General features: G+C 34.7%; 1 protein-coding gene across 1 annotated transcript; it reads right to left on the reverse strand.

Moving 5' to 3' along the window:
- Positions 1–1,600: 1,600 nt before the first annotated feature.
- Positions 1,601–15,714, reverse strand: LOC127700986 (UPF0434 protein PSHAa1659-like). Its single transcript, XM_052204739.1, has 3 exons — positions 15,575–15,714; positions 12,314–12,467; positions 1,601–1,773 (listed from the first exon to the last, which is right to left on the reverse strand). Exons 1-3 carry the CDS (start codon positions 15,609–15,611, stop codon positions 1,623–1,625), a joined length of 342 nt encoding a protein of 113 aa, XP_052060699.1. The 5' UTR covers positions 15,612–15,714; the 3' UTR covers positions 1,601–1,622.
- Between the last annotated feature and the right edge of the window lie 42,960 nt (positions 15,715–58,674).

Genomic DNA, 58,674 nt, shown 5'->3' on the forward strand with positions numbered 1-58,674 from the left:
AGGAATCATTCAATGGTTTTGGTTATACTAGAATTTTTGCAGAACTTGTATTGCTGATCATTTTTACCATTTACAATATCTACCTATCTACTATAGTTTTCAAGATAATATTTGGCCAAAACATAAAAAAATAAGTTGAAAATCATTGTTTTCATTTACTCCTTTATGGTTTTGGTCTTATGGCATTTTTTCTTTTTAGATCTTGTACATGTATTGCTGATCATTTTCACTGCAAACAATTTCTACCCATCTATTATAGTTTTCTAGATGATAGACGATAACCTAAAATTAAGTCAAAAATGGGCATTCCCGCTGCAAATTTTTCGGTCCGTTCGTCCATACCTCTGTCCCGCTTCAGGTTTAAGTTTTTGGTCAAGATAGTTTTTGATGAAGTTGAAGTCCAATCGATTTGAAACATAGTACAGATGTTCCTTATGATTTGATCTTTCTAATTTTAATGCCAAATTAGAGTTTTGACCCTAATTTCACGGTCCACTTAACATAGAAAATGATAGTGCAAGTGGGGCATCCATATACTATGGACACATTCTTGTTTTTTATCTTTTATAGTTTACAAGGATTAGTCAAAAACAAGAAAAAATGTCTAGATCATAGCCAATAAACTGCTTCACTGAGCGCAGCTGGATACGCCCACAGAGGTCCAACCCTGAACAGTTGGGGCAAATATGGACACAATATTCAAGCTTGATACAGGTCTGAATTTGGATTGTTATTAAATATTTGATATATTATAGGTTTTTGAATAAATGTAGTCAAAGAACTTGAAATTGGTTATATGAAAGATTTCTTGCTGTTGTGCAATACACTGTGCTGTTGCGTAATACTTAGTAAGTAAATCTGTTGTCAGACTATAAACAAATAAAATCTTACAACTCGGAAACATAATCGAAAATTTATAAAAATCAAAAGGGAGCTTACAAAAATAGATATAAACAATTTACAAAAGTTTCATAAAAAATGCTGAAAGCATTTTTGAGTTATTGTCCAAAAACTGGAAAATCCCCCTTTTTGTAATGAATAAAACCCCATAAATCAGAAACGTATAGTCTGAAATTTATAAAAATCAAAAGGGAGCTCATGTCGATAGAAATAAACAATTCACCAAAGTTTCTTGCAAATTCGTGAATTTGTTTTTCAGTAATAGTCCGAAAACTGGAAAATCCCCCCTTTTTTAATGAATAAAACCCCAAAACTCGGAAATGGTAAATCTGAAATTTATAAAAAACGAAAGGGAGCTCAAGTCAATAGATATATAAACAATTCACCAAAGTTTCATGCATATTGGTTAAAGCGTTTTTGAATTAATGTCCGACATGTTGACGACGGACGGACAGACAGACGGTCAACGGTATACCATAATACGTCCCGTAAACGGGTGTATAAAAATCGAAAAAATTAGTCAAAAGTTTGGTTGAAATTGGTCTTGTAGATGATGAGGAGAAACTTTTTGAAAAAGTTAAGACTACAGACAAAGGGCCCAGTAAACCAATATATATTTACAAATAAATATGATGGATGTGAAGTAATCATCAAGTAGAAAAAAACTAATTAAACCAATAATTTAAAACCAAAATTAATATAATTCTTATTATATATTTTATTTAAGTTTTTCCAGTGTCAGATGTTCCATTAGATGTACTTTCTATTTTTAACTTTCTGGCATCTTGAGGAATCAGATTTGGTATACCATTAACAATAGGATATGCTACTTGAATCTCATCACAAACCAGCTCATTATTTTCTTTGTCATACCTGCAAAGAGAACAGGACAGTTTGTAAGGACAATCAATAACAGTCCACATTTATTTGATCATTTTATTTTATTATCAGATGCACAGAAAAAAATATTTGGCAGCTGTTAACTTTAAAATGAAATGCACAAAAATTTGTCAAGATAGTTAGAAATAAATGAATTACTAATGGCATTTTCTGTCATGATTTTAACACGTTTGTTTTTAGGTACATAAAACAATTTGACAGAAAACATAATTCTGGTGCGAACAAAAAAAGATTATGAATAATTATAAAGAACAAGTTACAATTTGGGGTGGATTTGGCACTGCAAAATTTATCAAAATTAAAGCATTGCCTGATACCATTACTCGCAATATGTTTTTAGCTTCAGAAGAAAGGCTTTTCAGGTAATGACCAAATTTGACTGTGAAGTCTATAAAGTGATGTCATATCCAAGATTTGTCATATTTTTAGCAAAAATAGTCTAATTGTAAGAACATTTTGGCTAAATTAACATAGAGCACAAGTGTTGCCCATATACAAATATATATATTTTTGTCACTGAATAGAAAACACTAAATATAACTATTCAAATATCTTTTTGGGCAACAGTTGTTCTCTATATTATTTTATTGCATGTTCAAAATCAAAAGTCAAGAATTCTCATAATATATACAGTGTATATAACACATAATAAAATGGGCGCTGCTTGGTACAACCCCAGAGGCAGAACCCTGAACAGTTGGGGCATGTATAGATACAACATTCAAGCTAGATACAGCTCTGAATTTGGATTGTGAATAAATATTTGCCACAGCATAGGTTTCTGACACAGAATGAATGTGGTCTAAAAAATAAAAAATTTTAAATTGGACATTTACCTTTTATGGTCCAATAACCAAAATCTAAATACATGGTTAGATTCAGCATATCAAAGAATGCAAATAATTCAATTTTTGTTAAGATCAAAATAAGTTTAATTTTGGTCCCTTTGGACCTTAATGTGGACCAATTTGAAAACCAGGCTCGAAATCAATAATCTAACTATATAGTTACATTCAGCACATTTAAGAACCCCAAGAATTCAATTTTTGTTGAAATCAAACAAAGTTTATTTTTGGACCCTTTTTACCATAATGTGGACCAATTAAAAAGCCTGTCCCAAAATTAAAAATCTTGATACATAGTTAGATTCCGCATATCAAAGAACCCCAAAAACTCAAACAAAGTTTAAATTTGGACCCTTTGGACCTTGATGTGTGGACCAATTTAAAAACAGGGCCCAAAATGTAAATTCTAAATACACTGTTAGATTCAGCATATTAAAGAACCCCAAGAATAGACCATTTTCATAATATCAACTTTTGACTCCAGAATTTAAATTTTTTCGACAGGTTACCTATTCTGTGGTAGGACATCCTGAAACTTAGTCAAGTAAGAGCAACATAAAAAAGTAAAAATCAAGCTTTCAAAAGGTACAATTTTGGGGGGAAATTAACTGTTTTATGTTTTCTATACATGACAAAATCATCAGAAAACAGTAAACTTTCCCTCCAAATTGCACTGATTATATATTTGATTTTACTTCTTTTGGTCGCTCTTATTTGACTGAGTACCATGATGTCCAACCGTAGATTAGGTAACCTGTCGAAAAAATTATATAATCCGGAGTCAAAAGTCGGTAATATGAAAATAGTCTATTAAACCCCATTGAAAATGGTCAAGAAATAAGCTAATACAAAGTATTAGAAAAGTATCGTTTTGGCTACTTTTTGGCCCATATGTCTTAAATGGTTAGAACCATAATCCCCAAAATCAATCCCAACCTTCCTTTTTTATTATGGAACCTTGTAGTACAATTGCATATAGATCCATAGACTTATACTCAAGTTATAGTTCAAAAATCAAAAAAATCTTGTTTTTTGGCCCCTTTTTCCTAAAACATTTGAGCCATAACCCTCAAAATCAATCCCAACCTCCTTTAAAGATATGGAACCTTGTGGTACAATTTCTTAGAGATCCATAGACTCATACTCAAGTTATTGAATGGAAACCAGAAAATCCTTGTTTTTGAGCCCCTTTTTCCTAAACGGTTTGGGCCACAACCCCCAAAATCAATCCCAACCTTCCTTTTTGAGGTATGGAACCTTGTGGTACAATTTCATAGAGATCCTTACACAGTTACACTTATACATAAGTTATTGTCCTGAAACAAGAAAAATACTTGTTTTTGGCACCTAATTCCTAAATAGTTAGCTATATATAGGCCAACAAACTCCCACATGTGGTATGGAACATTGTGGTACAATTTCATAGAGATCCATACACTTATACTCAAGTTATTCATGTTATTGTCTGGAAAACAATTTCTTTGGACGACGAAAATGACAATGAGGATGTCATACCATTAAATGATTGCAAAAATTTTGCGGTCATATAAAGAGGGTATATTTTTAACAAAACAGCACTACTTTATTAAAGTGCATACATTCAACAACTATTTTCTGAAAATCTGAGATAGTTGATTTTAGTGGCAATTTGGCCCTAAATCATACCTTTTCCTTTGTAAACAAAATTATACCTGCAATATTTTACCATATTCAAAGAATTTGAAGCAATTTAATTACACTGTTCAAGTCAAACTCTTCTCAAAATAACATTTTTGATACTTAAGAAGTTTTGAATGACTTGTCACTTTTATACATTTATTTGGTAAACAGAAAGAAGGTGAATGGAAACATATGTAACCTGGTACATTTTTTCTTTGTTAACCTTGGTATAAAATATTCAGAAGTAATATCCTCACTTCCCTGGTTAATGGCATCAAGAATACAATTTTTGACCATATTTTACTAGTATCAATATGACAGGTGTCTTTAGATAGACAGTAGTTCATGAACCTTTTGATATATTTACTCATACTTAAGAACTGCTACATATGATTTCTTTCAACTTTTTTTAATTGAACTCAAAAGACCTTTTTGTAAATGCTTGTTTTGGTTTTTTATGTTTAACTATAAATAAAATAAATGTTTATCATTTTTTTTTAGTACAACATATTATTTATTATAGAGCTATAAACCATGTTGTTTTTACTTTTTTATCTCAGCATTATATCCCTTTACACTGGTCTCAATTTCTTAAGACTTCATCAAAGTCAAATACCTTTAAAGAATCAATAGATTTTTATTGTTCATTTTTTCTTTGTTGTATTACTATCATGTCAGATTATTGTTTATGGGACACTGTTTTCTTTGTCCTGGTACTAACATGACTAGTGTAATGTCAGATTAGTGTTAATGGAACATTGTGTTTTTTGTCCTGGTACCAACCTGACTAATGCAATATCAGATTAGTTTTAATGGACCACTGTGTTCTTTGTCCTGGTACTAACATGACTAATGCAATGTCAGATTAGTGTTTATTGGACACTGTATTCTTTATCCTGGTACTTACATGACTAATGCAATGTCAGATTAGTGTGTATGGGACACTGTGTTCTTTTTCCTGGTACTAACATGACTAATGCAATGCAAGATTATTTTTTATGGGACATTATGTTCTTTGTCCTGGTACTAACATGACTAATGCAATGTCAGATTAGTGTTTATGGGACATTATGTTCTTTGTTCTGGTACTAACATGACTAATGCAATGTCAGATTAGTGTTTATGGGACACTGTGTTCTTTGTCCTGGTACTAACATGACTAATGCAATGCAAGATTAGTTTTTATGGGACATTGTGTTCTTTGTCCTGGTACTAACATGACTAATGCAATGTCAGATTAGTGTATATGGGACATTGTGTTCTTTGTCCTGGTACTAACATGACTAATGCAATGCCAGATTAGTGTTTATGGGACACTGTGTTCTTTGTCCTGGTACTAACATGACTAATGCAATGCAAGATTAGTTTTTATGGGACATTGTGTTCTTTGTCCTGGTACTAACATGACTAATGCAATGCCAGATTAGTGTTTATGGGACACTGTGTTCTTTGTCCTGGTACTAACATGACTAATGCAATGTCAGATTAGTCTTTATGGGACATTGTGTTCTTTGTCCTGGTACTAACATGACTAATGCAATGTCAGATTAGTCTTTATTTGTTCATTGTCCTGGTACTAACATGACAAATGTAATGTTGGGTTAGTGTGTATGGGACTCTTTGTTCATTGTCATGGTACTAACATGACTAATGTAATGTAATGTTAGTGTGTATGGGACACTTTGTTCATTGTCCTGGTATACACCTTATCGCTATTTGTCCGCCATTACTGGACATCACACAAGTTCCCGTAAAATTTTGACGTCATAATAGAAAATGTCTGACGCCACAATGGAAAAGTGATTGTTGTATGGCGTCAAAAGTTCGAGCGGGACAGATTCTCGGGTCAAGCGGGAATAGCCATAAGGTGTATTGACATCACTAATGTTATCCTGGGTTAGGACACTTTTTCATTAAACATACAAGCTCTTACCTTAAGGTGGCTGGGTGGTATAAATATCTAATATAGGATTTGGCTAATGCTTTTTATAAATGAACTTTATCATATATTAAGTGGAAAATAAAAATAAAAAAATGGGTTCACCGTCTAGTTAAATTTTGTTGAAGGGGTCAAGTTTATTGGTTTTCATTCAAGATTACTATAGAAATGATAGGGAAATGAATGCATAGCCGTCTTTTTAGAAGAATTTCTCATGAAACCTAATATAGGATTTTTTAATGTTTGTGTTTTTTCTGTTGCTGAAATAGTCTTTTTAAATAATAAAAAATAAAATCAACAAGTCACCGTCTAGTTAAGACAAAAAATGTACATCATTAAAAATAATGAGCATTTTTTCAAAAAGGGAGATAACTCTGTCTTTTACACATTTTTCTAATTTTGAGACCAGATATAGAGAGACCTGGTTATAAAAACTTGTTATACCCTCTATACATGTAAGACCATATATAATATATATAACATTCCAAACAGTTGATTTGCATATTGGTTGCCATGGCAACCAGCAGTCAAAATGGAAAATCACTAATTTTTGGGATTTTTTTTAATTTTCAGTTCAAATTCAATACCAAACTATTTGAATAATGACCAGGCAGTATCTATTACAGTAGGGGTGTGTTTGTTTTTAGAACCTGCATATTTATATAGACTGTGGAATCCCTGAGGCATATAATAGTTCTTAGTTTGTCTGCTCGTTCACTTGTTTAATACCACTGGTTTCAGTTGATAATTTTAGTATCTCTTGCTTGATTCTAATAAAACTTGCCTTCTTTATGAAACCTAGAGACTCACTCAGACACCTGACTTAAACTGATTTTTCAGTTTACAAGACAATCCCTCATCTGCAATAAATATCCCACCTCAGGGACCTCTAACATTAGTATTCCAATTTTGATGAAACTTTGCAAGGTATTTTTATTTTATTGGTGTTTTGTACATAAATCAGGCTGTTTTGACATGTTTGAATTGCCTTACATTTGTCATTTGGTTTTATAGCTTGCCAAACGGTATAGAGTTGGCTCATTGTTGAAGGCCATATATCTCTTAACTTCTATTTCTTTTGGTCTCTGGTGGCAAGTTTTCTCAGTGGCAATCATGCCCCGTATATCCCACCTTTTTATATATATTTGAAATTTTAAACACAATGCTGACAAATATAGCACACAGGACAGCTTCTATGTTTGTTGTATAATGGAATTATTACAGGAGCATATCTAAGTTTAACATAGACAAATTCTTCTTTCATTTCCTAGTACTTGTTTATGTATAAAAATTAACACATGAGATAGTTGAATCTGATACACCCGCCATATAATCCTTTTTTTATATCTGTCAATTTATCCGTTTTATGCTTTTGAAATTACATACATAAAAATTTCAGGTTAAATAGTGTGTTATTAGATTTGTATTATATAGAAAATGTGTCTATAAGACACAGGATGTCCTGCCATTAAATGTAGGTCACAGTAATCAAATTGTTGATGACCTGTGTGGTATCATTAAAGAATACTGTAGTGATGATATATCACAATAGGTTTCTGTGAAATGAACCTAAACACAAGACTTAACCAAAGACACAAAAGCAATAAATGTAGGTCAAAGTGACTCAAGTAATGTATAGTACTACTAGCATTACTAGTATACAAGATGTCTGTGGAGAAAAAATATCATTGATATATTACCATTAGTTTCTTGAGAAATAGAGATAAATGCAAAACTTTACTGGAAAGGGATGTACATACATATGGACTGACAAAGGTATACTAGTATCAATCTATATAATCCATCCACATTTGTGGCAGGGCATAATAAAATCCAATCTTGGTAACTTTTTCAAATAAATATAAATAACAACATGCAGTATTGTGACAAAAGTACTCATTTATGATCAAATTTCAGTTCCCATAAATTACTTATTTAGATTCAATAAATTCCCCCAAAAAAATAACTAATTTAAAAGTGTTGAATTGCATGGTTTGATTAGTAGCAGGCCAACTTCACAGGTTTATTCTATTCATATAACCTTATGATTTTCTTTTCAAAGTGTGCCAATTTTTAAAAATCCTGTTCTGTATAATCAGTTATGCAAATACCTGTCACCCCCCCCCCCCCCTTTCCTCCCTCTTACAATTAATTTAAATGCACACATGTTTTTTTTATGCTAAAACAGTGTTTTTGAGATTTATAAAGTTCTCAACAGTAAATTATTTTGATAAGTGTACCTGTTTCATTTCAAATACTACCTTTATTTTCTTTGGTAGGATAGTTAGTTCACCAAATACAATGAACATGTGTATAACCATTAGGACTAAAATTACATGCAAGTTTTCCACTAAAAATTGAAAAATATATTGCATTAGCGTACATTGTACTTCTTAACTTATGCAAAAACAATCTATTTCCTATAGCTTCTGTATTAATTTTTATGTGTAAATATGCGTTATTGCCTAAATTGACCAAATAACTTTTTTCAATCATGATGATGATGGGAGTCTTAACTACCTTGACTGGCTATACAGCCCTTGCACTGTCGTTTTTTTTTCTATTCAATTATACATGTCCAAGCATGTTTTATACTCATGTGGAAGAATTAAAAAACCTTAAAAATTTTAAATTGGTAGAAAAAAAACATTTTTATGTCATGCATCATGCATGTAAAGCCACCTTCTTTGGATAATCTTTAATTTTTCAGACCCACATTAATTTAAATTTTGAATAATTATAATAAATCTTGAATCCTTGATACACTGAATGATTCTTCAATTGCTTTACATACATGCTACATAATATATTAGGGCATTTAACATTGTTAAATAAATTAATGTAAAAAATAAACTACCTTAGGCTAAGCTACATGTTTAAAATGGATATATCGGTATTGTCTTTAATAAAGATTGTACATTTACTTTGTCAACTCTTTTATAATTTCCTACTCTAACATGTCTTAGGTCATGCAAAGTCTATAAAAAATGTCTATTTAGTTTGAAAATAAAATTATTTCATTATTTTAAAGAGGTGGATTTAGGGGAGGTACATATATGGTTAATTCATAGCCTTTTTACATGTCCCACTTCAACCATTGCCTAGTTTGGGAAGCCTTTTGCCCCTTTTTTCTAAATCCTAGAAACATATTTGTAACATTTTGTTACCTGCATTTCTTTCAGACAATACCTGGTAAATGAAAATATAACAAAAAACACACTAGACTTGCACCTTCTCAATTAAATTTTTACAGGCCTTTTAAAGCTGACTATGTGGTACAAATGTATGGGCTTTGCTCATTGTCGAATGCGGTACAGTGACCTATTGTTGTTAATTTCTGTATCATTTGTTCTTTTGTTTTATTGGATATCATACCACATATTTTTTTTTATATAATGTTCTACTTTTAGGCAAAAATATATATTAAAATCATAAAATATCTACCAGCTCTAACTCAAAGTATGGCCGTTCACTTCCCATATGTTAAAAAATACAAAAAATGTACATTTATTTGTATGTAATAAAGAAATTATAAAAGTAACGAATCAATGAAATAACCTGAATAACCTTTTACATTTTGCCACTTTGAAAATAATTATAAGAACTATTACATGTACCCTCCTTTTTCAATTCCAACTAATTTATAAGCATAGCCCGATTTGAATTAATCTAACTTTTTAATTCTGTCCATGAAAAGTGTACTGTTCTAGCAAAACACATACTGATATAACTTTATTAATTAACACATTTGACATAAAATTTAACAAAGAGAACAAAATTTTAATACAACAGTAAATTGTTTGAAATATATAGTTCAATATGCACCTCACCTTATCCATGTTATCATATGTAAATAATCAACACAGTATGATATGTGCCAAGTTTTACATGAAAAATCTACAGGAGGGACCCAGAATTTTAGAAAAAGAGGGTGGTTGGGTTACTGATGGATGGACAGACAGACAGACTGACAAAGTGCAAACCAAAAGTCCCATTCGACTTCGTCGGTAGGGGACTAATTATTTAAACTAACAACAGAGTAAATGAAAATTCTCTTTGCAAAAGAAACTCCTGCCTTTTTCCCCGAAAAGTCAAATAGTCATTAGTATTAATTTACTTATGGTGTCTGATGTAGACAACATTCTGCATGTATGTGCCTGTCCCAAGAGTCAGGAGCCTGTAATTCAGTGGTTGTCGTTTGTTGATGTGTCACATTTTTGTTATTGGTTCATTTTTTGTACATAAATTAGGCCGTTAGTTTTCTCGTTTGAATTGTTTTACATTTGTCATTCCGGGGCCTTTTATAGCTGAATATGCGGTATGGGCTTTGCTCATTGTTGAAGGCCGTACGCTGACCTATAGTTGTTAATTTCTATGTCATTTGGTCTCTTGTGGAGAGTTGTCTCATTGGCAATCATACCACATCTTCTTTTTTATATATAACACAACTGCCAAGTTGCAAATAAATGGTGATTTAGTCAACACACCATGAATTACATTGTACTATCGATCTTAGTTGTAAGATCAACCATGTTAATGTGAAAACGACTCTTGGACACTAAGTGGTCTGTCAAAAATGTGTCATAACATTTACCACAAGTACATTGTACAATGAGCATCACTCATTTTAGTGTGGGTATTGCTGTGTCTTTGCTTATTCCACATTGGTTACAGACAGTGGAGGGTAAACATCTGACAAAACATGTTTAACCTCGCTGAAATATTGTTTGCGCCTCACCCTGTCCCAAGTCGTGAAATTCTAGTCTTTTTTTAGTCTTGTATGTATTTTAATTTTAGGTTCATTTATATGTTTTGGCGTTAAGTGTGACGTCCATTTTCCCTGGACAATACATTATTGTTTAGGGGCTAACTGGACCCAACCTCCAGGGGCTGGATTTTCTCGCTGTGTTGAAGACCCATTATACCCATAGTGGCCACAGGTCATCTTCTGCTATTTGGTCGGATTGTTGTCCTTACATGTAATTTTCCCCGTTTCCATTCTCAATTTTATATAATTTATAATACACATTAATGTTTGTCCCTGTTTTTTGCTTTTTTTCCCCATTTCCGTTAAAAAATAACTTTCAAATGATTTTACGGTCGTGAATGATTCTTGTGCTGGGATCATTCGATCACAATGTAAAATATACCTTCAATAAACGAAGGATCGCATCGGTAGAAACTTAAAGAAGAATTACTTACATTTATATTCCTTGTTTGTTTACAAAATATTACATACATGTTAAGCATATTTCCGGGTCCTTTTCTAGTGTAAAACAAGTGTGAAACTGCTTCATAAGCTACTAAAATGAAGATCGTGTTCTAATATTTTCGATCTTTGTTTCAGTATTCATGAAAAGCAGCCCACGTGTTCGATTATTGTGATTTATCTTGTGTTTATCTTCTCACGCCGGCAAGAACATGCCATTACCACAAAACGGAAGTGCATTTGGAACAATGAAAATAGCAATAAATTTGTTTGTAAAATTCTCTAGAATTACAGTTTTCGATAACAACATTCTTTTGTTATATATTTAAATCAAATAGATTATTTATAATAATCAAAATTAATTATTATTGACAATTACGACAATAGGATGACTTGCGATATCGATGCGCAACTTCCTGCGCAGTTGGCGCGAAAATTTGAACCCGCGAGCCCCCTTAATGGAGTTTTTAATAAAGGACACACTACAAAAACTTAAAGGGGGTTTATGGTTTTTTCCTTAAAAAATATTCTGATCCCAAATTTGATGAAAAAAAATATTGTAGTCAAGCAGATGACAAAAAAAAATATTGTGAATCCAGATTTTCCCCATACCTTATAGTGTTAAATTTTGAAAAAAATAATTTGATTGATAGCATCGAAAAACTTTTAAAAAAATGTTCGCGAAAAAAAATGTCTGACTCGGACAAATAACCATAACCCCCCCCCCCCCTTGATGTTAAATGGTTGCTCCCTTATGTTGGGTTAGTGTGCATGGGATACTTTGTTCATTGTCCTGGTACTGACATCACTAATGTTATCCTGGGTTAGGACACTTTTTTCATTAAACATACAAGCTCTTACCTTAATGGAGTTTTTGATAAAGGACACACTACAAAATCTAGCATGGATTCATCAAATTCTGTAGTTGAAGTTGCTTCTCTGTAACCATTTAAAAGACATGATGTTGTGGAAAATTTTGATTGAAGACCAACTCTGTTGTGTGTGAAGACTTTTCCTATAAATAGAGTACAATGATATTTATAAACAGAAGTTTTGTAGCAGAATATATATTTTATGAAAAATAATGAAACTAGAAAAAACTTAAACTGTTAACAAAGAATAAAATTGAGAATCGAAATTGGGAATGTGTCAAAGAGACAACAACCCGACCATAGAGCAGACAACAGCCGAAGGCCACCAATGGGTCTTCAATGCAGCGAGAAACTCCCGCACCCGGAGGCGTCCTTCAGCTGGCCCCTAAACAAATATGTATACTAGTTCAGTGATAATGGACGTCATACTAAACTCCAAATTATACACAAGAAACTAAAATTAAAAATGATACAAGACTAACAAAGGCCAGAGGCTCCTGACTTGGGACAGGCGCAAAAATGCGCCGGGGTTAAACAAAGAAGCATGTCTCTCTTGCTTTCTAGCAAAATCAAAAATAGGAATGTGATAAACTTTCATTCAATGTACATGTATTACTATAAACAAGTCTAAATTGAAAACAAGGTTCAAACCTATAATTGCGTTGGATAAAAACCACAATTTTTATACGTGTGCATGTAAAACAAATTTCTTGGTAGAGGGGTCTAAATACAGCACAAACAACATTTTCCAAAAGACCAAAAAAGTGAAAAGTATATTTTAACAAATTGCATTTGACTAACAGGTCGAACAACTGATGTTCTTAAACCCTGCTGACTGCCATTGACGATTGCCAAATAAATTGATCACGAGATGTAACATGGATCTTAATTATTAATTTAATACCAAACAGAAAACAATAAACTATTATATATATACACATGATGTATATAAGAGTGGATTATGTATTGCACAAGCCTGCAATGACCTAATATGGAATATACACAGTCATTAAATTTTATATGAAGTTACAGCATAGGTTAACGTTGTGCCCATATAAAATTTACTAACTGTACATACACGTAGGTCATGCACTAATGGACTGTGTAATATTAATATCCTGCCAACTATCTGATATTGATACATGTACATGTACTTGCAAAATCACATGACAATGAGTATCTATTACAAGCTTTGAACATTTAACTGCTGCAATATTACATCTATATATTTTAAAAGCCCTGTATTGAATATAAAGGGTCAGCATGTGACATAGCACAACCAATTCAATTTTCTGAAAGCTATAGAAGGTAGGATATATCCCTTTATGATGTTTATGTTTTTTAAGTACTTCTAAAGATAGACTGATTATGATCTTTAGAAATAGTATAACCTAAAATTAAGTATTTTTAGGAAAAACCCAATTTGCAAAAAAAACAGCAGAATCTTAAAGAAATTTTCATAATTTGTCATTATACACATCTTTCAACATAGCTAAATATATTTTTAAAAACAAACACAAAATAGTCACATTAAATATCAACAGATGATTGATAGATTATTGGATCCTTAACCTCCAATGGCATATATTTCTGCATATTCAGGAGGATCAACAGATGAAGTATCCAGTGTAAAAAGTAAAATGTATGGAAACAAGTCATGGAATGTCACAAAAATAAATCTATTGAAACCATTTCTTGCAAATGCATAGTAAGCATGGTCAAATTGTTGTATTAAAACAAAACATCAATTATTTGAATTTTAGGGATGATAAAGATAAGATGTCATGAAATGGAAGTTCCTTCATACAAAATGTAATATAAGCTCCACATGGAAGAAACATTCTGTAATATAATAATATTTTTTCCTAACGGATTAAAGATTATAGAATATTTGTTCAAACAGAAACAGATATTACGGTATTGTTTATAACTAATTTTCCAGTTGAACTTCCTTTAGGTGGTACAAATTATACATGTTTACAAAGTTAAGCATGTAACAATGCATTCTAAATACATGAAATAGCACGAAAACCCATAATAGGAGGATAAGTGAAAAACTGTTTACATTGTACATGGTTAAAATACACCAATCTCAAGTTGTTTTTTATGAATGAGTTAAAAAAAGTTACACCGGTTGACCCGAGGTGCACAAGAAAGTGCATGAATTTGAAAGTCGTCTATAGAAGCAAGTTGGGTACCCTCATCCTTGCGTTATACATCATGCACAGTCACTTTGAATTTCTATCAATAAACGATTGAACCATTAACCCTCTTAATGCCAAGGCGACATATATGTCGTTTTAGTGTTAATGCAAAAGCGACATATAAGTCATGCAGAGGTTTAATGCCAAGGTGACATACATGTCGTCTCCCAAAATTAAATTAGTTTACCAAATAAATCAATACATTGCAACTTAATACACTACATACTCAACAATGTACAACTATGATACTGACCATGGGTCATCTAAGTTTACCTTGCACTAATGACGTCATATATAAGACGTCATAGTGACGTAATAATCAAGGCAAAGATTGAGTGTGCAGTCTCTGAAAAATTCCGTCTACGGAAGACGGCAACAGTGATAATGATATGGCCGACACGTATGACACTGATGTTGAAGATTCAGAGAATCAGACAATGAAACTATTAGACCTGGTTATATCAGAAATGGATCATGGTTTACTGTAGTAGAGTCAAACACTTTCCTTATAGACAGACTGCCACCTTTCATCCCAGATCATGATCCTGTTGGCATGGTTGGCTTTGATGCATACTTAACTCCTTATGACATTTATGAGTATTTTGAGAGATTCATTAACAGTCAAGGGTACAACTCTATAGGGTTATAAGAGAAAAATAACATGCATTTGTTATTGTGGACTAAGAATTCCAAAAACTGTGATAACATATGTATATGTTACATGTTTCAAAGGGGCAATATACATCCTTTGTTTTTGTTAAAATGAATACCAGTTCTATAGACATTATTATTGTCTTTATGTATATCACATCTTCTTATTTATATAAACTATAGCAGCTATAACAGTTCATAGTTTGCCAATCATGCATAGTACACCTATGTTATTACAGAAAAAAATATGCCTGTAATAACTAAATGGTGTTACAACTTACAGCTTCTCTACATCAATTCAAAGCCTTTGCTCAGACATATATCTACATCATGCTTAATCACAATGTATTTTAATTTATTGTAAGAAATAATGATCAGAGCATGTAATGTATTACCTAATCTCGATGAGAAATGTCTAATGTTTGTTGACATGCTAGTTATGAAAGAGTGTCTGGTACCCGACCCCTAATAGCTAACCGCTAACCGCAACTCAGTTCAATGTTAAGTAATTCAGCGCTCTATCTAAATACCAATACAGATGTGCCCTTTGAAATCTTTGAAGGGCAAATTAATATCATTATGCAATGACATAATAGATCATAATATACAAACTAAACAATAAACTTTTAGACAATGATGGTTCATTAGAAAAATCAGAGACATATATATGAAAAAATAATCGTATTGACTGTAAAAACAGAGAACTTAAATTAATCCTAAAAATAGAAATGTCAACATCTACCTAACGTTATACTGTAACGTATTTTTTATTGAGATCGAGACGATTCGGTCATTCTCAGATTTGGTAATGAATCCCGATTTTCTGTTCAATAGTTCTAATATCATATTTTATATAAGTTTTATAATTTAACTTTCTTCATTAGTCATTAACCATAAAAAAATATTTTCTGAAGAAAGTTTGATATAATATATATTCAGACTAGTCACGGTCAGGCTATCCAGCAATTCTTATCCTGCAGTTCTCTTTATAAAAAGCTATCCTGCAATTCGTCGTCCTGCAGTTGCGTTTGAAGAACTACTTGAGCGACAATTTAATTTTTTTCGAAATCATGGTTTTCAAATTATTATTTTTTTGTTCGAAAGATTACTATATCCCTTTAACAATCTTCTAACTTTATTTACATATTTCTAACTCATATTTAATTTACGCCTTTTTAACCAGCAATTTTAAAAGAAAACGCGTGTTGATAACGATTCAAACAAAGCATTACCTGTTAATATGACCAGGATGTGATTCGTATTAACGCATATTTAACCCACATTTGCGATTTTTAAACTCCCATTAACGACTAAAAAATGTAGAATTTTGATGTTAAATACTTTTCTCATCGAATACCGACAATACGACTTCTTTTTAAAACTTCATACTCACCTTTGTCATTTTGTAACTCACATCTACGTTTTTTTAACCAGCAATTTTCAATGAAAAATTGTGTTGACAACGATTCAAACAAAGCATTCTCTGTTAAGTCCAAGATATGATTCGTATTTACGCATGTTTAACCTAGATTTGCGATTTTTTAAACTTCAATTACTGACTAAAAAGTGTAGAATTTTGATGTAAAATTAATTTTCTCATGGAGTACCAACAATACAACTTCTTTTTAAAACTGTATGACTCACATTTGCCTTTTTGAAACTCTCATTTACGGTTTTTTAACCAGTGATTTTTTTTTAAAAATCGTGTTGACGATTCCGTTAAATTGCGATATATTTAGTCCATTTAGTTGTATTTACGCCTATATATAACACATTTGCAATTTTTCAACTCAACTTAAAAATATAGAATTTCTGTTTAAATAAATTTTCACGTATAATATCGACTATTAAACTTTTCTTCAGAACTCATTTTTGCGATTTCTTAACTAAATTTATATTTTTTAAAATCAATATTTGAATTCATCGCAACGTATACGTAGTATGACGAAAATACATTTTTTTTTCTTTCAAATTCTTTATTCACATTTGCCATTTTTGTAACTCATATTTACAACTTAAATGTATAAAATCAATATTAAACTTATCTTTATATCTATAACCTACAATAAAATTACTGTTTACATCAATACTCATATTTGTGACTTTTTTTTAAATTGTTACAAAATTGAGTAAAAAAAAAATTTGCAATTTTGACATTCATATTTGACCAGTAATAAACATGTAATATGTCTAATAAGCTATTTATCTTTGATACAGTATGATAATATCCAAATCCTGGCAAAACAATTCTTTTAAACGAAGCATTCTTAAAGGCCGAAAATTTCGGCTGTAACACGGAAAAAAGTCAAACTTGATAAAATACGCATTGGGGTCACCTACTTTCCAACCCATTGCCACGGCAGTTATGTATGGCTAAGGATTTTAGACTCTGCTCTAATAGATAGCTATTGGATAGAACTACAACGGGAGGGTAATAAATTTCTGGGGTAAGCATTCTTAAAGGCCGAAAATTTCGTCCGTAACACAGAAAAAAGTCAAATTTGATAAAATACGCATTGTGGTCAACCACTTTCCAACACATTGCATTGGCAGTTCTGCATGGCTAGGGATTATATACCTTGTCTTAATGAATAGCTATTGGAAAGTACTACAACGGGAGGGTAAAGAATTTCTGGGGTAAGCATTCTTAAAGGCCGAAAATTTCGTCCGTAACACAGAAAAAAAGTCAAATTTGATAAAATACGCATTGTGGTCACCCACTTTCCGACACATTGCCTCGGCAGTTCTGTATGGCTAGGGATTAAAGAATCTGCCCTATGGAATAGCTATTGGACAGTTCTACATCGGGAGGGTAAAAAGTTTCTGGGGTAAGCGTTATTAAAGGCCGAAAATTTGTACGTAACACGGGAAAAAAAGTCAAATTTGATAAAATACGCATTGGGGTCATCCACTTTCCAACCCATTGCCTCGGCAGTTATGTATGGCGAGAGATTAATGACTCTGCTCTGACAAATAACTATTGGAAAGTACTACAACGGGATGGTAAAGCATTTCTGGAGTAAGCATTCTTAAAGCCCGAAAATTTCGTCCGAAACATGGAAGTAAAGCCAAATTCGATAAAATACGCATTTGGGTCACACTTTTTCCAACCAATTGTCTTGGCAGTTCTATATGGCTAGGGATTATAATAGCTATTGGATAGTACTACAACGGGAAAGCAAAGAATATCTGGGGTAAGTATTCTTAAAGGCCGAAAATTTCGTCCGAAACATGAAAAAAAAACAAAATTCAATCAGATATGCATTTTGGTCACCCACTTTCCAACTAATTGTCTCGGCAGTTCTTTATGGAGAGGGATTATAGACTCTGCTTTAATGAATAGCTATTAGATAGTATTACAACGGGAAAGTACAGAATTTCTAGCATTCCAAAAGGCCGACAATTTCGTGCGAAACGTGAAAAAAGGAACATTGATTTCTATAAAATACGCATTGGGGTCACCTACTTTCCAACCAATTGTCTTGGCAGTTCTTCATGGCTAGGGAATAGAGACTCTGCTTCAATAGTTAGCTATAAGTAAGTACTACAACGTGAGAGTAAAGAATTTCTGGGGTAAGCCTTCTTAAAGGCCTTAAAAGTTGGTCCGAAAGATTGAAAAATGTCCTATGTAGTGTTATCTAATAATTTTTCGCAGCAAATATATTTTGCAGTCGGCCTTTTGTGTTAGTGTCTTTAGAGATGATGGGTCTATTTTTAGTATAAACCAATGTAAGCAAGCAAAGATATAACCCTCAGTGCGTATTTTGTAGAATTTGAAATTCTTTACTATCCCGATGTAGTACTATCTAATAGTTATTCGTTAAAGCAGAGTCACTAATCCATTGCCATAAAGAAATACCGAGACAATTGGTTGGAAGGTTGGTGACCCCAGTGCGTATTTTATAAAATTTGGCTTTTTTTCCATGTTTCGGACGAAATTTTAGTCGTTTAAAAAGGCTTACCCCAGAAATTCTTTACTATCCCAATGCAGTACTATCTAATAGCTATATTCATTAAAGCAAAGTCTCTAATTCCTAGCCATAAAAAACTACCGAGACAAGTGGTTGGAAAGTTGGTGACCCCAGTGCGTATTTTATAGAATTTGGCTTTTTTTCCGTTTCGGACGACATTTTCGGACATTAAGAAGGATTACCTAAGAAATTCTTTATTATCATGATGTAGTACTATTTAATAGCTATTCATTAAAGCAGAGTCTCTAATCCCTTGCTATAAAGAACTCGTGAGACAATTGGTTGGAAAGTGGGTGACCTCAGTGCGTATTTTATAAAGTTTTTACATGTTTTGGACGAAATTTGTCGTTCATAAGAATTTTATAGCAGAATTCGAATACTATCATACTGTATTATAGATAAATAGTTTTTTAGACATCTTAAATGTGAATAACTGGTCAAGTATGAATTTCAAAGTTGAAAATTTGTGTTTTGACTTAATATTGTGAGTTGTTATATCGTTTACAATTTTCAACAGGTCACAACTATGAGTTTTGATGTACTTAGTAAACAAAAATTTTTTTTGTCGGCAATAGATGGAAAGACAAGTTAAGCATCGATTTTATACATTCAAGTCGTAAATATGGGTTACAAAATTGCAAATGTGAATTAAATAGTTCAAAGAAAAAGAAAATATTTTCGTCATTTTATTTTGAGCTGAATTCAAATGTTGATTTTTTTATCATTATTTTAGTCGGAAATATGAGTCAGGAAATTGTAAAATAAGTTCTGAAGTTGTATTAAAAAGTTAAAGAGTCGGTTTTACATGTGAAAATATGGGATAGATAGACGTTAATACGAATAATAGCATGGTCTGAATATATCGTAACAGTTGGAATGGTAAACACGATTTTTCCTCTAAAGTAACTGGTTAAAGAACCGTAAATATGAGTAACAAAATGGCAAATGTGAGTTATGAAATGTTAAATAGTATTTGTATTGTCGGTATTCCATAAGACATCAAAATTATACATTTTTAAACTTTAATGTGAGTTTAAAAAATCGCAAATGTGAGTTAAACATGCATAAATACGAATCACATCCGGGACTTCACAGATAACTCTTTGTTTGAATCGTGATGATTTTTTTAATTGTAAATGCTTGTTATAAAACCGTAAATATGAGTTAGAAATCTGTAAACTAAAGTTAGAAATTTGTGAATGGGATATAAAAATCTTTATTATATACTTAGTAGTAAATACAGATAAATTGTATGTGTAATACAATCATTGGCAAGCGTGCTGTATCAGCCACCCGTGATGATATCGATATCAGCACGATTAAAAGGCTTTATCACACCTTTAATCTGTATGACGTCACGTCATCGATTGCAGTCACTGTTGCGAAGGCTTTATCATACCCCTAATCTGTATGACGTCATGTCAAACCTATAATCTGTATGACGTCATTTCAAACCTGCTAACCCGTATGACGTCATGTCACATAAAAACATCTACGTGAGGTATATGTATATAATAAAGTGTATATGATATGGCTTTTTTCAATATCACACACCGTATCAGAGCTCTTGGGATTATATTGGTGTCTCGGGTTGATACGGATGTGATATTGAAAAAGCCATATGATATTCTCTATTTATGTTTATTTTTATTTATTTTTTTCAAATAAAAAAAGTCAAATCCAAGATTTTGAAAAAAATAAAATTGTCACTCAAGTAGTTTTTCAAACGCAATAGACTAATTTCATATTACAAACATATAATCGGTGTAATTTGAGGGGAAAGTTTATCGTTTTCCGATGATTTTGTAGTGGAAAAAAAATGTTAAGCAGGTAATTTTCCCCAAAAATTGTACCGATTGAACGTTTGGTTTTACTTTTTTAGCTTGCTCTTACCTGACTTGGTACCATGATGTCCAAGGTAACCAGTCGACAAATTATATAATCCGGAGTCAAAAGTCGGTAATATGAAAATAGTCTATTACAGGATGACGAATTGCAGTATAGCCTTTTCGCAAGAGAATTGTAGGATGAGAATTGCTGGATAGATTATCACTAACTCAGATCATTGATTGATGACTTTCTATAAAGTTTTCAAGAACAGGACAGTCTACGACAAAAGAGACGATTTTTCATTCCCTATTGTTAATTTTCCTTTTTAAGACGGCGATGTGCCTTTGGCTCCATCATACGGTGTTATATCCCAACTCGTTCGGTATGCCCGTGTGTGTAGTGATGTCATAGATTTTAACGAACGTAATCAATGCATCACTGGTAAATTATTAAGTCAGGGATTTCGTTATCATAAATTACTTGAAACTTTTACTAAATTCTTTCATAGATACAAAGATTTGATCATTAAATTTGGCTGTACCTGTAGAAAACTTATTAAAAATGGTATTTCACATCCTAAATTTTACGGTAATATTGTACTTAAAGCGCGGAAATCACTATGTGATCCGTGTAAACTCATCGAACCTTTAAACAAACTTAATTATTAGTAAGGGTTATCGTACCAATGTTGTAATTAGATCTCTGAATATAGTTTACATTGGCACTAATATCGATTTTGTCACTAGCAAGTTAAAACATAACTAAATTTGTATTTTCTTTTCAAACAGGATGTATAGAGACACACACACGTTCATTTTTATCTATAAAGAAGTCACTCCTAACTATCCTACTACCTGTCGATACATTTATTTTTGGCATTGCACAAGTCATGTCTTCTTTGACTGTTCATGACGTTAAAATACTAAATCCCTGGGATGTGTTTTAGTTGATTTCAGTCTCTGATGCATGATTTTTTATTATTAATTGTTTTGGCTTTTAACTAGATGTCAGTAACTGCGAGTACTCTCAAATCGTACTTTCTTTTTAATTTGACCTGTTGATACTATTTGTAATGATTTTTTGTTATTTAATGTTAACATGGATCTTGTCTATATACCAGCTTTGATTATTTGGTATTACTACAAATTTTCACTTCTTCGTACTATGAACATCAAAATTATTTCATTTCTCCTTAAATACTGTACAGGAAGTTTTATGTAGCACTTATTGTATAGGTTTATTGTTGATATGCACCCCATATGTACCAAGTGTTAAATTAGTTTTATTGATGTTAAAGAAATTTCTTGGTATTCCTAAACGGAAGACTTTATACACACAGAAGAAGAAGTATAATTAACAACAAAATTATTTTCATTTTCCTGTGTATAATATGACGCAGGTTTTTTTCTAAAGTGATGATTTTCTAAATATTTTTTAACATTTCACAGTGGTATCATACTTTAATTTTGTTTAGACCTGTTTATTTACTTTTGACCTTAATTATTTATCCCTTATAATTTTTATTAACTATGTATTTGCATTTAGGTATCACATATCAAATTTATTCGTTCATTGTGTGTTAATTTACGTTTTTTGATTGAGTTAAGCCTTCCAATTGATATTTTATAGTGTGTCTTTCTATGTTGTGATGTTATACTATTGTTTCAGAAAAGGGAGAAGGTTTGGTACCATTAAAACGTTTAATCCCGATGCAAATGTTTGCACCTGTCCTAAGTCAGGAATCTGATGTACAGTAGTTGTCGTCTGTTTATGTAGTTCATACTTGTTTCTCGTTTCTCGTTTTTATATAAATTAGACCGTTGGTTTTCCCGTTTGAATGGTTTTACACTAGTAATTTTTGGGGCCCTTTATGGCTTGCTGTTCAGTGTGAGCCAATGCTCCGTGTTGAAGGCCATACCTTGACCTATAATGGTTTACTTTTATAAATTGTTACTTGGATGGAGAGTTGTCTCGTTGGCACTCCTATATCTATCTAACTAAAAATGACTTTCATCTTCCTTACATAAGTTACATTTTCTGTCTATAACATGTTTAATTTCTAAACTTAGGTATCTACCCCTTTCTATATTCAGATTATGATCAAGAAGTCTGAATTTTCCAAAAAAAATAATTGGCTTTGACTCTAGATTAAGGAAACTATAAACCTGTAAGTATATTGCCCATGATTTCAAAAAATTTTGAGAGGTCTATAGAAACTCAACTTGTTAAATATTTTAACTTTCTGTCAGCTTTTCGAAAAGGAAACGGATGTCAAACAGCTTTATTAAGAATAATTGAAGATTGGAAAAAGGCTTTAGATCAGAATAAATATGTAGCGGCTATATTAAAAGACTTTTTCAAGGCTTTTGATTAAATGGATGCCACACTGAGGGTCTATATTGGGGCCCACATTATTTAATATTTTTTTAAATGACATTTTCTATTTTATTCATAAAAGTGAACTCTATAATCATGCAGATGACAACATCCTTTTATACGCAGATAATGATTTAGATAAATTAATTAATACTCTAGAAGATGAAAGCTAAATTTTGATTAATTGGTTCTCAATAAATAAAACGAAAGCTAATACAGAAAAATGTCAAGCGATAGCTGTAGGTAAAAAAAAGACAAAAACTTTAAATCTAATTTAGAAGGTATTGAAATAGAACGTGAAAATGAGGTTAAAATTTTAGGAGTAACAATAGATTTCAAACTAAATTTGTAATGAACATGTCTCTACATAAAGTAGTAGAAAAAGGCCGATTCTGCGGCACTTTCATTTTCAAGGTAAAATCTAGCATAAATCCAACTCTAGATTTTTACAATGTAAACGGACCAACATCCCAATTAGTCTTAGGGTAAATACAAATACTGTGGATACACTATTATTCGTTGGATACCAATTTTCATGCATTTCGTTGGTATAGGTAAACCACGAAATTAAATTTTCAAAGAATGACAAATTTTTTATAGATATATAGGCTTGTATGCAAAACTTCGACAAAACCACGAAATTAAATATTCACAAACATGTAAGGTTTCCTCAATCCACGAAGATTGATCCCAACGAAAATAAGTGAATCCACAGTGTGTCTTTTACACAAAACCCAAACACCTTAGAAGGTAGCATCCCTCCATTTGATAAAAATAAAGGATGGCATCCAATAGTATGAAAATGGACAAGTTCAAAGATTTCTTTTTTGAGATGGAAATGGAAGATAGCACCCCAACTCCACAAAAGCAGCAGTGTTGTAGCAACCCCAAAATGGAAGATATGGACAAAAGGACCCAAATGTGTCAACACTGTGATACGGAGGTGCGTCAAAATATTGAGAATGATACTGCTGAAGAACCAAAAACTTGCGGCGCTCCGCTGAACAGGAAGAAGGGTCAGTTCTGCAAGAGTAAACAGGGAAAAGATGGGCTTTGTTGGAGACACAGTAAAGAACCACGCCAGCAGGAGGATGAGGATACCCCAGTTGGAGGGAAGATCGTGGTGAAAGAGACCATGAAGGAGCTCCGACAAACCGCGAAGAAGGAAGGTCTGAAAGGGTATAGCAGGCTCTCCAAGGGGAAATTGGTGAAGTTAATCGAGGACAAAACCGCCCATAAATGTACCCGCGAAGAGGTCTTTACCAAGAAGGAGCTGAGGACCATCTCCAAAAGACGTGGTATCACCAAGTACTCCCGACTAGTGAGAGCTGACCTGGTCGAACTGGTGAAGAAGGACATTGAAAATGCACCCGTTGAAGAGGAAATCAAAATTGTCGACCGACGCGGTGCATTGAAAGGTGTATTTGGCACAGTCACCATTGAACCACTCAAGCAGCATGATTTAGAGACGTTTTTCCAGGTAAGTATCAACACCATCACAAGCACAATCGAAGATGCCCTCTTCCAAAAGAAGGGATTGAAGGTACAGCTAGTGGTGAGATTGGAATTGGTCAGAACGAACCCCGCGACCGGAGAGAACACATACGCCACCCCCACCTTCAGATCATTTGTGGTAACAATCACCGAATCAACGGACCTGGACTTCGAGATTGCGGTTATGGTGGAGAAGATCAAGGAGAGTATGGCAAACTACATGCGTTAGGGAAGCGGGTTGATATTTGATCACATCGAGCAACTTGAAATCCACCTGGACAAATTTAAACCACTCGCCGGCAGCTCTTACATACCACTCCCATCAGAGCTTGCCAGGAGGAAAGCGATTATCAATGTGCAAAACAAGGATGATCAATGCTTTCGCTGGGCTATTCTCTCAGTCCTACATCACGAGGAAGTGGGCAAAAATTTCACCAAGCGGGTAGGTCAGTACAAGAAGTGGGAAAACGAGCTCAAGTTCGACGGCATTGAGTTCCCGGTTTTCCTCAAGGCGATCGACAAATTCGAGACCCGGAATGCGAACCTCAACATCAACGTCTTCGGCTTTGATGGCGTGAAGAAAGGCGAAGATGAAGAGGAGGATCTCCAACTATATCCCCTGAGAATATCGAAGAACACCGGCGCGCAACATGTAGACCTTCTGTTCCTGACCGACACCGACAAACAGCACTACTGCTGGATCAAGAGCATATCACGACTCTTGAGCTTGCAAGTCACAGAGCATGGTCATGAGCTCTTCTTCTGTCGCAGGTGTCTGTGCCACTTTTCCAGACAGGACATCTTGGACGAGCACATGGAATACTGCAGCCAGAAGAAGGCGGTCAGAATCGAGATGCCGGGAGAAGGTATCTCCGTTGGCTTCCATAACCACAAACGTCAGATGAGGGTTCCATTCATCATCTACGCAGACTTCGAGTGCTTTACGGAAAGATGGACACCTGTCAGCCCAATTCATCGAGAGCCTACACGAAGGCGTATCAGCTACACCGGCCATCAGGGTTCTGCTACCGTGTGAAATACGTCCACGGCGACTACAAAGATTCAGTCGTCTACTGTTGGGAGGATGCGGTCAAGCACTACGTCGAATGTATGGAGAAGGAAGTTCGGGAAATCGGTAAAATCTATGGTAAAGAGCTTACGATGGTGATGACCGACACCGACAAGAAGAGTTTTACAGCGAGCACACACTGTCACTTTTGCGACGAGGCATTGGATATGGACAAGGTTCGCGACTACGATCACCTCACGGGTAAGTATCGTGGTGCAGCACACAGTAAGTGCAACCTAGCATTCAAACTTCCCAACTTTGTTCCCATCGTGTTTCATAATTTCAGCAAGTATGACGCCCATCTGTTCGTGAAGGAATTGGGATTTGGGAAAGGGAAGATCAACTGCATCCCAAGCACGGACGAAACATACATCAGCTTCTCAAAGAAGGTGGATAAGACCCTGGAGATGAGGTTCATCGACTCGTGCAGGTTAATGCCCAACTCCCTGGAAACCTTGGCGGGAAATCTTACGACGGCAAGTTCAAGGCAACACAAATGCTTCGGCAAACGCTCAGAACTGATGATCAGGAAGGGAGTGTACCCCTACGATTACATGGATGGACCTATCAAGCTGGAGGAAACACAACTACCACCCAAGAAGGAGTTCTTCAGCAAACTCAACAACACAGATATCACCCACGATGACTATGAGCACGCCCAGCAGGTGTTCAAGGAATTCGGCTGCCAGACGATGTGGGACTATCACAATCTCTACCTGGAAAGTGATGTGGCCATACTGGAGGATATACGTATGTTAAACTACAAGCTCGATCCCGCACACTACTTCACAGCCCCCGGACTCGTTTACGACGCGGCGCTAAAATTCACCAGGGTCCGACTGGAAATCCTCTCAGACCCAGACATGCTGATGATATTTGAGACAGGGGAGGCGTGGCTATGATCTCCCATCGATATGGAAAGGCCAACAATCCATACATGACCAACTATGATGCGGCGCAACCCATCAAGTACCTGGCCTACCTGGACGCCAACAACTTGTACGGCTGGGCCATGGCAGAACTCTTACCCACGGGAGATTTTGAAAGAATGAAGCTGGAGGAGATCGACCAAATCCTAGACTACCCAGACTATCACGAGAATGGGGCTATGGTGGAATGTGACTTAGAGTATCCCCAAGAGCTCCACGATAATCACAACGACTACCCTCTGGCGCCGGAAAATGTGGAGATCGAGAAGGTGCACACACTGACACCTCATCTGAACAAGCGCGTCAAGTAAACCCTCCACCATCGAAACCTCAAGATGTACATGGCGCGGGGGATGAAGCTCACCAAGGTCCATCGCATCATTGGATTCAGACAATCAGCATGGCTCAAACCGTACAACGACAAAAACAACAGACTCAGGGCCGTGGCCAAGAACGACGCCGAAAAGGATTTCTTCAAGCTGATGAATAACTCACTGTTTGGCAAAACCATGGAGAACATCCGCAAGAGGATCGATGTCCGACTGGTCACCACCGAGAAACAAGCACTGAAGCTTGTAGCCAAACCCAACTTCGATCGAAGGGTTGTGTTTCACGAGAACCTTGCAGCCGTCCACACGAAGAGGACCAAGCTCAAGTTCGACAAACCCATCTACATGGGGGCGTGCATTCTGGACATCTCAAAAAATTAAAGATCCTGATGTACGACTTCCACTACGATTTCATGCGGAAGACGTACGTTGAAAACGCGCGCCTACTATTCACAGACACTGACAGTTTGGCCTATGAGATCACAACAGCTGATTTCTACAAGGACATCACCCCCCACACCCAGGAGAAATTTGACACCTCAAACTACCCGGCCGGTCACCCCTCTGGAATTCCAGTCGGTGTGAACAAGAAGGTGATTGGTATGTTCAAGGACGAGTGTGGTGGTAAGAGTATGACTGAATTTGTGGGACTCCGACCCAAGTTATACTCTTACAAGATGGATAATGGTGGCACCACCAAGAGAGCAAAAGGGGCCAAGAGGAATGTGATTGAACGCAACATCACATTCGACGAGTATAAGAGATGTCTAGACACCCAGCAAGAGATTCACAAGTCAATGAATATTTTCCGAAGTTACCGCCATCAGATCTACACCCAGAAAATTTACAAAGTCGCTCTCTCGGCCAAAGATACCAAGCGACACATTCTCCCCGATGGAATTAGCACCCTTGCTCACGGACATTATAAAATCCAAGCCTCTGTCGAATAAGGAATTGGAGAGAGCCGTCACAGCCCTAAGAATCCCAAGTTTCAGAGGGGTGTTTATGCGAGATACCCTACCACCCAGCCCGCGATGCATCGAATGTGGAATCTTGAATCACGATAGCTGGGAGGGTCATGGAACGCATTGGACTTGGTGGTATAAACGTGGACCGGTAAAGTATTACTTTAACTCTTATGGATTGCCACCACTTGCAGAGATGGTGAACTACTTACTTATCTCATGCAAGAAAAGGTCCGGTGAAGTTGTGTCCGGGCAGATGCATTTCCATGGGTAATCGGTTGATAAGCTTGTTCATGAACCCTGCACCGGTTGTAGCAACAAACTGAGACTTCTTGGCACCGCACACCTTGCAGTTGCCAACCTTTCTCCGTCGCCCGTAGCTGGTCATTACCTCGCTTGGTTTAACTGTGTCCGTCTTCCTACGACATTTCACGCAGAAGATCATCGCTATTTTATTTAAATAAATGAACGTCGAAGACATTTACTACAGTGCCAACGCCTCCAAGAGGAGCAATCACTACCTCCTACCGCAGCGGTCGATCAGAGGGTTGATCATTGGGAAGTCGGACTGTGATAAGACAACGCTGTTGAACAACCTACTTCTGCGCGATGGATGGCTCGACTACGATCGATTGTACGTCTTTGGAAAATCGCTTCACCAGCCCATCTACCAGCTGTTGCAGCAAGCGCTGGGAAAAGGCTTCCCTAAGGAAGATATCCGAGACCTTCTAGAGTGCAAGGGCAAGTCCCCCTACTCGTTGATCGATGTGGTCAACGCCTTACCACCACCACGACACCCGAGTGGTATCGACACTTCTTTCTTCGAGCAAGGGAGCGATGTACCAGACCCCCGGGAACTCGACCCCAGCCACAAGAACCTCATGGTGTTCGACGATTTGATGCTGAGCAAACAGAACACGTGTGAAGACTACAACGTGCGCGGTCGCCACAACAACGTCGATTGTTTCTATCTGTGCCAGAACTACTTCAAACTGCCCCGCCAGTCGATCCCGGAGAATGCCAACTTCCTTTGCCTCTTCCAGCAGGACGCTAAGAATCTCGAACACATCCAACGCGATCACTGCAACGATCTCACCATTGAACAGTTCAACGCTCTGTGTAAGCATTGCTGGTCCCAACCCTATGGATTTGTAACCATCGATCTCACGAGCCCCAAGTCAGTAGGGAAATACCGATGCAAATTAGATGAGTTCTATGAGGTATAAGATAAAGAATGGATCAGTTCGAAGATTTCTTCCGGGAACTGGAGTATGAAGAATATCTGGACACAGAGGAACCCCAGCCCTGCAAGTTTGAATGGCCCTGCAAATGTAAGTTTGAGTGGGATCCAGTCGAACATAGGAGAATATGTTGGAAATGCGGTCGCGCGATCCCCCGCCCGATCGATAGCGGTGGAGGTGATTTCGACGCATGGAACTCTGGCCGCCAGTATGGTAAGGTGGAGCGCTTTCCTCAACCCCAATGCCCTGCCAAGACGATTCGAGGCCACCAGTGCACACACCCATGCCAATCGCGTAAAGACCTATGCTTCAGACACTTGAATCTTTCGAAGAAAAGGGATCCGTATCAGCTGTGTAATACCTTCATGTGTAATTCATCGCTTAGGGGCGTTCACACTAACGCTTAGGGGCGTTCACACCAACTCTTAGGGGCGTTCACACCAACGCTTTGGGGCTTTCAACAGCGTTCGATCCTATAAATAAATGACGTTTAACAAGATTACCGACCTAAGCAGCATGAGGCGCTTGCCAGAGAATTGCAAGACACCAAGCGGAAGGTTCAAGCCAGTAATATGCAACATCGTCTCGACAAGATTGGACTCAGCCGAGACCTTTCCAAGGTGTTCAAGCCTGTGGTTGAGGCTCAGCGAGAGGCAGCTTCAAAGATCACCAAAACGATTGCAGACCTTTCTGCAGCAGTGCCAGCCCTCCCTCCTCCACCACCTGAGTTTGCCGACCCACTACCCATCGCACCACCTACAGACACCGTACTCTGACCCAGAACACAGCAGTATTTGCAGCTCAGTATGACACCTTTTGCCGACCACACATTTGGATTGCGATCTGAAGACGATGGTATCTTCATCGGAAGATCATCAGTTACTTTTGACGGTGATGATATTTTCGTGGATGGTGTAAGGTACAAAGGAACCCTTGGCCTCTGGGAACTCATGGTGAAATAGAAACCAGAATCGTTCGAACCCGACGACCTTGATGACTATGAAGAGATCCTGAAAAGTTCCGATGCCATGTATCAAGGCTATTCCACCCTCTCGAGAACCGCGAAGGCGAACCAGAGTTACAAGTTGAATGGAATCGTGTCCCACATCTACAAGAAGGATAAGTTTGGCAGTGGGCTGCAAACCGTGTTTCTTCCTTCCAACTTCAAGCAGCTTCTCGATCGCTTGGATCTGTGTGCCGCGTAAACGTAGTAAAACCCCTCTACAGTCTAGAGTTCAACGCAAGAAGCCAGAGCAAGTTCTGTTGAACAATCTAATCTCCAACTCTGGTATCAAAACCATCCACGACTTCGTCCAACGCTATAAATAAATACATTATGTCTGACAAAATTACAATCACCGAAGGGTTGACCCTCGACAAAAGTCTCCAGGAATTTCAGGTTCGAGAATACGAACCACAAGCTGGTGCCCAGCTGAACAATGCCGGTGCTGAAATCCGAATCAACATCGAAACCCAGGATTTGTTTCTACACCCCGCCGAGAGGTGGAAGGTCGACTTCTCAAGAATGATAACCCAGCATATTCCAATGTCAATCTTGTGTCGCTCGCCCATAATGGTATCATGTATCTCTTCAAGAGCATCAATTACAGGCTTTCCGGTCAGCAGATTGAACATATTAACGACCCCGGCATCGCCACCACTATGCTGGGAATGTTAACCTACCCCGACGACTTCTCCAAATCGCAGGGTCTCAACCAACTGTGGTATAAGGATTCTACCACGGATGCTGAGACTGAGAACACTGGATTTGCAGCCCTCCATAGATACATTATCACCAAGCCCACCAACAAAGGATCGTTTTCGTTTGCCATCCCTTGAAACATATTTTTGGATTCGCAATTGATTAGGTAGCAATACACAGTTAGGAGTTTAGTTTCGCATTTTGGCCCCGATGGATTTTTCAAATTTGAAAGTTATTGTCCAATAAAATTCATTTTTTGACAGCTGAGTACTAATTTAGCCTTAAAAGGTGGTTTATAAGAACATCAAGATTATTTTTTACATGTTTTATGGGCTATTTTCTGTTTGACTCTCCGTATTTTCATAGATAGACCGGCCATTGGTCCAGAAATTAATGTAATGTTTACAAATACTTTTTTTCTACACGAAGTTTTTGACGCAATTTTACAAAAAAATGGAAGAAAGACATATGATTTTGATTGGATTTCTTGATAGATATATGTAAACAATTTCAGAAAAGGTATTACTTCAAGCGATTGAAATTCTACTTCTAGCAAAATTTTGGAGAAATATGTGACATCTGTGACATCTTCCCCCCCCCCCTTTTGCACTATTTTATAACAAATACATTCAGATTGTTGCCATGGATACACCAAAAAGAAATTATATTTTGCCATTTTAACTACTGGATATAAGTTTTATGGAAGATTTTGATTACATACATATGCACATACATGGCACAAACAGTAAGCTAAATTTGCAAGAAAGCAATGAAAAGGGGATGGCGTCAACGATGCGGCAAAGATCGTCCTGAGTAAACTATCGTGGTTCGTCCCTCACGTCACCCCCTCAGACGAAAATAAGATGCAACTGTACAAATCAATCTGGAGTAAATCCAAGATCCACTGTGGATTTCGCATGAGACAGTGTGATTCCATAGCCGTTCCCCAAGCCTCACAGTTTAACTGGCGCCTAGCTGCCAAGAGTGGTCGCGAAAAGCCTAGATATAGCATCGTTGCCTTCCAAACCGACAGAAGTGGTGACCATAATGCTTCCGTGTCGGATCACTGTCGATTGCGAAATATCCATGTCACCCTCAACCATGAACGTTATCCAACAGTCGACTATAATGCAGCTTTCAACGAAAATAGGATCGCCAGAGTATTTAAGGAGGCCTTTGACTGCAGAAAAAAATTCCATAACATGGACACTCTCCTCAGTAATGGTGGTATCAATCCCTCCGATTTCATCGACTTGTACCCCTTGTTTGTAATCGATGTGAGTCATCAGTCTGAACGTCTCAAAGTATCCACAGTGGATATTCAGATCCGGGCCGAATTCGTCCGCAATGTTCCAGCCAACACCGAGGCGTTTGCACTTGTCATTTCCGACAGAATCCTAGATGAACGTTGTGTACTAAAAGTAAACGGATAAAATTCACCTACAACTCCTCTTTACCAGTCGCCCCGCCGAAGTCTATTCAATCGTGGTGAAGGCTGGAAAACAGCTCAAGGAGTACTATGACGGTATCGAAGAGTGGAAGCAAAAATATGTGACAATGGTCTACCATAAATAAATGAACAACACATTGTTGCAGCAAATTGCTGATAACACTGACCCCAAGCATGGGTTTTCCTTCATCGTCTCTGGAAACGATAGCCGAATCCTTACCCGGTTCAACCCCCCACTGCAACTCAAGGAATCCAAGACCTACGAGATGGCATTGGTGAACCTGGAAACCTATAGCTCCATCCCCAACATTCATGCAGGTAACAATTCCTTTAGCTACTCCCCCGACGATGGTGCCAACTGGTTTCCCATCGCACTGAGCACAAGTTCCTATGACATCGAAGACATCAACGATGAGATCCAGCGGCAGCTACGGCTCAACAAACACAAAACGAAGATCATCATCGATGCCAACCGGGCGTCCCTATGAGCAACGCTGACCCTCGCCAGACACTATCAAGTAGACTTCAACGTTGTCAATAGCATCAACACCGTCTTGGGATTCGAGCGACAGATTTACACGTTCGATATGATCACAGACGGCTATACGGAAGGGGAACACAGTGTAAATATCATCAGCATCAACAGCATTCTGGTGAATAGTGATATCATCCATGGAAGTTATGTGAATGGTACACAGCAGTCTACCATCTACAGCTTCTTTCCCGCAGACGGTTCTGGTATGAAGGTCATTCAAACCCCCAAGAATCTAGTATACTTGCCGGTGACCTTGCGAACCATCAATCGCATGCAAACGTATCTCACCGATCAAGATGGTAGGCCCATCGATTTCAGGGGTGAACATTTCACCATCCGCTTTCATCTTCGTGAGGTATAAATAAATGACTTATCACGAACATGGTTTGAACTTGACAAAAGAGCAAGCTGATAAACTACAACGGGCTGCCAAGAAAGGTTGTTCAGTGTCCATTCGTTTGTCCCATGCAAATCTGCAAGGCAAACACAAGATGTGGCTCACCTCTCGGCAGGTTCAAAAGATTACCAAGCTTCTCCAGAAAGGTACTGGTGGTATGATTCTGAAGCTGAGTGCCGCCCAAATGAAGGAAAACATGCAAAAAGTATGTGGATTCCTACCCATGTTGGCAGGGCTGGCAATGAGGGCACTTCCCATGATAGCTAAGACCAGTCTACCTGCCTTGGGTGTTGGAGCCTTGAGCGGTCTGGGTGGTGTAGCTGTCAACAAGACCTTTGGGTCTGGATTGTACCTGAAACGTGGTGGGTGTGTTTGTACCGTGAAACCTAGTGACAACGATCTCTACCTCAAACCCTCAAACGCCCGGATCACCTATGGTGATGGACTCTACTTGAAGCGTGGTCAGCAATTCCACGACGGAGCCGGTCTGATCTTAGGTGCTAACAGCCCCTTCAAAAACATTCCCCTCCTCGGTATGCTCCTATAAATAAATGGATGAAGTTGACTCTGGAAAGAAATCCTACAGAGAGACAAAAATCGACTCAACCGAAAAAGAATTGGAGTCTGAAATCCTCAAATATTCCCGAACATTGAAAACCTATAACAGATTGGGTAAGGTTGTTTTGGCATTGGCAACCTGTTCACTAACGAATGTCATTTATACAGCTGGCGCACTTAGTACGGCTGCAACTGGAATAGCTGTTGCGTGCATTCCTCTGGGTTCATTAGCCTTAATCAACTCTGCCGTAATAGTGGCGTTAACGGTGCTATCAAAACGTCTCAACAAGAAACGGAAAAAACATGAAGGCGCCATACATTTAACCAGAACTTATAGATCTAAGATTGAAGATAAGATCAGTAAGGAATTGGAAGATGATGTTGTCAATGATGTTGAATTTGCGACCATTGTCAAATGCTTGCCTTTTTACTATGAGGAAAAACATCAATTGCGACAACCATCGACCACTTTTAGTGAGGACCTTAATGCGCATACGCCGTAAAAACGTCACACATCATTTCATTACGCTTCGCTTCGCTTCACGATGTGCTGCATTTCAAGCATAAAAAAAAATTTCCGATCCGGCAAAAATGTCGGATTGGAAAATTTTTTGTACCCCTCCCACCCCAATTTTTTTTTCTGAATTAATTTCTTACAAGATCGCAAGAAAAGTACTCCTGTTTGGTCTTTTTACTAATTTTTAAGCCTGTACTTCTCACGAAGGCTCCTTCCAATGGTTCCTTCTCTCTGTTCAGTTCACTGCAGGCCCACACCCTTGTCGTTTCTCCTTCTCTGTTTTTCAAGGTGAGGATCTTACTCCTCCTAAACTTCCCATCTACTTCTACCACTTCCAGGATTTTATAGATCACCCAGGTTGCGAGTTCCTTCCATTTCAGGGTTTCTAGGGTCTGGTATTAGCCTTTTCCTCGAAAACATTATTATTAATAAAATCGTTGTCTATGATTTTTGGACTTCTGAGTTCCTAATCTTTTGTACGAAAGCCATATTTTGTTTCTACCCTTTGGATTACATCCCCTTTAAGGTGTCTCTACAATTGTTTACAAAAAGCCATATTCTTGTTTCTAGCCTAAGACTAATTGGGATGCTGGTCCGTTTACATTGTAAAAATCTAGAGTTGGATTTATGCTAGATTTTACCTTGAAAATGAAAGTGCCGCAGAATCGGCCTTTTTCTACAATTATATAATATGTAAAAAAGCAGCCAAACAGCTAAATGTATTAAAAAGAATTGGAAAACACCTGAGCAAACTTGGAAAATTAACAATTTATTATTCTTTCATAATGTCCAACTTTAATTACTGCCCACTAGATTGACACTTTTGTGGTGAGGTTAATACAAAAAAGATTGAGAAAATTCAAGAGAGTGCACTAAGATTTATTTACGAAGACTATTCAGCAAGTTATGAAGATCTACTCTGCAAATCAAAATATAAATTAGAAGAATGCGATCATTCGCTATTGAAATTTTCAAAATTATTATTAAAGATTGTCCTGTTTATCTCCATGATTTAATCCACTTAAAGGAAAACCCTTACTCTTTTAGATACCAGAATACAGCAGAACTACCACATGTGAGAACAACTGCATATGGCCTACATCTTCAAGGTATGCGGGTGCTAAGCTTTGGAATGAGCTGCCAAATGAGCTACGTAAGCAATCATCTTTAAATCAATTCAAGAACTTGATAAATGCTTGGTCTGGCAGCTCATGCCAATGTTTCGCCTGCACAACTAGTTAATTCTGTTCAATGCTTTGTTTTCAACATGGCAAAATTATTTTGTTTTGTATACTATAGTGCTTCTGCTATTTTGTGCTTATCGTAGTTAATCTCTATGTGCATTTTATGCTGTAAACCATTTCACTTTTGCTTTTGTGTTTTACCAAATAAGTGCATGCTTCAGTGTGTGTGTTTAAGATGCTTTATAGAACTTTTGTGTTGCATGTATACATATTAATATGAACTCTTGCTTTCCATGTTTAATTGTATGTGTGCATGACTAGATATGTATGTTTTGTTTGTTGTGCTTTTGTTCTGTCGGTTCTAAAAGCTCTTCAGAGCTTATGTTTGTAACTGTATTGCTTGTACCGACTCTAAATAAAGCATTATGTCTTTATGTCTTTATGTTCCCGGTCTGCGTCCTTCATGAGTTAAGTAACGGGTTCTTGAAAGTTCATATATACATATTTAAAGTTTCTGTATCAATTTAAGGTATTTCCAGCTTTGGCTCTTGTTTGAAAATCCTTAGTTTTTAAAAAAAGTTTTTTAAATAGTTGATTTATACATGTTATAGATGTATTGGAAATTATTTACTTCCATAATCAATACTCGATTGAATTTTTTGCAAATGAAATTTCACTTATACATGAAAGTTAAGCTAGTTTTAGAAAGGGGTATTCGACTGTAGGTAATATTTTTGTACTTTATGCACTCATAGAGTTGTATTTCTCATTTGGCAAAAAAACTATTTTGTACTTTTGTAGACTTTCGGAAAGCATTCGATACGCTATCAAGATCTGGTTTATGGGGAAAACTTCAATTGAGTAATGTTAAAGGAAAGTGCTTCAAAGTTATTTATAATATGTACCAAGGAATAAAATCATATGTAAAGTATAATGGATGTCAGTCAGAATTTTTCCCTTTTTAGCAGATGTAAGAAAGGGGGAGAATTTGTCTCCTTTTTTGTTTTCAATTTTTCTAAATGACTTAGAAGTCTATTTCAATAGTCTATAGATGGGATTTTACTAGAAATTGTAAATGAGAAGTTTCAAAATGAACTGCACATATTTTTTTTTAATCATTTGTTATATTATATGCAGATGATACTGTAATTTTACAGGTATGCAGCTATCACTAAACATTTTCCAGTTATATTGTGAAAAGTGGAAATTAGAAGTAAATTTGAATAAAACAAAGGTTATGATATTTAGTAAGAGGAAAAGTAAAAAGTATTTTGAATTTTTATTACAAGACAAAGTACTTGAGACTGTTGAGAAATTTTCTTATTTAGGTGTTATCTTTAAATATAACGGTACTTTTTAGATACCAAAAAAAGAAACTTACTGACCAAGCGCAAAAATCTTTGCATTTTTCTATATCGAATTGTTAGAAACGAAAACATTCCAATAGATTTGCAACTGAAATTATTTGGTTCTATGAAAGAATCAATTCTTTTATATGGTTCTGAGGTTAGGGGTTTTGAGAATTTGAAAATAATTGAACAGGTGCATTTGAAATTTGGCAAAAGAATATTAAAAGTTCGAAATACTACACCCAATTTTATGGTATATGGAGAATTGGGGAGATTTCCTTTGCAAATTCACGTTAAATGTAGAATGATTTCGTACTGGTGTAAAGTTGTAAACAATAGCAATACACTCAGTAGTGTTTTGTACAGGCTGATGTTATCATTGAAGAAATATGGTCATTATGTTTTCAAATGGATTAATTTTGTAGAATCGATATTTATCAACACTGGCAGTCTATGATATATTTTTATGAACCAGATTGGCTTTTGTGATAAAAATGATCTTGATCGAATATTGAGTGATCAGTTTATTACCTCACGGTTTGGCGATATAGCAAATTAATCTCGGGGACAATTTTATAGGATATTTAGAAAGGACTTTGGATTAGAAAAATATCTGATCAGACTATCTGAACAGAATAGAGGTTGGGTAACAAAATTAAGGACATCAAACTTACGTATTCCAATCGAGATGGGGCGTTGGCAAAACTTATACCTAGACCAGAGAGAATGTGTACTTTATATCATGAATTTGTTGGTGATGAATTTTATTTTTTATTGTATGTCAACATGATTCTATTGTTAATATTACCTAGATACTATACTATTAATCCACAATACATTAAAATGGAAGGACTGTTGTCCATATGTAATATTGAAGTCTACAAACGACTTTCAACACATTCATTTCACACTCATTTAACACATCTATGTGTCTGAGCGTTATCAATAAATCTCGTAAATCTTGCATAATTGTGACCATATCAATTATTATTCATGTCTGGGTGGTTGATACCTTCGGAGAGGAAACCTCCACCAGCAGTGGCATCGACCAAGTGGTTGTAAATAAACTCATCATAGATACCAGGATTACATTTTGTACGCCAGACGTGTTTCGTCTACAAAAGACTCTTCAGTGAAGCACGAATCATAAAAGTTAAAAAACAAGAATGTCCATAGTACACGGATGCCCCGCTCGCACTATCATTTTCTATGTTCAGTGGACCGTGAAATTGGGGTAAAAACTAATTTGGCATTAAAATTAGAAAGATCATATTGTAGGGAACATGTGTATTAAGTTTCAAGTTGATTGGACTTCAAATTCATCAAAAACTACCTTGACCAAAAACTTTAACCTGAAGCGGGACAGACGGACGAACGGGCGGACGGACGAACAGACGAATGGACGCACAGACCGAAAAACATAATGCCCTAGGTGGGGCATAAAAAGGTCAAATACTAGTAAAGTACGAAGTTAAAGAGCATTGAGGACCCAAAATTCCGAAAGGTTGTGCTAAATACAAGGAAATATATTAATGTTTTGATATATTTATATGTATGGGTTCAAAATTCAAAAATTCAAATATCTTGTGAATACAATTTACCCATGATTCTGGTTTGGCAGTTGGCATAGCTTCTTGTTTTTTTTTTAAAGCAGGTATCAAAATTTTGTTATCTTGATTATCATCATTACATTTGGCTTTGTTCTTGTCTTGAGTTCATTACAAATGGCATGTATTCTTATCCATCATTTAATCATAGTAAGATATACTTATACCTATATAACTTTCATAGGCGGATCAGTGGGGGCCCTGGGGGGCCCGCCCCCCCCCCCCCCCCCCCCCTTTCGTGTGAAAAATTTGGTTGATTATATATGGAATCACTGAAGCATGACTGGAGCGACCCCAACCCCCCCCCCCCCCTTTTTAGGTCAGTCAGTGCGCCCCCCCCCCCCCCCTTATGAAAAGTTCTGGATCCGCCACTGACTTTTATTAATCCTAAAAATAAAACTGATTCACACACATAACATAGACACGGCTGTCATTCGGTATATCGAGTTAAATGATCGTGAAAGAATAAGGAACGGTGGTCAACATGGTCAAGCATTGCGATAGGATCGTGAAAGATCTGGTATTGGGACGTGAGTGTACTTAAATGCAATTCAACTTCAAAATCTGTGAAACCCCGATCCGCTGTATTTTCAAAAGGCGGAACAAATCTGAAAAAAAGAATTATATCTGTCAAAATTATTCAACTTCCTCAACAATACTGTGCACTAAGGTATAGAAAAATGCAGTACTTTCTAACAAAACACAAAAGGCGACACACAACCCTATGCGAATCATAAATAAAAACACGAGTTTTGTATCTATAATGGTCAGATTCCAATATATCATGATATATTTGAAACGTAAGCTTTCGTGTGTCAGGTAGTAGAGTAAATAAAAGTATTTTTTCCTTTGAAAATGTTCAAATTAATTTTGAAAAAGTAGAATTTTGGGGCAACGAATTACCGGTGTGTTGATCGTGAAAGACAATTCAGCCGTGACCAGACTTAATTATCAGAAAACAACATTTCTGTTACCGATTGATGTACCGTGTACTAGAAATTGGTCGAAACGTGTAATTACTTATATAATAAGAACGTAGATTAATGCTTTCATTTGTGTGTATGTGTAATTTACCACCACAAAATTTTCTACAAAAGCTATGAATATAACTAAATATGTGTCTATATTTATACACACAAATAGACCTATATTTAGACCTGTTTCCATTTAGAAAAAAACAATGCTAACTAGACATCCAAAATAATAGAACCTACATGAGAGTAAATTTTCGAAAATAAGTGTTTTGTATCTATACTGCAAAATGCTTTCGCGAATGCGTGAAGCGATATGGATCTTGAGTCTTCCCCTGAAATATTAATGTTGAATCATTTTGACAGAAATTTTTATTTTTACAAAATTTGTCATTACAACTCATTCAATTTAGATCTTTTTTTAAAGTTGCAAGTGTCTTCTCGATAAACTGTTCTTCACGATCTAATCGCAATACTTGACCATCATTACTTACTCTTTCACCATCATTTTTCTCGATATACTGAATGACAGCCGTGATATCGATATTTGAAAAAAATCTCATACGGATAGCGATGATTATCTAAGGCAATACCAAGCCTGTGACAATGCGTCAGAGTCGTAATATGCATGTAAAATGGAAGAAGAAGAAGAAGAAATATCCCATTTTTCACTATCAAACAGACAAATAGTCACAAAATCAATATCAAGCATGAATAAAAGGAGATGTGGTGTTGGGTATACGTCATGCTGAAGCTACACAATACATAAATATATCTAGATTTATACATTTATATGGTCAGTCTAATATTAACTCATATTATATTTCATGTTTGACCTGGGATTTTTTTTTTCTTTTTTCTTTTGTATAACCTATATTGTATTGTTTAATATACTAATCATTGTACTGATTTTGTCCATAATGGGTCCTGTATTGAAAATAAAACAATTTATCTTATTTTTATCTAGAGGGAAACAAACGGGAAACACACGTTTCGTTCAATATCAAGACAAATTTCTATACAATATGTCAAGATATAAATCACCCCAATATAGAAAAGTTGAGAAATACATTTAACAGAGACTATTGAAGCTTAATCATTGACATCACATTCCACAAAATGACAAAAACACATTAAGATACAATCAAGACAACCACTCTGTTAAAGTAAATATTTTAGAAAAATGTTTTAATACTTTTCCCAAATTGAGAACGTCACGTACCGTCGTTTAAAATAGTGTTCCGAGTAGCAAGACCCTTGAGACAGCTGTGTATTATGAATATATCGGCAAAATTGTAAGTGAAAGGATAATGTCATCTTCTTTTAATTCTTCTCAGAAATCTACTAAGTGAAGTCTGTATCATAAGAATAAAAGAACAATACTATGAGCACAGTTGATACCCATAGGAATGCCTGTTAGAATTTTCTTAAATTTCTCAAAGACCAACAATGTTTTACATGAAAAGGATTTACTTAACCTTTATCATTCCACTTATCAAATTCAAAAAAGGGAGGACTGAATATTTTAAATTAAGTTTAACTCTAGGTGATGTTTTATTATAATGACAGATCTGGTATAGCCTCTGTAAATTATTTTCGTAACTCTTGCTAGATTTTCGGTTGATTGTGTGTTTGAAAAAATTATTGAAACTTGCATAATGTTGAAACCCCTAGTTTGATATTTTTGATTTCGTTTGTGTTGTGTAGTGGTGTGTTGTGTTAGTGTGGTATGGTATGGTGTGTTGTGTTGGTTTTTTTTTTTTCGTTTAAAATTCTGTCTCAGAAATGTGTCGGCATTCCTATGGGAACGAACTGTACCCATTCCTTGCCGACCTCTTCTTATTTTTACATGAGTCGTAGTTCATTCAGACACTTATCAAAAACAACAAGATCAAAAAAGGTAGATCATTTAAAATCACATTCAGATATATCGATGATGTTCTTTCCATTAACAACCCAAACTTTTCTGATTGGGTTCCATTAATATATCCTCCAGAACTAGAAATTAAAGAAACAACAGACACGGCTTCCTCCGCCTCATTTTTAGACATATACCTCGAATTTGACACAAGCGGTCATCTCAGTACCAGAATCTATGACAAACGAGACGATTTTAATTTTGAAATTGTCAATTTCCCCCACCTTAGTAGGCTAGCAATATACCAACTTCACCTGCATATGGGATATACATTTCCCAACTCATTCGGTATTCAAGAGCTTGCAGTTGCTACTGAGACTTTATAAAACGTCACCAGTGTCTGAGCAGAAAGTTGATGAACCAGGGTTCTGTCAAAGAATATCTCGTCCTTTTTTTAAAAAAAGTTTATCGGAAGATACCAAGACCTTGTTGATAAATATTCCGTATCAACTTCACAAATAATACACGATGGTCTTGAAGTATATATTCTAGGTACTGACGTTGTTTATCATCTTAATTAATTACGTGTTATAGTGTTCTTTTATTTGCCTTTGTAAATTATTTGCTTTACTGTTTAGTCCATGTTTGGTAATATCCTCTTGTCGTGGCTCGGTACTTATACATCCCGCCCTTGTTATTGTGCTATCGTCATTTTTTGTATTCTCGTCTTTCATTTTTCCTTATGTCATGTATGTGCTTTGTCTATATCGCGGCCATTTTGTTTTTCTTTGTTGACTGATTTGTTTGTTTTTATAGTGATTAAGATTATGACACATTGTTGACTGCTGTACCCCTATTTTTGACATTTTTACCTATTATGTCTGTTTGTTTTGTTAACACATTGTTGTCAATATAATGGAATTTTATGCGACTATCATACAAGTGAGAAGTTTAGCTCACTATAAAACCAGGTTTATTCCACTATTTTCTATATAAGGAAATGCATGTACCAAGTCAGGAATATGACAGTTGTTTTCCATTCGTTTGATGTGATTGAGCTTATAATTTTGCCATGTACTAAGGGACTTTCTGTTTTGAATTTTTCTTGAAGTTCGGTGTTTTTGTTATTTTACTTTGTATTAATTTACATTTAAAATATAACCTTAAATTTTGCATCTGATAAAAAAAAATGTCGACAAAGTTTGATAAGTAGTATAATTGACCACACGTATATACGAATGTATAATGTACAATGTAAGTAAGTAATTATTTATTATAGTGACATTTGTATTATAACATACATTTATACAAATATATACATAGCAATTTGGTATTTACAATGTACAACCAGCCCATGTTAAGTAGGGTCCATAATGCTCAGTCTAAAGTTTTCTATGTAATGTTTTGTGGTCTTGTCTGTCTTTTCGTCGTTTTTCGATGGGTGTTTTTACCTTGACCTTGTGAGTTGGTATCTCCTGCATCTGTTTCATAGTTACCTCTTAAAATAGTTTTATTTTGCAGATATAACACAAAGACATGCACAAATATCTATCAAGAAAAACATGTTTTATTTCATGACATGGTTGACCGATATGGAGTCACAGATGGCCACAGATATGTCCCAATCATCAGAGCCACAATTCCGTCCTCTGTACCCTGATTTTGATAATTACCGAATGCTACTGATATCGTTTTTTTTTCTTCCCATGAACAACACGACAGAAGTCACTAGCGGAGCATACTCTTCTTACCCTTACGGAGCACATGACATCTTTTTGCAAGCAGGGCTCGTGTTGCCAAGTCTTTAGTTTTGTTAGTAGTGTCTGTGTGACGTCAAACGCGCGATTCTATGCCAGTACTTAAAACCTTCCATCCTTTATGGGTGGATTTTACATAGATAAATAAAATCGTATAATAAAAAAGCAAAATGAGGATGTTAAATTTGATGAATGCCTTTTTGTGCTTCTTTGTTACATTTGTTTGTTTTTATAGTGATTAAGATGATAACACAATGTTGACTGCTGTACCCCTATTTTTGACATTTTTACCTATTGTGTCTGTTTGTTTTGTTCACGCATCGTTGTCAATATAATGGAATTCGATGCAACTGTCATACAAGTGAGAGGTTTAGCTAGCTATAAAACCAGGTTCAATCTACCATTTTCTACATAAGAAAATGCCTGTACAAGTCAGGAATATGACAGTTGTTATCCATTCGTTTGAAGTGCTTGAGCTTTTGATTTTGCCATTTGATTAGGGACTTTCCTTTTTTAATTTTCCTCGAAGTTCAGTATTTTTGTGACTTTACTTTTTGGTAGAATGTTATTTATATTTTCGAACTTTTTCCTTTTGATCATAGTATTGGCTGTTATTCCCGACTTATGATTTTTGATTGTCCGCGGGCCTTTTGGTATATTTTGCCTTTTTTTTCTTTTTTCTTTTTACATTTTTCAAACTTCTTTGACTAGAAATATTAAATGAATATAACTAAAAAAGAGATTGAAGTTGTTTACAAGTTTTAAAGAGACAACAACCCAACGACAAGATATATCATATAATTTATAAGATATCTCATTAAACTTTCGTTATAAGATATCTTATGAATTATAGGAGATATCTTTTAAACTATATGAGATATCTTATAAAGTTTATAATATATCTTACAAAAACTAGATTATATAAGATATCATAATATCTTATATATTATATAAGATATCTTATATATTATATGAGATATCGAATATATTATATGAGATATCGAATATATTATATGAGATATCTCATATAGTTTATAAGATATCTTATAAATTTATAAGATATCTTGTATAGTTTATAAGATATCTCATATAATTTATAAGATATCTCATATATTTTTTTTTTCATAAGATATCTTATAAATTATATGAGATATCTTATAAACTATATAAGATATCTTGAATTTAGAATAAATAATATAGCGTTCTTGTTCTTATCCATAAGATATTACAATAATAGTAGTTTATATATGATGCCCCTTTCTACACATTTTCACCTCAACTTTTTTGAAAGGAGTCCATTCACCAAGCGCCTAAGAATTAGTCACACAACATGTTGTGTCTGTACCAAGTCGGACTATCTGCCTACATTCTGTATTTCAAATTAATAAACCCCCCTCTGTAAGATAATATGCCCATTAGAATAGATATCTAAAAAATATTATGTCAAAATTTGCAATAAAGAATAATAAGTCAATCTCTATTCTCTGATGTAATAGCGCCTGAAATTTGATGATTCTTGCTTTGGACTACATTTTTGATCCTCTGTATAAAGATAGCATACTCCATCCGTAGACCGAAAGGAAAGGAAAGAACAAGAAGTAAATAAACACATTTTGGCGCATTCAGTACGAGACTTTGTAATTGTACTGAACACCGGTGTTGTCAGGAGTACATGATCGTCTATCATATCAAATCCGATCACAACTTTTCCTGAAAAAAAGATTGATAATAAAATAAACGCATGGTTTGTTCTTATGTTGTACTGTTATACCACTGTTTCGGGGAGGATGGTGCTTCCGCAAACATGTTTAACCCAACCACATTCAATAAGTGACTTGTAGTTGGTTGCTGTTTATCATATTTGTTTCCCTAGTCCTAACCACAATTAAGCAGATCACAATTGACTAACTGCTACCACAATGACCACAAAACTGATTATTCTAGGGAGAAGAGAATCATTCGGGAAAGATTTTGGATAAGAACATTCAAAATGTTGGCAGGCACCAAATGGAATCAATGAAAAGATGCAGTATAAATCGTGCAGTGCTAACCACTGCAGATTTAGATATTGATTTTGGATGTATACATACGTAGCCTCGTCTATTGTATTTGCTTAATTTGCGTAAACTTCAAGATTTTAGAATTATAAAAGCGTTGTTCGGTTTTTAATTTGTATTACGTTCATGATGTTTTTTTATGCAAGTCAGCATAGATTAATAAGACTCCATTTTATATCATTCTGATGAAGGATATATGTTCTCCGAAATATTTCCACTGACTGCCTAAGAGGGGACCCGCTCCAGTCATGCTTCAGTGATTCCCTATATAATCAACCAAATCCCCCCCCCCCCCCCCGCCCTAAATCCGCCTCTGGATATTTGCACTTATTTACTGTGTTAATATAATATAAAAGTTTTGTTCTACGAAACTGATATAGTATAACAATATATATCCAAATTTATTGCAGATATGTATAATCAAAATCCATAGCAAGTTTTTTTAGCTTCCTAATGTAATGCGGATTTCTGTGGCAGATTTTTTGCAAATTAAATGGAGTAGATAGTTATTAGAAATCTATGACAGATTGTTTTTTTAGATTCTAGATCTCAAAAAAAATTGTTTGCTACAATAGTACAGGTAGTCGCTTTAATATAGCTGGAAAATGTTATTGATTATAATAAAAGAAATTTAAAGAGTACCATAGGAAAAGAAATAACAAGAAAACAGCATAGCATAACAAAAAATGTATGAAAGAAAAGCTAAAAGCATACCAAAGTCACAGTAAAAACTCGGTACAATCAAGGGACAAGGTAACACCAGGAAAACAGACGAGGACACGGAAACAAACACAAAACACAAACATAAAAAACACCAAAAACCAAAGCATGAACAATGCAGATTCTCATAATAACCGAGAGTCAAATCCGGAAGAGTATGCATTTCCGTGCAGCATGCGGCGCCCGTTGCAATGTTCAAAGATAACGAAAAAGCCGTTTTAAGTAAAAGTCAGTAAAGGGACAACGGATTAGAAGTACGAAAACGGGAGCATATTCTTGTGGTGGCGATTTTCTAAATGAGAAAGTGATAAACACTATTACAGACTTCAGGAGTGAAATGATGTGCCCGGGAAATTAGCGGCATTTTCTAGTCTGGGCATAACGTTTGTTATTTAATTGTGAAGTTATAGTTTACTCGTTTTCGAGAATACAAAACAAACCTGTCATAGATGTTTGATTTGTATGGCGTTTGTGACGTCACATTTGCCATAGATTTGAAATCTGCCATAGATCTGGAACCCACCATAGATATGAGTCCTATATATATACGAACAAGATGTAATAAAATTGTATTGACAAATATTTCGGCTCAACAAATGGCCTTCTTCAGTGTTAATGTTTTCATCAAATGCAATACAATAGGGATTTAGGTATAAAATTAGTTCACTCTTAAAGCGGCAGTACTGTAGCTGTCAAATTCATCATATTCACCGATTGGACTCAAATTCTTATATTTGATTTATAACATACTCATTCTCAAATCGTAGTTTCGTGTTAATTTGACCTGTTGACACAATTTGTAATGCATTTTTGTTATTCAATGTTTACTTATTTTGTGTTATATCTCGTCTCATTAAATTTAATATGTACCACCTTTGGTATTTAGTATGACGATAAATTTTCACTTCTGTACTCGAACTTAAACAAAATTAATGTATTTATTTTGTAAAAAATATGTCCGTACTCCTAACAACAAAATCATTATATTCAAATTTTACCTGTGTACGTTATTTTATTTAACACCATTTTGTCCCAGGTTAGAGTCGTCTTTTTGACATTGTTTTACATCCCCATTTTTTATTTATTAATATTGTATTTATATTGTGTCATAGATCAAATTTATTCGTTCAGTGTATGTTTACTTGTTTCTGTTAATATGTCTTTTTGATCGAGTTAAGCCCTTTCAATTGATATTTTATAGTGTGTCTTTCTATGTTGTAATGTTACACTTCTGTTTCAGGTTAGGGTGAAAGTTGGCGCCTGTTAAAACGTTTAAACCCGCTACTTTTATGCACCTGTCCTAAGTCAGGTTGTCGTTTGTTGATGTGGTTCATAAGTGTTTCTCGTTTCTCGTTTTTTATATAGATTAGACCGTTGGTTTTCCTGTTTGAATTGTTTTATACTAGTCATTGTGGGGCCCTTTATAGCTTGCTGTTCGGTGTGAGCCAAGAGTTTGTGTTGAAGGCCGTACTTTGACCTATAATTGTTTACAATTTACACTTTGTGACTTGGATGGAGAGTTGTCTCATTGGCACTCATACCACATCTTCTTATTTTTATCGTCTGAAACATATATCCAAATTAAAATAATTCTAAATAAACAATAAACAATGCATGGACTCAATAATATATATCAGCATTTCGTATGTATTTTACTCTAAATGCCATATAATTAACCATATAACCGATATAAACATAAATATAAATATGAATAGATACAACCACGTGCAATTGGATTTTCTAGGTCTGTTTGATTTCATGTTATAGGTTAAAAAAATAAGTTAATCATCGTTTTTACCTGCATAAGAATGATTTTTTGTGGATCGAATCAGTCAACAAATGGTTCACCCTTGTTTCACTTTCAATGATGACATTATCTTCCTTTTAATGGCTGAACAAACGACTAGTACATGTGTCATCCATCTCCAGCTAATGAGTTAAATTGAAGTTCACATGAATACGGATTCATATGAGGTTGAATTATTCACTTTCAAGTCAATAATACATCTGCGATTTTTCGAGGTTATTTTACCAAAAATGGGCCAAACTAGCTGCTTATAACGAAATATCATTTCAAAATTCCGCTTTTATCAATACTTCAAACAAAAAGATTCGTATTTTAAATGTTTGTCTACATCGTAGCTAATGCCCCTTTAAAGGTAAAATTTTAGTTATTGATTTAATTTGAAATCTTGCACCTCATTAAACAAAACCAAATATTATGGAAAAGTGGCTATGCACTTATACATCCCAAAATTTCAAATTGTAGTAGTTCGTGTAAATATATACATGTATAAAAAAAACGATGAACACGTCTTGTATGTATATATAATAGTTGCTTTACACATAGAGGTGTGCCGAAGAGATAATACTTACCCATGAAGAGTGTATCAGTTGTCTTCGTCTGTAATTAAAACACTACAGTTAATTAACATCTTGGTTTTTTTTTTATTTCTACATCTTCACGTATAATTGCTATTAAATCTTTAGTTCGTTCAAATTCTTCGTCGTCTTTTGTTCCATTAATATCTTAGTAAACATAATATTTGAAAAGCATTGCAAACTTGAAAACGCAAGACAAGCAAAAATAATTAACTCTTATATGTCAGAAGGATATTGATCCAATTACAGTACAGGATAAACGACTTATTTATTCTAATCTTTTTAGTATTCAAATTGCAGAATAACTAATCTAAGAATACAAATATCGAAAAATAACAAACGAAAGACCGAACAATTCATTAATTCAGGAGTGCGCGTAGCGTACAAGGGAATTGTCACTGTTGTTCGGTCACGAGTTGAATACTTTTCGATATCTCAATTCTCGGATAAGTTATTCTTTTTATTACCTGATTGGCTTTTAATGTAAATAAAGTAGAAAATGCAAGAAACTATATCTTTTTCTACGAGTTCTTACTTGATATCAAAGTAGTTGATAACGTCTTGGCAGCAGAAGAACTAAGTTGTTTTTGTGAATTCCCTGCCGTGGGAGAAAACTTCAGGATAGAGATAAGGCAATACAATTTGGCGTCTCAAGAGAAAACGCTGGCCTTACTTACACAACACCAAGAAACGAAGGACAATCATAAAAGGCAGAAACCAACGACAACCACTGGAATGAAGGCTTGGGACCGGCACATTTAGAAAGTGATAGGATTAAATAAGTGTGTGCGTCCTCAACCCTCTCCCTAACCTGGGACAGTTCTGTAACAACACGAGAACAATCTGTTTAAATCAATTAAAAAGGGTTTGGCTTTATAGACTGAAACTTAACACAAAAACAAATAACAAAAACTGAGGCTACCGACCAAAGAGTTACTATACTTCTAGTTAAATTTCAGATAATAAACAAATCATTTTCTCTCTGACTACAATATCAATTAGTAAACCTCCGACGGATTTGATTTGAGGAGTCATTAGCAGTTTCATAAAAGCTTGGCCTTTGCCAGTCCCAATACATATAAAAAAAAAAAACTTGTAAGGAATCTTTTAAAATTGAGGAGAGTTTCCGTGACCCTTACTTACTCGCCACGCCTGGAAGCACATTTCCAGTAAAGTATTCAAGAAAAATTCTTCTCTATATCTGAAATCTGTACAAGTTTCATTCAATCAATCGAGGGAAACTTAAATTACCATCCAGAAACCACTTTCCATTTTTTACTATTTTAATTAACTGTCACCTTGAACTTTGTCCTATTGGCCCCAGAATCAGTTACCACACTACCCTATATCTTCCATCTAATGTAAGTTTAATTCTATCAAAAAACATCTTTAAATTACACTGAAGGTACATTTACAAAATAGAGGTACGAAATAATATAAATTATGTTTGTTACCTTTGTAAAACTCCGGCCAATAGATGTTCCATATTCTTCGTACACATCGATTCCAAAAACATATCCCCAACATTTTAAATTTCCAATGCATTTCAACGTATGAGCTCCTTGAGATAGTGGTAAGACTGTATAATTTAGATTTGTACCGGCGATTTCATACCAGACGAGAGATGGCTCTAAACTCTCGTTGTCTAAAGTTATTTCATCGAGAGCCATACTATGGGCCACAAGAACAAGTCCATGATCAAAACTTCCACCGTAAGACCTTCCAGGTGTACTAAAAGTGTATTCATTAAGCCATGAGTCGACTGGAGCCGGTAAAACTGATCTCGGATCCCCTTTTTTAGACCCAGCATAAGAATGAGAAGATGATATTTGCGAAACGAGCACGGGTTTGTCCGAAGTTATAACTGCTGCTTCGGCTAATGACAAAGGAAACTCGTAGAATGACTCTTGGCTCACATTAATTAGTGACTGTATTCCTGATTTGTCAATTATGACAGTAGCATTCTCACACAGCGTAAAAATGCGAATAAGTTCGCCGTATCCGGAGTTAAACACAGGGTTACTGATCGCAATATAACGTGTTGACCAATACTTCCATGGAACGAGCATTTCAAGGATCATATCTACAGTTCCAGACACACTTACGGTTGGATTACCAAGTTGGTGACCGCCGATAACTGCTATTGGATAGTTTGACAATATAGTTGTACCTGATAAATCTTCAACAGATGAAAACTGAAATATTTCATATTTCGTCAAATTGACCGATAACCGACTTCCAAATGTATAAGTATCGCCATTATACTTTACTGTGGAATCGACGGGTAAACTAAGGTGTACAACAGTCTGGTCCTTTACAGCGATGATTGCACTCATTGACTGATATGTAACAACCTTTGATTTCAAATTAACAGATACGTATTCAGTGCTAAGTACTTCAACTGGATATACAATAAAGGAATCACCACTATCAGCCTGCATATTTGATGCGAATAATACAATAACATTGTCTGCTTGAACAAGAATGCTCTTATCACTTTTGGAAGTATCGGAAACGGTTAGATCTGACGGAATTTCAACGACGGTTTCTGCTCCACTTGATACGGTCACATTCATATTCGTATGACTAAGTAATGGAGTTTTGATGTGTACAGAGAAGGTTTCATTTACCGGTGTTGACATGTACAAACGCAAATAACCATGTCGAACGCCGTTTGGAAATGCAAGTACAAATTCTTTCCCTGAATGTGATCCGCTGTCCTGAAAAATATATTTGTAACAACACTTCTGATATTCAAATATTCCAAGATTCAAAGATACGTTATTGTCAAAAACCATACAACAATATATTTTCTATTCCACAAACCACAGAGACTTGGTAAGCAAATATATATTTTTTTATCATTATAATTTTACTTATAAATTTTGATTGGTCATTTAAAAATCAAAAATTAGTAAATTTAGAAGATAAATCTAAAACGAAACTGTACCTTTCAGTTCTAAGTGATGGACATTGAAGAAGAAAATTAATTTCATCAGGATATTTTTTTCGTTTATGGTTATTTTGTGGTTTTCTTTCATGGACAATAATCAAATATCTTTCCTTCTAAAAGTAATATAAACGCGACAATAATCAAAATCACAAAAAATACTCAATCTAATTAAAATATAATTGAAAAGATACTGAGCCTAGAAACTGAACACTTGGTAAGATTGATTGATTGTTGGTTGCTTAACGTCCACTGGCAAATTGTTCATGCATGTTCAGGACGAGAACAAATTAACGATAAATACAACAGGTGGCTATAGGTCATGTAATAGAGGCCGTTTGGGAGATCGGGGAAATTTGAACTGCCACTGCATGGAAAATGAGGATATATAAGAACATAAATTAAGCCATGCAACAGGCCACCTACAGATCCCTCAAAGAGTTGTTCCAAGGGTTCTTAACGTGCAGAGAGCTTGGCACTGGCTCATCAGATCGGCACAAAACACACAAAAACTTACAAAAAGACAAAACTGAAGTACCAACATTGACACACTTGTCATCCCCCTAATATATCAGACCCTCGGCTTAAATCCGGGCTAATATGGGAGTATCGAGATAATATGTACTTGTTTTAAATCTCATTGTGTCATTAAAGAGCTTTGAGGTCAATCAAATCGCCTAAACAGAATTATATTTCAAATTGAAAATATAACATTAAATTTACTTACATTATTTGTCATTCCAGTTACATATTGAAGGAGATGTAATCTTAGGACAAGAAACCACTGAAGAAAAAAAATAGTTATTTGTTGTTAAAGAAATGCTGTCTATATATATATACATACCTGAACTCATTAATTACAGTTGAAACCTTAACCTCTTTTCCTCGATTAGGATATCACCGATTTTTTTCTTGCCATGAGCATCACAACGGGGTGTCACTTGTGCAGCATGATCCAATTACCTTTCCGAAGCATTTAAGATCACCAACGTGTTTGATTTGTTGGTCTTTTTTTTGTGTGCGTTCGAGTTGCTCAGACTTTAGTTTTCTGTGTAATTTTTGTACACTTTTTAGTCTTTTCGTTGTTTTTCTTTTTTCTTAGCTATGGTGTTTTCTGTTTCTTTTTTTCTTTTTTAGCTATGGTGTTTTCTATTTCTTTTTTTTTTAAGCTATGGTGTTTTCTGTTTCTTTTTTTTTTAAGCTATGGTGTTTTCTGTTTCTTTTTTTTTTAGCTATGGTGTTTTCTGTTTCTTTTTTTTTTAACTATGGTGTTTTCTGTTTCTTTTTTTTAGTTATGGTGTTTTCTGTTTCTTTTTTTTTTTAGCTATGGTGTTTTCTGTTTCTTTTTATTTAGCTATGGTGTTTTCTGTTTCTTTTTTTTTAGCTATGGTGTTTTCTGTTTCTTTTTTTTTTAGCTATGGTGTTTTCTGTTTCTTTTTTTTTAGCTATGGTGTTTTCTGTTTCTTTTTTTTAGTTATGGTGTTCTCTGTTTCTTTTTTTTTAAGCTATGGTGTTTTCTGTTTCTTTTTTTTTTAGCTATGGTGTTTTCTGTTTCTTTTTTTTTAGCTATGGTGTTTTCTGTTTCTTTTTTTTAGTTATGGTGTTTTCTGTTTCTTTTTTTTTTTAGCTATGGTGTTTTCTGTTTCTTTTTATTTAGCTATGGTGTTTTCTGTTTCTTTTTTTTAGCTATGGTGTTTTCTGTTTCTTTTTTTTTTTAGCTATGGTGTTTTCTGTTTCTTTTTTTTTAGCTATGGTGTTTTCTGTTTCTTTTTTTTTAGCTATGGTGTTTTCTGTTACTTTTTTTTTTAGCTATGGTGTTTTCTGTTTCTTTTTTTTTTTTGCTATGGTGTTTTCTGTTTCTTTTTTTTTTAGCTATGGTGTTTTCTGTTTCTTTTTTTTTTAGCTATGGTGTTTTCTGTTTCTTTTTTTTTTAGCTATGGTGTTTTCTGTTTCTTTTTTTTTTTAGCTATGGTGTTTTCTGTTTCTTTTTTTTTTAGCTATGGTGTTTTCTGTTTCTTTTTTTTTTAGCTATGGTGTTTTCTGTTTCTTTTTTTTTAGCTATGGTGTTTTCTGTTTCTTTTTTTTAGTTATGGTGTTTTCTGGGTTTTTTTTTGTATCTTCGTGTTTCTGTTTAGTCACTATAGTTTCTTTATAAATATATTATAGAAAAGATCTTCAGTTTTTAAAATACTTTAAAATGATAATTATTATCAAATGATAATTATTTTCAAATTAATAAACTATCTCAAAGAGGTACACAAACTCAATTATCAAATTATATTTGTCTTTGAGATGATTAAGACTTCTTGATTGATTGTACTGTAAAAATAAAGTTAAAGTCTATCAAGAATACATTTAATTAAAAATTAAGTTAAAGTATATTTTGAACACATTTAATTGAAATAAAGTTGAAGTCTATCTAGAATACATTTAATTAAAAATAAAGATAAAGTCTATCTAGAATACATTTAATTAAAAAAAAGTATAAAGCATCAAATTAACCTTGATTTTTTTTAATTAGTTGTAAATATTTACCGTGTTCCAATTTGAAATCATGTTAATCTTCTGAAAGCAACCTGAAACGAATATGGAATTTAGACTTCTGTAATGTTAAGATTATTTTAACCAAATATGTGTTCATGTACAAGCGTAACGACGACATTAACTAACCAATCCGAATCGTAGTAACCTCCTTTCGAGAAGTGATGCCTATAATTCCCTTAAGTTATAGAAATTTCATGCAGAGGCGTTTTAATTAGTTTCAAGGTACTGTGGGTCATTAACAGCAGCATGATTTAAGTTATATAAAAATAATTATTATTTGATCGAGTTATTAATATTTAATGTCGATTTATCTTGATAAACTTAATGATACGTATAACTAACTAGTTTGACATGAAAGAAAGAAAAATGCATCAATTCTCTTAAAGTATAATATATTGAAGAAAAAAAACTTGATAGAAACAAATCGGAAGGGCTTTTATTTACATTTTCCAAGATTTTAAAAGACAATAATCATGTTCTAAATTTTAGCCGAAAAGTTTTCTTTAACCAAGGGACACAAGTGTTTAATAAATAAAAGAATATCTAAAAGATTACAGTCATCTTAAAGTTATATGATAGTTCATATTAAGCCAAGAAAGAGGAATATGTTTTTACTAAATGGATACTTTTTTTTAAATAAAAAACTTATTCATTGACTTTATTTTTTTAAATTGAGGACGATCGGATCTCTTCCGCCATCTTGGATTGTAAAACGACAAAACACAATCGTTCTAGATCTTTAATAAAATCTACAATTTTTTGTGAGAGAGAAATGTAATTTATTTGTAAATGTTTCCTTTTAAATAATTAAATAATAAATAAGATGTAATTTTAATAAGTAAATTGATTGGAATAATTTCATATTTATTGCAATGTGAACAAGGTGATAAACAATTTATTATATTTTGAACAGTATGTTAATTTTCTTATCTTTATCTGGGACTATTATACTAACTAATAGTCCCAGTCTTTATGATATCAGGGAAAACGGTACTATTACATTTTCCCAGCATTAGGTTGGCCTTTTGTGTACCCAAGGCAGGTGAAGGAAGTCAACTTAGGAGCGCTGTGATTGGATGTTAGGGTATAATATATTTTTTTATTTATCTATGAATAACTACAGTGTGTATATTTACAATATAAATTTTGAAACCTATTGAAATATTTTCTAGAGAATTATTCGAAAAGACTTCAAACATTTCATAAATTTGGTGTAAAATGACGGTGGGCATGGATAACATTAACAAGCTCCATTGGAAGTTGGTCATGATACTATTTGGCTTCAATTTTCAAAACAGAATAATAAAGTACTAACACCACACATAACTGTTTTATCGGGGTTTTTATTATAAAAAGTGGTAAATTTAGAAAATGTTAGTATTGTCGCCTATGGCAGAATAAATAGTACCGTTTTCCCTATATCATAGTCAAACAGTCGTTACATTGCAATTAATCAGTTTTGTTTGAATATTGTATATTATGGTAACGATCTATGAAAATGTCAAAACTCATTACACAAATTGATTAAAACAAGCATTCTGAGAGTATTGTATGGTAATACATAGTCCCCTACCGGTTAAGAATTCATGGTACTGGAACAAAATTCTAACTCGATCTATAACTTGTCATGGTGTAAACTAAATAACAAATTTCAAGTCAATATCTTCAAGAATGACGAAAAAAAAGTGTGGAAAACTGATTATTTGAGTGAATTTTCTAAGTCCAAGGACCATAACTCTGCACAAAATCACCAGACCGGAACAAAATTCTAACTTGATCTATAACTTGTCAAATTATTTCAAGCATAACAAAAATGAGTGCAGAAAACTGATTATTTGAGTGAATTTTCTAAGTCCAAGGACCATTACTCTGCACAAAATCATCAGACCGGAACAAAATTCGAACTTGATCTATAACTTGTCATGATAAAACTATATACCAATTATCAAATCAATATCTTCTAGCATGACAAAATAAAGTGTGGAAAACTGATTATTTGAGTGAATTTTCTAAGTCCATGGACCATAACTCTGCACAAAATCATCAGACCGGAACATAATTCGAACTTGACCTGTAACTTGTCATGATGAAACTATATACCTAAAGTCCCCTTCGACTTCGTCGGAAGGGGACTAAAAACTTGAAAAGACTTTATCATGTTACTGTATTATATTTGATTAAACCTAGGACTAATACATTGATCTAGTAGTACCATATTGAACATTTATATTCATCATCTTTAACGCCGGGTTCATGCATGTGGGGCGGGGGCGGTAGTATATTCTGTAAATATAGCCAATGCGTTAGCTTAAAGAGGCCAGTAGCTATAGCAGAGGATCAATACTACTTGCCGAACTTGTATCTATCCTAATTGTTCTGGAGCACTGTATCACAACAATTAAAGACCAGATCTCTGAGGTCAAAAGACTATCAGATAGCCTGACTGCTGTCTGGTGCAACATATGTATTTGGACTCTAAATTGTAAATCTTCAAACTACATTGACACACTAACAGACATTAGAGAAAGCTTGGGGACACTCTTGACACACAGCATACTAATCTAGCCCTATCTTGGATCCTAGGTCATGATAATATAGCCGGGAACGAGATAGCGGACCTGTTGACAAACGATGCTGCAAAGGAGGCCTCATCACTAAACCACCAATATAATGTCAATCTGATTAAAATTCTGATCCATAGTAACATTATTAACTCGCATGCTCGTATATATAGGTTATAAGGATAACGAAATCAGAGGTCTATATTTTAATTAGATTGATATAATGTCATAACAATGTCAGATGTAAGAAGTGTAGTCAAGATGTTTACAAAATTGTATTGGCAAAGTAGATGGACATTCAGTGAAACTGGGAGACAACTTTTCGATCTAGTACCTATTGTTGGGAGGGACATACAAATCGACACATCAAACCCCCAAATAGGTCAATACCTTAAGCCATATTGTGAATGCGGCGAATAAGAAACAACAGATCATTTCATACTATACAGCCCAAGACACCAACAGGAAAGAGAAGACATGCTAAGACAGATGGAAATACTGAACATCCCAACAGACATACGATCAATAATGTCTGACATCACCAAAGATAAAAACCTACGAAGCAACAGCTCAAATTGTAGGGGAATATACAGTAATACCTGAATGATCCTGCGCCTAAACAAATATAGTCTGAAGTACCGTGAGAAATTACCTTGAGCAACGGTGTACCATAACATGCATAAGAGGAAACAAAATAGTGAGACACAAGTTGTGTCAATTTTGACATTAGGATCAGGATCAGGATCAACACGTGGTTATATTAGAACCGAATAGAAAATAATTGGGAGCTAAACAATAAATAATAGAGAATAATGAGGTGCTAAAATATAAAGATTATAGAATAACAGACAAAAAATAAAGACAATAGAAAAATAGCATCAAAAATTAAAGAAATGAAGGACCCTATGTCCAGACCTTCGACTATGCATGCAGAGACAGATGTCTCTGGACTGGTCTATGATAACCAATCTCTGACATCTCGTGTTTGCATTACCGCCTTACTACCAGAAAGTATTACACTACGTGGAAACGTCAAGACAAGACATGTGCGGCAGTTTTAAGATATTGGCTTTACCGTAAGATTATTCCAAAACATAAACTACGTAACAAAATATTAATTAATGCAACAGTTTTTAAATAGACACATCTTCATTTAACGTTTGGTAAGATAAACTTATGAGGTAGCAAGACTATGGAACTCCTGGCCTTGGCTAATGAGGCAAAGAGTCTATCAATCTTTGGCCAGTTCAAAAATTTTATTTCCACTTGGTATTATTCAGAAAACATTTATTTTTATTTTGCGAGCCTAGCCATCAGGGCAAATTGAGTTTTATGTAATTTCATCTCTTGTCGTCTGTCTGAAATTACTGGGCAAATTGCAACCAAAACATATCATTCTTTTTTTCTCTTGTTTTTTTATTTCTTTTCTCTTCTCTCTATCTTGAAGATTAAATGAAAATGAATTATATCAAAGAATGATTTTATGATAATTTATGTATTGGTCTTAAGCTGTTGCAATTACCTAATTGCTACAGCTTTCACAAACAAGGTACCCTGGTATATTAATATCTGTAAGTTTAAAGTTCTTTCTTTCTATTATGATATTTTTGATATTAGGCAAAAAGGCAAAAATAAAAACGTCTTTAAGGGGCAATAACTCCAAAAAAAAAAATCAGCTGACGATTTCAACTAAGTCAATATTTTGTAGACTTGGTGTTGCTGACCATATTTCCTATATAAAATGTTTCTCTTTATCTATTATTGTTTTCGAGATAGTTGGTAAAAACAAAATGTTAAAATTCATCGTTTAAGGGCAGAAACTCCCGTAAGAACTTGTCAGACAGTTTTGATGTAAATAGACCATTATTATTTAGGAAGATCCCATCACTCGGAATATTAAAGCTCTTGTCAGATTTTTCTCTATTTATAACAGTTTAGATGATGATAGACAATCATAACTTGCATTTTACCCCCATATTCAATTTCAGCCATGTTAGCCAAAATGGGACGCATTTTTTAAAGTGCATACTCTAATGATGATTGCCGCCAAGTCTGGTTTAAGAAGAAGTCCGGTTAGGGCTAATTTTGGCTAAAATGTTTTACATTTTTAAACATTTACAGGTGAACTTCATTTGATTCAATCAGTTTGTGTTAAAGATTTGAATTGGTTAGGTCATAACAAATGCTCAAAT

Source organism: Mytilus californianus, unplaced genomic scaffold, assembly GCF_021869535.1.
Source record: "Mytilus californianus isolate M0D057914Y unplaced genomic scaffold, xbMytCali1.0.p SCAF_5, whole genome shotgun sequence".
In the NCBI taxonomy this organism is placed as follows: domain Eukaryota; kingdom Metazoa; phylum Mollusca; class Bivalvia; order Mytilida; family Mytilidae; genus Mytilus; species Mytilus californianus.

Coding starts and splice junctions, on each gene's coding strand:
- LOC127700986 (XM_052204739.1), bottom strand. CDS start 15,611: ATGTCAACAAACATTAGACATTTCTCATCGAGATTAG. Junction 12,468..15,574: donor ACATTTCTCATCGAGATTAG/GTAATACATTAC, acceptor CTCTATTTATAG/GAAAAGTCTTCACACACAAC. Junction 1,774..12,313: donor TTATCAAAAACTCCATTAAG/GTAAGAGCTTGT, acceptor TTCTCTTTGCAG/GTATGACAAAGAAAATAATG.